We start from the raw sequence: 54,390 nt of genomic DNA on the forward strand, positions 1-54,390 counted from the left end.
TCACCTCTGTAGTGATCGACGTGTTCGGACCGTGGACAGTCATCTCCCGTCGCACAAGAAAAGGGCTTGTGAACAGCAAACGTTTGGCAGTGCTGTTCACCTGTATGAGTACACGAGCAGTGCACATCGAAGTAATCAAATCCATGGACTCTTCGAGTTTTATAAATGCACTCCGGAGGTTCTTCGCCATCAGAGGGCCAGCCAAGCAACTCCATTCTGATTGTGGAACCAATTTCACTGGAGCATGTAAAGAGCTTAAGATCTATACGGAAAATGTTGAAGATCATTCTTTAGGGAAATTCCTTAGTGACCAAGGCTGCACATGGATCTTCAACCCTCCTCACTCTTCGCATATGGGTGGAGTCTGGGAACGCATGATCGAGATTGCTCGACACATTCTCGACTCCATGCTGTGTGATGTCAGGTCCACACAGCTCTCTCACAAGGTCTTGACCACTCTCATGGCCGAGGTCTCAGCTATAATTAACTCAAGACCCCTGATCCCCATCTCAACCGACCCAGAGTCACCATTCATATTGACTCCTGCTCCACTTCTTACCCAGAAGACAGATGTGCTCACAGCACCCACTGAGGAGGTCAGCACTGCAGACCTCTACAGACGTCAATGGAGGCAAGTGCAGAGCTTCGTTAACACGTTCTGGCGTCGCTGGAAAAACGAGTACCTTACGACACTCCAAGTGCGCAGCAAGTGGCAGTCTAACAGACCAGACATCCGAGAAGATGACCTCGTCCTACTGAAGGACAACCAAGTCAAATGGAATGAGTGGCCAATGGGCCTTATCCTCAAGACTATTCCTAGTGCCGATGGAAAAGTTCGAAAGGTCGAGGTTATAATTGCGAAGCAAGGTGTCGTTAGGACTTTCGTCAGGCCCATAGTTGAGACAGTACTGCTTTTCTCTCGCAAAGATATGGACAAATAAGTTGACCCATTGAACTTTGTTATACATTTGTTTATGAGATAGAAAATAAATGGTGGTATCTCCTAGATACTAGACGGGGAGTGTTCTGCCTCACGGCAGGTGTGGGGGTGTGTGTACACAGGAATTTCCTGTTTGGAGGTTGAGTTTGGTCACATGACCAGGAAGTTACGTTTTAAGATTCCCTCTCAGCCACGCGGCAGGGTGTCAGCCATTACACAGAGTACAAAATGTGGCACAAAGAGCATCCCCGTGAAGACATATGCAACTGTTCATTGTGGGACTTTAAGAAGCATTGTCTGTAAGGTCGTTTATGTTCTTATGATACTGGGAATGCTGTTATAATTTTATAACAAGCCTTATAATGCTGTAAATGCCTTTATAATGCTGTTAAATTGTTATGATAAATATGCGGCCTAGTTAACAACGAAACCTGCCACTTGCCTTAATGTGAGTGTTACTTGTAATTGAAAAAGTCGAGTCAGACTCGTACCCATGTAACCTTATTGCGATCATGAGAGCAAGGACGACGAAATATCTCATCCACAGTTCAGTGATATATGTGGTGCTGTAAATTTAGGCTACAGTATGGCGATTACACGATGTGCCCTTAACACAGTAGCTAATTCTCTTGTATAGCTATTCAGTACTAATGTAGGTGCCTGGTCCATCCAGAATCTAGTGTTGAGTTTCATGTTATCAAAGACAATGTTAAGATGCTCTAGTGTCCATTCATTGTATTTATATCTCCAAGCATTAACAGATGCTGTATTTGTGCTGTGTTTTTCCCATCAGTTTTACCTCGTTCAATTAATTAAATATGTTTGGAGTCGGATGTTCACCCTGGCTCTGAAAGTTAATTGAATGCGAGGTTATCTACTCAGATAGTGGTGCAACGCAGCGCACAGCGAGGCCGAGACAAAGGGTGCCACGAAATGTGTGACATGGGAGATATTCATATTAAGTAATGCTGATTGTTGGAAATTACACAGTCCTATGATGGAGACCCACAGTATGACCACTGTTGACTGTATGCAAAGTTATGTTCAGAAACATATTAAATCTTTATTTTGACTGGAGAAATCTGATGAGCAGTGAAGCTCTTTTTAATGTTTATCAGTCATTGACATCAATAATACAAACAACTATATGAGAACAAGATAGAAAAATGTTGAGCAAGTTACTCTTAAATACAAATAACGTATCGAAGTACAAATTAACACAGATACATATGTAGAGTAGTGGTCGGTGACGTTACATCACGCTCACCTTCCTTCTGCAATGACGTCACAGGAAGTGACGTCAGGCGGATCTTCCGGTATGATGACGTCATGGGAAGCGATGTCATACACAGGGGGCTGGGCGGTGATATGTCCCCCTGGGGTTCTTAAGCTGGAACCCGTGACATGAGCGGGGTCGTCGTGAGAGCCGGAAATGGGAGTGGGTGGAAGTCGGGACCCAGGGTAGGGTAGGCTAGCAAAAGGCTAGAGTGGCTGCTTCACCCGGCCGGCCGATGTTGGTTTTTCCCTCGGCCGGTGCAGTGGGAAGAGCCCGGGTAGTGTGTGTGTGTGTGTTAGGGACTCCCAGTACCCTATCCCTGGGGAGATATATATTAGCCCATGCCAACATAGGCGTAAGCCCCTAAATAACCCCAGGCGTAAGCCCCTAATAAACCCTGGCGTAAGCCCCTAAGAAGATCTGCCTCCAAGTCGTCATTTGCACCATCACACATACATTACATTCCTGCAGGTTTCTCAAGACCAAATGCAAGCTTGGACTCTACCCGGCCAAACTCCACTCATTAAACTGGAGGGGGAATTGACAAAACGTGGACACTGTGGGTTCTAATTCCGTTTTTTTATAGATGACGTAAGTATATAAATGTGTCGTTAAACTCGCCACCACCCGACAGCCAGTTAGTAAGGGTTTTCCTGTAAACAGAACAAGCCAATGCATCACTGGTACAGCACACCGGTGTGTTGGAGAGCCAAGCCACTGCATTAACAAACTGACTACGACATTTCGCCAGTAATTACAACTAGCTTCATCAGGCGACAGCCAGGTTTGTGTAGAAGTCCACCTTTTTAACGACAGATTTAAATATCTACGCGATCCAACCCAAAAACCTGTATTATGGATGCTATTGGTCGCGAAATCCTACGTGTTAAACTGACTCTGGGCTCTACCGCCGTCTCCTGGCCAGTCGGGGTATGGCACCTCGACGCACATTGGAAGGATGTTTCGCAACATTTGCGTGGGCCACCAATCCTAAATAAATGTCAGCAAGTACGTGATGCATTGTTATAATCTTGTTTGAATGGTCAGTAATGAGTGGTGAGTGACGAGGATTAGGTGAGTCATACGTGTTCAGTCGTGTTTGGTGAGTGGAAGTTGGAAGTGGAAGGAAGCAGCCTTCACGTTGCCCACTGTTAAGTGAGAAATAACAACGAATGCCATCAACGCGGCGACCGAACGAGTTATCAGCCTCCAGCGCAACGACACAAGCCACGCCAACGGCCCCGTTCATGGCCAAACAACGTGCATAGATAGGCCCTGAGACAGGTACCCTCCAACTGTACATTGAGGGAAGTGCGAGTATCTCGCGAACACAATTAACAAACATATTGATGTCCTGACGCTGCAAGAAACCCATGTCTTCGCTGCCGTACATATATCACCACGAGTAAGTAGTGAGTGGGAGTGATAGCACAGTGGTTAGTGTAGTGCACTCTGTATGTATGTTTAACTTATTTCGTACCGTACGTAGCCAACAGAGCTAATCAAAGGTGCTCTGTATCCGGCGAAGCTAGTTCTATTCCCGCTCACGACCAATATCAGTGGCGAATACCTGAACCGGCCCAGGATCGCGCATAGGTCGACCGTGCCTCAATTGATTACCTACTTCTTTGTGGAAACATTGTCACTAGCGAGACAAAGGCAGCCAGGCATGTTACTGGCCCTATCAACCCCTCGAGTGCCTTCAGAGGTGCATGCTTAAAGCACTTGCCCCAACAGACTAAGGCTACATGGGCGATCTTTGGTCAGTGGTGAGTCTAGTGAATGTAGGTTTTGGGTGATTGGAAGTTGAGTGATGAGTGCTGAGTAACGAGTGTTTGGTGGTGTCAGATGTGAGATGATTAGCACAGTTCGCTATGTATGGTGTTCGAAATAGGTTCAACATACGTACATCCATATATAATAAGTTCAACATACGTAAATGCAATACGTCAAGCAAGTTTTGAGTGCCTGTATGTTATGACAGCCAGGTGAATGGTGTGTGGTAAATGTACCAGGCAATGAAACAAATCAGATACTTTATTTTGTACTTCAAATGTTTATTTTACACCAACCCAAACATTCACCAATAACATTATCAATCCACAGTACAGTACTGTTAATTCATAAACCACATCGGACACATTAAGCATTATGAAACGAGTCTTAATCACCCTGCATTAACCTGCTTCCCACAATACACCACGATACTGCGTGACCCAAACACTACTAAATTATAATGGACGGAATTGCACAAATGCTACATTGGCCTGACCAATATTAAAGTAATATAATGGCCTGTATAATGCTAAACTGTACACGTGTAACAGTGACATTATTTCGGTAGTCCAAAGATGCATGCCTTTAAAGGTCGTCCCATGAGCTTGTTTTTCCAATCATTGCTCGTAGAACAGATGAGTAGAATTACCTGGATGAATTGTCACCAAAATGTCAGTCCCTGAATAGATAGTTCAGAGGTAGCTTTGATCTGCAGGATCAGTCTCAAATGATTGTGTTTAATCCTCCCCCACTGTCCAATCGCTTTGCCCTACTGTACAGTCTTAGCCATCACCTACAATGATGGCCAGATTTTACAGATGTCAGCCATGTCTCCGTTATGCTGAAATATCCGACTTAAAACCATCACATGTTTGTAGGTATAACATCTTAACATACATTGCTGTTATATTAGTGTCATTTGTATTTCAGAAAACAAATATATATTTTTTATTTTTTTGATAAAAAGTACAATTCATAGCGTACTATATGTCTATTTTTATAGGAGAGTGATGCTTTGAATATGGCGTGGAGGCTAACACGTTTTTAAAAATAAACTCCACCAGCAAATTGAGCTCTGTTTCTGGATCCTCTTTGTAATGCCACGCAACCAGATTATGCATGAGTCGGGAGACTTAACACAACGCAGAACATCACACGGCCCCAGGTAATATCTGCCTGGTGGAGCATTAGCAGATCCGGTACACTTAAGATCACATTACAGTATTTGGAAATCGAGTCAATAATTTGCTAATTATGGATTTGTAATCAGTCGTACCATACTATATATGCAATATTGTTTAACATTGTCTTCACAAAGGGAGAAAAAATTTAAACTTACTATGAAAATAGCGGTTCATTATGGAACTTTACTTTAAAAAGATGTTTTAAAATAGTATAGCACTGGCAGTACAGTATGCATGTTGGTATGACAAAAATGTATTGTTTCACATGTGATCTAAATGCCAAGTTGTTATAGTGTCATTAACACTGGTAATATGTCTGCCATGGCCACACAAACTCACTGCATCAAACCACCCATCCTATGCTCACATGTCCAGTCCCACATTAAAAAAGGCAATACCCGTAACAATAAACTGTAATTCTAGTATTAGCGGTAGCATTGATGTAAAGAGCATGATGCTTTAAGCCTGCGGCTTGTTGAATGCGGCAATTGTGGCATTAACTCCGCTGTTGACACTCTGCTCTCCCTCGGCGATCTTCGGAGCTTCACGGTACACGCTCATGACCTGCGGGAGAAATCGGGAATGGGTGGTGTTTGAACGTCAGTACCTATAGATAAACGAACATGATAGCAATCATACATGGCCGATACCAGCCACACCGATGACTCATGCAAATCCCACCTTTGCATTGTGATCAATAAAGAAAAAGGACATCACACCTTTCCATCACTTATGCTAGTGCACAGTCAAAACTTGAGCGCCAAGGTTGACGAGTCTTATCACCATCTTGTGGTTTTCACATTGGGTTTCTGACCACTGAATTCCACTTTCAACGCCTGCCTTGATAACATGTCCATTTCAATCCTCCACATATGCCCCATCCATGAAACGTTTCCCTGATTAATTACAAGGTTCAAGGTTAAGTGACATCTACATAGATCTTTACAACAATATCAACATTGACAATGATAATGACATAAGAGCAATAACAATCACATTGACAGTGACGTGTTATTGAAAATGCTTTTTACTGTACCATTTGTATGATAATGACAATGACATTGCTACAGTAAGAGCATCAATATTGACATTGACAGCGAGATCATGGTACGAACGTTGACATTGACAGCGTTGGCACTCACGTTGCTGATCCAGCTGTTGTAGGCTGATACGCGGGTGAACACAGTGGGCTTGCGGACTGTGTTGCAGCCCAGAGATGAGACGTAGCTGGTGATTCCCTGCACCACCCAGGCATTGTCTGACTGCTGGCAGTTCAGTGGACCACCTCCATCACCCTGTGATGCATAGAAGAGGATGCACATGCAACCACGTTAACTGGGTAAAGCATAAACGGGATATGGTGGTGGGTGCAGGAGCTTGCAAGTACAGGGAAATGGAGCGGTGTCTGGATGAGCAAACTTTTCAAATACGCTTTAGTACCGTGATGCTGAGTAACGGAGTAAAATCACACAACCCTAAGGCCTGATTCCTCCCATCACTTGAAACGCCTTTCTGTGTCTAGCCCCACACTGCTCTGGTCGCTAGACACACGTGGCAGGGTCTAGCAAAGTCAAACTATGATAAGTGACAAAATCAATATGCACCCTGTTGGCTCTGGCATTAATTTATTCAATATTTGTATTCCTTCTGCTATTTATTGATTGAATGTAGTCATGCAAAAACTTATTCGGAATAATTTTAGTCAAATCATTGTCACCGGATTTCATTTGGTCATTCTGTTAGTCTAGGCAACTAAAGCAGTCACTATTTGTCCAGTCTGAGTTAATAATTATTGTGCTGGGATGTGCGCCGCCCCCTCTGCTCCCCCAACATTACCAGGTCAGCCAATCAGTGATGCCAGTGGTCACAGTCATCACCATGCTTGGGGATTGTTGTCCACTCATTGACATTGTTGACTAAATTCAGATTTAAAAGAAACATTTTGTTAACTATTCTCATTAGTAAATTTAGTCAAATATTTGAGGCAGGTTGGCTCGCGTTGAACTCCATACGCACAGAGCACGCAGAGCGGGTGCTGCCCCCTGCGCAGATCACGCTGCTCCTCAGGCTGCTCCCCCACCAGCTGGGTTGGCTGCACGTCGCGTAGTCGACCACGGGCAGGCTGGCCTGCTGCAGCACGCTGGGGAAGGGGCCGCTGGCTGCTCACGCGCACAGACAATGTGGAAACGGAGAGCATTGGTGAAAGCATCGGAGTTGTGTGGCGTTAGCAGGTGCTCCCCAAGCGAACCATTTGTGTCTCCATGTTCAATGTGCAAAAGGCACATAGCATCAGAGCCCACCTACTCGCATTCTAATGACTCCATACAGAGTTGTGTTCATTTTGAAGACTATAGAAAGATGAAGGGCTGAGTCAACCCTCTACTGTGATTTGTGACAGTTTCTCAGCTAGAATCATCTCGTTAACGTGGAGGGGCAATTGACACATTGGGCTTAAATCACTTCCCATAACTCTGCCTCCTTTGTGTTTAATGGGCACTGAGTGAACGGTACTCACTGTCGAGAGAACCCCAGCCCGTGACGTAGCACGGGTAGTTGTTGGGCAGGATCTGGTTGGCGCTGGGCAGGCAGGCGAGGCGCACCTTGCTTGTGAGGGTCACGGGCGATGCAATCTTGAACATGGCGATGTCGTACCTGTGGGGGATCGAGATGGGTAGCCGTGAAGCAACGCTCAATACCAGTGACGGATTGGGACTAAAAATCGGCACAGGCATTTGTAAACAAACCGGACCAATATTTTTTTTCTATATTTTCTGTTTCTTTTTTGTTTGCATTTTGACTGATTGTGTTGTGGTTATTGCAAACATGATGCCTTGAATAAAGGTGTCAGTTTTTGTGCCAGTTAAAAGGGTAAAACCTATTCCTATATCTTGTTACTGGCAAAGGAGGTCTCATAATATAAATGCTCACCCCGAGCCCTCAATACTCTGATAGTGCGCTGTTTTTGAGTTGTACGCCTTTTGGCGTCTTCTGGTTCAACACCAATGGAGACTAGGCTCTAAGAAAAGCCATCTCGGGTGTGGACCAATCAAATTCAAGGACCGTGCATATTATCAGAGTTGTCTTTTTTGTTTGCATTTTGACTGCTTGTGTTGTGGTTATTGCAAACATGATGCCTTGAATAAAGGTGTCAGTTTTTGTGCCAGTTAAAAGGGTAAAACCTATTCCTAAACCGGACCAAATTATGGCTATGGACAATATTCTTTTGTTTAATGGGCTCGGGGACAAACTGTATATTCGAAGCTAGATTTGCGATGTGACGTATTAGTTTAATTTTGCCGTGCGATCTCATTAGCCCATTTGGGCTGGTACAAAAAACAAATGGACTGGTGAAGACTAATATTTTGGGCTGCCAAATATCTGATTTAATGCCAACTAAGCAATGGATCTTACACATTCGAGGTAAGAACATTTTTAGATTTTTTTTTCTTTTTACTCTAAGAACATTTGCTATTTCTCCACACAGACCGGCTCACCGGCCCTCAGAATGGACCGGCCCACTGAGCATATACCCGGAATTATGCCCTATGGCCGGTCTGGGCCTGCTCCCCATCCAACATACCCCATGCAATTGGAGTTCAGCGTTGTGCAGATAACGCTCCTCTAACCGTGGTGATGTGGGGGACCAATATCGTAGATGATATTATCTGCAAATTTAATCCTATTGTTTTCGGAATAAAATTGCAGCTAATCATGTATAATCGAAAGAATACGGCCACGGATAATAGGAGTTTTTGCAGACCATACAGTTCCTGTATGGATGCCTCTGTATGCATGTCTGTTTTTCTAGTTATAGTGTATGTGTTTTGTCTGTTTGTCTAAATGACACTTTATGTTTGTATTTTTTATCTCTCCATGGCAATTCTATCACGGTGTCACACAAATCAGTGTGTGTGTTTGCGTTCTCACCCATTTGTTGGGATGCTGGGATTCCAGTAGGTATGCCAGACAGCCAGGCTCAATGGAGGGGTGATCTCCCCCGGCTCAGTTGTGGACACACTGTGCTTTCCCAACACCACCCTGTAGCTGTAGCCATTCCTGCACGATGTGGTGGATGTGGGGAGATAACAGAGCAATGGGCGGCCTTAATCAATTTAATCTGTAAACATTTCAGTGAGGAATTACTAAACAGAAATTGTGCGAACTTGATTGGTTGCTTTCGTGGCTGCAGGAATTACTCTTTGTTTTTTTCGGTAAAGTCACATAGAAATTATAAAAATAAAAATAAAATTATATAATAGCATACGACGTTTTGATTGCAACACAAGCAATCATCATCAGGTACAGAAGAGCTAAATTTAAGAGAGAGAGCAAACACATAACCGCATAGATATACAAACCTTAAGTAGAGGGAATTAACACAGACACAGCAGGGGACACAGAGAGAGACGGAGCAACACTAAATCAAACAGGGTTTAGCAAAATTTGGAAACTATATAAAGCAACACAGACGGTCGGTTAAAACACAATTAACACATGGTCTGGTAGATTACGCTATTTCAAAGATTGCTCAATTGTAAGTTAAGTGTGAAATTTAAGAGAGAATACAGACCGCAAAGAGACATATGGGGAGAAGCGGGCACACAATGAAGAAGTAAAGCCGCATCTCTGTGCCGACGCCTTAAATAGCCAGAGAAGGTGGGACTGGGTTTCAGAGACAATGGGACGAAAAATTAGTAGCTCTTCTGTACCTGATGATGATTGCTTGTGTTGCAATCGAAACATCGTATGCTATTATATAATTTTATTTCATTTTTATTATTTCTACGTGACTTTACCGAAAAAACCAAAGAGTAATTTCTGCAGTCACGAAAGCAACCAATCAAGTTCGAACCACCTTTACGGGAAGGTATGAAGTCTGTGTCTTTGTGTTGTTCTCTGCTGGTGTATCTGCCTTTATGTCTTGACTTGGTGTTTGTATCGCTGTGTTGTCTCTGCCTGTGTTTGTGCCTTGTGTCTCCGAGTGGGCGCTGCGACTGCCTCCACAGCCCCCTGTGTGACAACTCGTGCCCTCTACCCGCACCGTCCTTTGATATGTGCTCTCTTCATGCTAATAATTTTTGTCCCATTGTCTCTGAAACCCAGTCCCACCTTCTCTGGCTATTTAAGGCGTCGGCACAGAGACGCGGCTTTACTTATTCACTGTGTGCTCGCCTCTCCCCATATGTCTCTTTGCTGTCTGTATTCTCTCTTAAATTTCGCACTTAACTTACAATTTAGCAATCTTTGAAATAGTGTAATCTACCAGACCATGCGTTAATTGTGTTTTAACCGACCGTCTGTGTTGCTTTATATAGTTCCCAAATTTTGCTAAACCCTGTTTGATTTAGTGTTGCTCCGTCTCTCTCTGTGTCCCCTGGTGTGTCTGTGTTAATTCCCTCTACTTAAGGTTTGTATATATTTGCGGTTATGTGTTTCCTCTCTCTCTTAAATTTAGCTCTTCTGTACCTGATGATGATTGCTTGTGTTGCAATCGAAACGTCATATGCTATTATTTAATTTTATTTTTATTATTTCTACGTGACTTTACCGAAAAAAAACAAAGTAGAAATTGTGCGATTTACAGCATGGTATTTTCACTGCCACATTGCGGCATCGTGTAAAGGTAATTTATAGAGGCCGCCTCCTTGCTCCCAAGATCGACTGCTCCATCCTTGGTGGCCACATTGTGGTACAGGAAAATACTGTACAGTACCTGGGCCACGATGCAGTTGCACCGCCTGCACACACACTAGCGACTCTACTGGTGCCATGACTCACGTGAAGCAGCTCGCAGAGGTGAGCACCCATTGACGATCAATCAGGGTTCCTCCACAGTAGTTGACCCATCTTCCTCCAGAGTACCTCTGCACGAGCGCCTGCAATGCAAACACAGCGAGATTGGTTGTGGTTACTGTTATTTGTCCAAAACTCCAATTACCGTATTATATCGAATAATACAGTCCTAACTTAGCCCTTGTGTCAATGCACAATGCTGGTTGCGAAGGGGTGTAATCCGGGACTGGTTCAGATATCACTCGCCACATTTGCTGGAAATGGAACCCATGTAGCCCGGTTCGTAGTGCAGTACGTAAACCACTGTGCCTCCGCTCTCCCAAAGGACAATCATTGAGGGACAGTGTGTTGTCCTGGTGTGTTCTGGGACTGTTTCTGCTGTTGTCTTACTGCCTTTCCCAAGCTTGGCAATTGAAGTACAAATGCAATATGAACTTCGATACTTTATTAAAAAAAATATATTTATATTGAAGGGACCCGACAGTGATGTGATAGTATATTCCTCTCCTGGTATGCGGGAGGTCAGGGGTTCAAACCCAACTCTGACACCTGTACATTTGGAGTGTGCATGTTCTCCCTGTGGTCGTGTGGATTTTATTCCCGGATGCTCAGGGTTATCCCTCCATATTTTAAAACATGCATCTATATTATTTTGCTGATATAAATTTTCGCATGATGGGCCACTTTGGTGAGCTATCGTTTCTAAAAAAGAAATAGCTCAGTGGGCTTTATCTGGTAAGATAAAAATATATTTTCGTTTAATTTGTATATATTTTAAAGTGATTTGTTTACCTTTCCTATACTTTGCACTCCTGTTGTGTTTTTGCGTTGTGTTGTTGTAACGTTCTGACCTGCCCCTACTGGACATCTGTGAAAAGAGCTTTAAAGCTCATCAGATTCCTCCAATATGAAAACATTCTGATTCACATGCACAATACAGTGACTGATTCAATGGCATTGGGAAGAGTGGAAGATCTGAACATTTCATGTTGCACACATGCAGCCTTTTTGTCAATGCACCGCTGGATGAGGGCCTCCACGTGGCATGTACAACAATGGATGCTGCTGCACTGAGATCGACTGACAATGCAGCGTGTGGCTGTGATGGCTGTTATTCAGCCCCTGCCGTTACCTGCCAAGGCCAGGAGTTGGCACGAGCCTCCACGCCATTCACCACGCGGATCTGGGGATACGCTGCGATCCCACAGCTCTGAGCCGACACCTCAGCTTTGAGGAACAACATCACACACACAATAGCACACACGCGCAATACTATACTCACAAAAGTACACACACACATAAATGTACTCAGGGGTGCAGCTCTGGGGTATGCAGCATATGCGTTCCATAGGGGGACCCAGTCGGTCACAAGGAGTCCCGAATAAACAGACGAACAAGTAAAACATGTTACGAACAATTTTGTCATTTTTGTTTACCTGCGGTCTACCATGGACCAAGCCCGATTAACGTTATCGTATCAATGGAGCATTCAGATGCGCGATCCACCGCCTTTGAGGAATTCCTAGAGACCTATACTGATGGGCAGGGATGAAAGGAAGACTCAACGCATGATAATTTCATTGTGAGTATTGTACCTTTACGTTTATTAATACTGTAACTGTGAGACTGTCTTCCTCTAAAACCCAATACACGGTGCAACTGAAATCATATCGAAACAGTGATAGCCTGCGTATTATTGCATACGGGTTAAAACATCAGTAGCTGTTTCAGTGAGAGTCGGGAGAAAGGAGGGGGGTGTCCACCAGTCGATTTTTGCATACCCCCGTTGAAAGAGGTCGTTGCGTCGGAATACAATAAAAGCGGACTGAAATAAAAACGACGCTTAGCCATTCAAAGAAAGGGGAAATTATGGGGGGCGTGGCACTTGCATCGTACTCGAGAGCTTTGGTAATACTGGTAGGCACCTCCTGGTTCCACCACCAGCATCCAAAAATGGGAGGGGTGGGGCTGGGTGGAGAGGGGAGGGTGGGGAGGGGCTGGGTGGGGAAGGAGGGGCTGGGTGGTGAAGGCGGCCACGGCACACACGAGGGGGTGGGTCGCCACCAACCACGTCCGGCCATCTTCACGACAGTTTTTCCTCCACGTGGAGAATCAACAACATGCGTTTGAAGTATGCGGCTGCTCTCAATCTCAACATTATGAGCCGCCAATTCGTGGGTATTGTACTCTTTTTTTAGGAACAGCTTTTTTTTTCTCTCCACCATCCCAGGTCCCCACTCGGTCCCCACCCTTCACGCCGGCTTGTGCCCGCCCTCACAGTCGGGCATATTTGCGGAATACACCACGCCGCCGTTGACCCTGGCCATTGACCGAGCAACCCAACGTTCCTACCAGCTCCCTCCGCAGGAATGTGTTTTTCAGGGACATGCCTGTGAGAGTGACGATTATAGTTAAAAATGCTGTCGACAACGCGATTGTGTATGAAGCCAATAATGTGCTGTTAACATCATGGCTGTCAACCTATCTTGTACAGGCAAATTGAGTTCTCAGGTCCATACGGCATACAGCCGTTTCAATACGGGCAAAAAAAGTGTTTTTGTCTATTTTTTCGTGTTTCTTTTTTGTGATGGGACTGTAGGATGAACGTTGAGATTTTTAAGGGCATGGGGTGACCAATAAGGTCTGAATTGGTCTGTAACAAGATAGGCACTGATAAAGAGTTGACTGGTGTATAATATTGTAAACCGTTACCGTGAATTATAGCTGTTTACAGTTGCAGTGTAAGATACTATTCTTTTGAAGATATCGGAGCAGACCCACAGACGCGCTTTGGATTGATTATTTTGTAGAATATGTTCCGAATGAATGTCAGTGTATCTGGTTGTTTATTAACATCAATAAAGCCCTGGAACGACTATAAACGATTATTCCACATAATGGTTTAACATTTATATAGCTATCGTTTAAAAGCATCATGATGAAGAAATTTGAGCAAACAGCGTATATTTCATATTTTTAATCTGTTAAAAGTGATTTGTATCAAATTGCATAATTAATGGTTAAAGGATAAGATAGCATATATCGCTCTGGTATGTGTGCTATATAATAAATCTTATTACTGCCTATGATTCAGATCGTTTCCCTGATGGATACATTGATAGTTAATGTTACGGTTTAAATAATCCGCTTGGGAAGTCATAATGGCGTGTTATTGTTCTAAGAATTAATAAGCATAATTTGTTAAAACTGGCTAATGTTGCGAATAATATCGATTATCTAGATGTTATATAGTTACAAGAGATGGGCTCCCCACACGACTGATTGACGATGGGTGCACATGTGTGTGGCGTGGACTGAGAGGTCTCGTATCATATGTACGTTGAACTTATTTTATGCCGTACGTAGCAAACCGTGATAATCGGAGGTTAGGGGGAAGGAAATCAAACTAAACACGAAAAGCAGTTCTAAAGAAAATGTACAGGTTCAGATTTGGGGCTCAGATTAAAACAGAACCAACCTGAAAGAAGTCCCCACGACCATCATCATATGTATGATTGACACCCGTCTTCACTGGCAGACCATCATTAAAACAACTAAATGTGCAGCGACCGAACTGGACAAAAGCAGTTTGGAAGTGCCATACAAGCAACTTCTAGAACTAAGTCTAGTTCCTGAAGAAGCTAGAACGGTCGCTCCACTAAATAAAATGCGTGCATTGCAATCACATAGCAGCTCAATGTGTCAGCAAGAGCAACACTCACCCGCAACCAGCAGAGCAGCACAGACGAGAAAGGCGAGCATGGTTGATCAATGACTTGGAGCTTCTTGAAGGCTTGTAGTTTCTTGATCACTGCCGTGTCTCACTACTGGGACCTCTTGACTTTTATACAGAATCTGTTGCCCATGTCAGACCTCCAGGAGTAAACAACTCTCAGCCAAAACCGCATGCAAATATCAAATTATTTACGTTTCAAATTAAGGCGTGCCATCGTATCTGATATTCAGGTGGGTGTCAGCAGAAGAGAAGTGGTGGAATTTAAAGTATTTTTTTAGGCGTATAAAACTTTTAGAAATGTTGCAGCATGTGCAAAAAGTTTTATTTTTATGCAAAACACACGCTATCAGAGGATCGCAAGCTTGAATCCTGGTTGGTAGTTTTATAGGCAGATACCCCCTACCACAGTATGGGGAATATCCATCACTGGCATAGGCCCGCCAGGAGAGGTGAACACTGCCAAACACTGGTTGAACAGGGAGATACTTTCTTTGGCTTTTAGTGATTTGAAATGTAATGCATTAATTTATTTTCCTTATTTTAAGCCCATTGATTACATTATTGAGCTTACTGTTTGGTTATTTCGGTAAAGTCACATAGGTAGAAAAGTTTAAAAAAACAATATATCACAACATCTCGATCGCAACACAAGCGATTGTCCTCAGGCGGAAAAAATAATGATCCAGCAGTGGAACTGCTGAACCAGGAAGAACACAGCGAGAGAGCTTCTACAACAAGAGGTTATATATGTTGGCCAAGGGCAAGCAGGCGGGGTCCGAGCTGGGAAGGAGTCCCATCCCCGCACGCAAGCATATAGGTTGTGTAAATGGGGGAGATTAGGGAGAGAGAGATTAGGGAGAGAGATAAGCATGTCAAAGTAAATGAGCTTCTGTCGCCGCATAAGTGAACCACCGCAACGGTGGTCGCGCCAGTGAGACACATAGCCCATCACACAGCCAGAACCATTGATACATCGAGGCTAAGGGAGCAGAGGTGGCCATGTTAGTGAGACCCCAGCCCGTTAATGCAGAGGCACCCAAAAGGGCAATGTAACTTAGATAGTCGGAGATAACAGCCAAACGGCAGGAAGGATGGAAGCACCACACCAAGTTACAATTTTACTTGGTTAATAACTTCCTTCCAATAATTGTTCAGCTTATACCCATCTTTTCGGTTAAAATTGTCTCTGTTTATATATCTGGATGGCTTCATGGACACATCTTTGATGGTAGCCCGAAGGTTTTCAGAGTACCTTGGTCTCAGAAAAAAACAATGCGTTATAACAATGATCAGCCAAGGCAGAGGTATTGGTTCTGTCGTGTTTCAAATCTGCCTTCTTTTGAGAACACGGTTATAACAATGATCAGCCAAGGCAGAGGTATTGGTTCTGTCGTGTTTCAAATCTGCCTTCTTTCGAGAACACGGTCCAAGACCTGTCGTTTCGTTTTCCCAATGTAACTGCTGCCGCAGACACAACTTAATTTGTAGACACCAGGGTTTTGCATGTCAGGATTGACATCCTTCACAGATGGTATCAAATCACGGATTTTGTGTACTGTATTGAATTGGACCTGGATCTTGTGTTTGTTTAAGATTTTCGAAATATTTTTGGTAACACCTGCTATGTATGGCAAGGTGATGGTTTTTATTGGGTCCTCAGATGGTTGTCGCTCCATGGTTGGGAATACAGCTTTGCGGATTGTGTGGTCTTAGTATCCATTCATCTTGAGGGCTTGGTGTACATGCTCCAGTTCACTGGCTAGGTGACGCTGGTGGGAGATGTAGCGGACCCTATGGTGTAGTGTTTTGATGAGAGAATTATTCTGGGCCAGATGGTGGTGGGAATCAGGCTTTAGATTGGAATCCATGTGGGTGGCTTTCCTGTAGACGGAATGTCCCAACGAGCCATCAGGCCTCTTCTCGACCAAAACATCCAGGAATGGTAGCATGCCATCATTTTCTACTTCCATTGTTGATTTGATGGAAGAGTGTATGGAATTGATGTGGTTGAAAAATTGGTGCAGTTCTGGTTGGCGATGTGGCCAGATGACTTAAGGGTCATCTACGTATCTCTTCCACAGGGAAGGACGTAGGGTGGATGTCAAGATGTCATCTGTTTCAAATATCTCCATGAAAACATTCGCTACCACTGGTGATAAGGGAGAACCCATAGGGGTACCTTCATTTTGTTTGTAGAATGTACCATTCCAGGTGAAGTAAGTGTTGGTAAGGCAGTGCCTCACCAAAGTTGGTACATCAGGAGTCAGTCCCTGTTGGACCAAGTCTTCAATGATTGCTATTGTGTCAGGTACAGGTACCTTGATGAACAGAGATTACGTAGAAACTGACAAGCAAATCATCTAGAGACGGTGAAATGTCCTTGATTATAGAAACCAAGTGAGCTGAGGTGAGTACTGCTGAGGTGGTCTTGCCCGTGAATGGAAGCAGGGTCTCAGACAAAAATCTGGCCAGTTTGTAGGTAGGTGAGTTGATGGTGGATACTATAGGACGGAGTGGAGTCGAATTCGTGATGATATTGTTGTTTTTTGTAGCCAGTCATTTGGTATGATCTTTGTTGATTTTGGTATTACTGACATCATTAAAAAGGTCCTGGATTTTGTTGGTGTCCGTGGTTTTATCCATAATGACCATGGCATTGCCCTTGTCGGCTGAGAGGAAGACAATGTCATCTCTCGATTTAAAGCTTTCGTGACTGCAAGGATTCATCTTCTTTGGTTCTTTCGGTCAAGTCACGTAGAGTGAGAATAAAATAATAAATTGATAAAATAAAATAACACAATAAAATTCTCACGACGTTTCAGCCACAACACAAGCGGCCTTCATCAGGTGAAGGGACGAGACTGTCTGGATGACAGCGCTGGAGCTGGAGCGCTGTCCTCCAGACAGCTGGAGCGCTGTCCTCCAGACAGTCTCGTCCCTTCACCTGATGAAGGCCGCTTGTGTTGTGGCTGAAACGTCGTGAGAATTTTATTGCGTTATTTTATTTTATCAATTTATTATTTTATTCTCATTCTATGTGACTTTACTGAAAGAACCAAAGAAAATGTAATCTCTCTTTTTCAATTGAGCAAGTTCAGAGCGCTCATCCCTGCCGATGTTTCTAATGAGTTTCTTAGCGTTTTTGAGGATGGCGGCGATTTCAGATCTTGCCACGTCTGCTGGGATGTGTCCCTAACCTTTGAGGGCTACGTCATCCTGGGCAATGATATCATCCACTGGGATGTGTTTGGGGGTGACTGAAAAATTCAGCCCTCTAGCGAGTACCGATTTTAGGCAATCAGAAATTGGACTGTTACTCTTATTGATAACAATCTTGTTAACATCTAACTTTTTCACGTGTGGATCTGGCTTCTTTTTTGACAGGATGTTGCATTTAGCAATCAGGTTAACTTTACATTTGGTTGACATTGTCGCAGCAGAAGAAACAGTCATGTGATCTACAAGGTCCCAAGCAGATGTGGACATTTTATCGATTAATGCTAAGTGAGAAGATGGGTATAAGCTGAACAATCATTGGAAGGACGTTATTAACCAAGTAAAGTCTTAACTTGCTTTGGTGCTTCCATCCTTCTTGCCGTTTGGCTGTTATCTCCGACTCTATGAGTTGCATTGCCCTTTTGGTTGCCTCTGCATTAACGGGCTGGGGTCTTACTAACATGGCCACCTCTGCTCCCTTAGCTTCGATGTATCGATGGTTCTCGCTGTAACATGGGCGGTGTGTCTCACTGACGTGACCACCGTTGCGGTGGTTCTCTTGCGTTGATACGCTTGCCTCTCACAGCGCAGTTAGCAGCGCCGCAGCTTGTGTTACACATAGACATGACATTAACTTGCTAATCTCCCTAATCCCTCTGCCTAATCTCTCCCATCAACATAGTGCTAATCTCCCATTAACACTGCTACTCTGCGCATATGCGGCGACGGTACTCTTATGCGGCGACGGAAGCTCATTTACTTTGACATGCTAATTTCTCTCCATAATCTCACTCTCCCTAATCTCTCGTATTAACACAACTGATGTGCTTGCGTGCGGGGATTGGACTCCTTCCCTGCTCGGACCCCGCCTGCTTGCCCTTGGCCAACATATATAACCCCTTGTTGTAGAAGCACTCTGGCTGTGTTCTTCCAAGTTCAGCATTTCTACTGTTGGATTATTTTTTCCGCCTACGGACGATCGCTTGTGTTGCGATCGAAACGTCGTGATTTTTTTCTTTTTCTACCTACGTGACCAAAGAGTATGGATTCCTGATGTCACGAAAGCTTCAAATCAAGATTCGTGATCTTTTTTGTTCATTTTAATAATTTCAACATTTTATGATAAAGTGTTATGTCTATGACAACATAGAAGATTCATTCATCAGCCTAAATGTTGTGTTGGGGATATACCTGGACCTGTCTTACCCTTTTGTTTGCCTTTTAAGCTGGACGCAGTAGCACATGCCTGTGATCCGGCATTCTATAGTCGAATGTTGGTGGAACATGTAGATATATGAGAATCTTCCACCTGTGATCTGATACAAAGTGGCCAGAAGATATCAGTACGGCAAATTGATTCTAGAGTCCATTAGTACAGATCATCAAGTGTTTTCCTGGACCCGGGGCGTTGGGCTCATGTGTGGGGTCTGGGTCCTGGCTGCGTTGCTGCTCGTCGTCATCTCTCCATCTTCTGACCACGTAGAAGATCTCCTGCGTGGTTTCCATCGCCGTCATCATCACGCTGCCAGCCAGTGGCATAGCCGAGTGAGCGCGATGGGACCACGCCAAGTGATCGGCTGTGTGTAGCCAGTAGAGACGTTAATATCTAGTGTTGTACTCAGTGTAAGGAATAATAAGTGTTGGCCTGTGTTGTGCCCAGTGTGTGTAATAAATAAGAAGTACCCTCTACACACTGTGCTACTGTGTGGACGCCACAGTACTTTGTTTCAAAGCCTCTACATGCCTCGAAAGAAATCTCAATACACGTTTTGCATCATATACTATTCTCCTCTGTAATATATAGAGCCATCAATTTCACACTGGAACACTCCTCCTTGGCGCGAGTGCCACCGTCGCCATCCACAACGACGACGTCGAGGCACACCATAAAACCTCTGTAAGCACAGCCAAACCGGAGGATGAGAGAAAAAATGCTATACAATCCATATCGTCTCGGTCTTTATATTGTTGATGGTGCGTTTTTGTGTGTGTGTGCACGCGAGTGGGTGCTGTTGTTAGGGAAGGTAACTAACTCTATGAGAGAGCATGACCAGAACGGGTCGTCCCTCAGTTTAGAAAATATTCCCTGCCGCCAGCAAGACGTGCACAGGGTGTTCACGCCGATGAACCATCTCCCTGGGCCCTGCGAAAGCCGCGTGACCTCGGGTGAATGGGGGATTAGGGGTTGTGTGTTGGCCAGGGGCAGTCTTCATGTTGTCAACAAATGCCTGGAGAAGATTCTAGGCATGTGTTGACAATGATGGAGAACAAGTGGAGACTCTTTGACTTAAATTTTGATTTAAAGCTTTCGTTATTGTTTGATATATATTTTATTATGTTATTGTTTTCCTTCAACATGACTTTACCGAAATAGCTAAGAATACTCTTTGACTTATTTAATGTATTAACATTTATTTGTTATCATGTTACAGTGTATTATCCGTTCTAATTTTTATTAATAACGCTAGTCCCATATTAGTGTTAACATTTATTTGAAGCACCCTGTATAGAGCGACCCCAGCAGTCGCTAACTACTAAGGGGCGGTGACGGTACCTTGACGCTTGTGCCTTGAGGCGCCTCAAGGGTGCACCTTGAGGCGACATACGCACGGATACACCCATATACATTTAGAGATATCCTCCACCTACGTTGAGACACATATAAACTGGTGATCGCATGGGCGTCTCAGGCTCAACGAAGCGGGGTGTCGAATATTAACCCCTGTGTGAGGTCGTCAGGTGCAGAGTGGTTGCCCAGCTGAGGTGTGCGATGACGAACCTGTGGCGCACACGCATGTGCACTTAGAGTAGGGGGCAAGTACCCCACCCCAGGAGGGCCTCACTTGGGGGAAGGACTGTTCTATACAGGGGATGAGGAACCTGAGGACGAGATGGAGACCTGCCAGGGGCAGGCCGGTTGAGGCAACAACCAGGCCGGGCGGAGTGGTAGAGGGCCGCGCAATGCGCCCACGAAGGAGTTGCGAGCAATGCTGAAACACGAGGGCCTGACAGAGGCAGGGGGCTGCTCTGGACCAACACTCGCCGCGCCGGCAAGACCTCGGGTGGCGCCGGAAAGACCTCACGTGGCGCCGGCTAGACCTCGGGTGGCACCGGCAAGACCTCGGGTGGCGTCGGCCCACCAATTCCCCCACCCTGCTCGGGTGACATCACATGGGGCTTGGGTCATACATATTTTGTCAAAAGAAACAGCGGCGTTTGCATTCGAAGCAGCAGGGCATTATCTGTTTGCACAAATAATGTAGGAAGAATTAGACACAGGCACATGCCCTCCTTTGTATTTGCTTAAGATGTGCGTGGCTTCACTGTTTGTCAATTATAATGACATTTGCAAGAGAGCATTGCAACTGCACAAAAATAAATTTAACTGATATTTAAGATTGTGACCACAAATATGGGCACTTTTAAAGCCACGTCAATTTGTGGTAATGTAATCCATTTTAAATAACAAAAATATATATCGAGTTTTAAAAAGCCAATGCCAATTTTTGTCTTGTTATGAACTTACTATGGAGTTACAAGTATTAAATTTCAATTATCACATTATGAAATGGCTTATGATATGTTTACGTCATTTAAAGGTTGCTTATTTTTACAAACTGCTAGAGAGACGGTAATATTCGTGGAGTACAGTATGAGGCAAGGATCATCTGTGAACAATGACCAAGATCCCCCGTATAGCCTTAATACACTTTTGGGGAAAGTGCTGTGAGCGAGCACCTATTAAGGTCAGCGCCAGCACACCCCCGGACGCCTTTGTCTCCCAAGTGAAAATTTTACACATCGGACAAAGTAGTAATTTGAGGCTGAGTCTACCTAGGGAAGGCCCAGGACCAGTTCAGATATTCGTGACTGATGTTGGCCATGATTATTTTTTCTATTTCACAATGTGGAGGATAATCTAAAGCCATTTACGTACGCGAGATTATTTACCAGTACATCAGCGAACATATATACATAATATAGGTGAAGCAACACGTTCTTCCTGTTATATGTAATATCACAGACTGAAAAGTAGACATTTTATTGCAATATCAATGCTATAATATGAAAATACACTTCTGTCGAACATCAGTGAAAAATCTCAATTTTCTCTGGTGTTCGCCCCCCCCCCACCATCTGCACAAAATGTCGATTCCCATCAAGGATTCTGCAAGTCTCATTGTCTTACTGTGGATGTCACATCAACCCAGAAGCTCCCTTAACCCATCTCTTCATACAAAAGCATAGGTTTGGTGAAAGTCTCCAAAACAAATGCAAAGCACCTATACACATTTCCAGCTGTTCTCTACGATCTGGCCAAGTGGAAGTAACAATGCGATGGCTACAACTGAGCCCTGCCCAAATACCCACACTGGGTTTTCCCCGTAAGTGAGCACATCCGATTAGTTTATTCAGACGGGTAAGATGACTCCATGGCTACAACCACATTTCGAGTGCGAGTCGACATCAAATCACAGAGCCTCTGCGACAGACGGTTCTCGACTGCAGGGCACGACTAATATAAACTACAATCATGAATCGTTTGACATGTCAGGATCGTATAACTTAAATAGGCAGACAAAAATGCACGCCCGAACATATTGTACCAGCATCTCACAAAAATGCTTCCTGCATGCAAATTATCCTTTGTGATGAAATAAATATATATATACCTCCAGCACAAGCAATGATTTGATGGTTTATACATGGAACTTGCAACGAAAGAAAATATTTGCATTGCCTGAGTAGTTTCCGATACAAATAGTCAATCTCAGATATGCGTGCGAGCAGGTTCTATGCACGTTCATAATTTTCATAGTTTACATGATGCAGAATCAGAATCTGTATGCATCTTGGAGAAATCCAATGACCTACGGAGCTTTTTCCACAAATGTCCAGGAGAGGTAGGTCAAAAGTTACATAACGCAGGGGGGGGGGGGGGGAGGTATCCTATCATTCTGCTTTATCCACTCGCGTTATTTTATTTGCACACTAAAGCTGGTTCGTGATGCCCTCGGGGGGGGAGGGGGTGACTACGAAGAGGAGGCGTCCCGCACAATGTGACGATAATACTGTGGGTTTGTGCCACGTTTGAACAGATCTTCCCAAATGGCTGTCCAACGGCGTGGATGGTTCTCTAAAGGTTCTCCCATTTCCTCCCACAAATAGCCACCCACTATGGGAATTGACCAAACACCCCAATTTTAGCAAGACCCTCCTGAAAACGAGTATTGAGACTCAGTGAGGCTTCCGAAGGTAAAGTGGATTATCATTAAAGTTCCTGTAATACATTAAGGCAATATCACCTGCTTTGTAATCAGTTATAATTTTTTCAGCGATGAAACAAGAATTGGTTTTAAACTTTTGGCAGTAATAGGTATTGAGATGTTCAAACACCAAATAGACACCTATTGCAAGGTATCAAGGCTGTATTAACCACACGTACTTGTGGCAAAACATGCTCTGATAATATATGCAGTGTGTTTGAAACTGATGGGCCTACACCAGAGATATTCTTCTGTATGGCCTTGTCTAACCAGTTTTAGACCACATATAGCCAAAAGGCTAAAGTACAAATCTATCCTACACATTTATTTCAGCTTTATGTCTATCACTGGATGCAGGCCTCATGCGGTGTCAGTCATGTGAAAGGTTTGAGCACGCAGTGTTTAGGAACTAGATGATGCAGCATTAAACTTGCGCATAGGCAGGAACATCAGCGAAGATAAATCCGGTGATAATATCACAAATACCTTGTGATCACACAAGGAAATGAAGGTTCCTAGTCAATTTGCATATGTGAAGAGATTCGTTTGATATAAAGTAATTTGAGTTCTGCATGTTTTTTTAATTTCTCCGTAGCAACCTTGGAAATGTACGTTTAGTGGAATGAATTTGGAGGTTGCATATATATATTAACAGCCCTTTGTTAATATGCTGCTGGATGAGGGCCTCTCCACGCCATGGCAGTCATTGAGGGTTTTTTAAACCACACTTTTGCCGTGCTGGCTTGTCTGTGGTAGCAAGTGTCATGATACTGGTGGGGAGCGGAGTCGCAGTGGTTACCGCACTGCGCTATGAACCCCGTGACCTGAGTGCAATTCCCGGCCATAGCAAACATCACTGGTGAGTGATATTCAAACCGACACTGAGCACCAATAACACTGACTAGCATGGTGAAGCATGGTCAGTCAGACAGTGGGTTGACAAAAGGACTCTTAGTATTATTCAAGAAAAAATCGGACTTGTGTACTCAAACTGTACACAAGTCCGAAAAATAAGTCCTGGCTTAACGCAGAAGATGCGTTCCTGAAAAGTGCCGGACGTCTGGAAAGCAAGATGACAAGAGCCTCCACTTCAAGGCCGGCTTAAAACCCCTGACGTAGCACAGGCACGTCTGGAACATGAGAGAACAAGCCTGGCAGTGTCTAGAACAGGGGTGGGGACCCTTTTTTCTGCCAAGGGCCATTTGGATATTTATAACATCATTCGCGGGCCATACAAAATTATCTACTCAAGAATTTTACTGTTATATTTGGTCGAACATTAAATTAACTCACCCCTAATGTGATGGCTGAAACTGCTTCTCTTTGGTGAGGCGTGTGATGTTAGCTGGTATTGATGATGTTGCTACTCGCAACTGCTTTTCCAGGTTTGCTCCTAGATTTATTGAATTTCGAGTCCTGCCTGCGGTTGCCTTGGCAGGGCCAGACAAAATGATTTCGCGGGCCTTATACGGCCCGCGGGCCGAACGTTCCCCACCCCTGCTCTAGAACCATAAAACAAAAGCAACAGAACAAGAACGTATACATAATTTAAATCATGCATGGACAATGACAACTTTGTGCATAATATGTATGGTGACTCTTGGATTAACAGAAGAATGCTGTCATGTCATTGGCAATACATCTACTGACTGACAAATTTAACTATTTGTGAGATGAAGAGCACATGCCGGAGGCACGCTTGTTTATGTGAACCAATATATTGTCAATAAACAAATAACTAGGGTGTTTGTCTCTTAACAGATTCCGAAGTGAGCGAGGCATCGCCCTGGTGTTTTTGCACAATATTACGTTGTCCAGATTTTTCTACGAAATATCACAGACCCCTCAAATAAAATATTGTGGCACCTTTGCTTGCATAGCACAAGCAGTAACTGTGTTACTATATGAGATAATGACTAATGTTAACTATGAACTTTATTTTATTTTACCATGTAAAGCACACTGAGCTATATATCTATTTTTCACAAGTGAACTGGCCACAAATGATACCTCAGCGAAGTTGCTTATGTGGAAAGCTATAACAGCCAAATACTTTAACCCCATGGAAATAAATCCACGCGACCACGGGGAGAGCATGCAAACTCCAAATATACAAGCGTCAGGGTCTATATCGAACCCAAGACCTCCTGTATACCGGGCGAGGTAGTTAACATCTCGCCACTGTGGCGAGATGTTAACTACCTCGATCACTGTGGCGAGATGGGCACCACAGTACTGTACCACTTTGCTTCAAAGCCTCCACATGCCTTCCAGCAATCTCAATACACGTTTTGCATGTCATAATATTCTCCTCTTTCCTCTCTTTTTCCCTCCTGATGACGATCGCTTGAGTTGTGATCTAAACGTCGTAGTTATTGTCTTATTTTCTTTAATATTCTCGGGGTTCACTATCAATATCTGAGTCTCACAACGGCAGCCTGACGAGTGGGAACCGTGGGCAACGGCTGTTAAAACGCGGCGCAAGCTTCAGTCTTATTGCCTACTGTTAGAATGTCGCCCGACAGAGGGCGACACAGATAAACGGCTGTGGCTAAATTGCCACGCGGAAGTGATTTCAAGACACAAAAAAACCAATGTATTCGTTAATAATGATTTCGTTTTTGTCATGTCGCGTTGATTACAAACACAGATGTTGATTGCTTAAGGACACCCGAATGAATTTTAATTTGAAGCTTTTGTGACTGCAGGAATCCTGACTCTTTGGTTCTTTCGGTAAAGTCACGCGGGTAGAGATAAAATTAAACAAATCACGACGTTTTGATCGCAACACAACACACCGGTATGCTGAAGAGCAACGCACAACATCTGACAATTTTTAATTCGACGTTTTCGCTGGTAATCACATCCATCATCACCGAGCGATGACTCAGAGGTGAACTCCTGCAGGAGATGATGATTGTCAGAGTTGAACTCGTTATTTCCAGCCGGCATTACTGTTTTTGTGGTGTAGAGTTTCTCGTCATTTGCAGCTTTGAACTTTTCAGGTTTGTTTGTCGACGTACTCATGTTAAGGAGTTGGCAACGCTGAGGTGTGGAGTCACAACAGCGAGGACGTGGTTCACTGCCTTGGTTCTTGAGCTGTAAATTATTTAGGAAAAGAAAAGCTCTTCAATGCACACACTTTTATTTGCACCCAAAGTAGAATTTAAATTATTTTGACCGCCGAATTAATACAATTTGATGTGCTGCCCCTCTGTTTTGTCGTACATACTGTAGAGTACACATTATTTTTGACCGTAGTCATGGAGCTGAAGCGTCCAGCGAGTGGTGATGGTGAGAGTGTTGCGTCCGTGGCCCAGAGGGGGGCTGAGCCCCCCCGCTTATTTTCTTCTTCTAACCAACCTCACCACATCAACTCATTGTCATCATCATCTAAACCGTTAATATTAAAGGTATGTAAAGTTAATCTAATCTTTTTATTGTGCTATTGTGTAATGTACTGTATTTTATTCGGTGTTTAGTGAATAAACAGGCAACTTAGTTAAGCTATGGTGAGTCTGACAGCGGCTATGGGTTCCCCTAAGCTCCAATTTCCCACAGGCCCCTGCACTTTACAAACCGCGAGGGCTTTAACGAACCTAGCCATCACGCTTGGCAGGGGATTACTTTAGACCCTGGCTCATAAGCATAGTCAGAACTCTGGCTGATCTTTTGAACTTGATACTTTTAATGAGCGTGGCCGTCTTCCCAACGGGGTGGAGACGGACCTATCTCAGGGTAAAACTGTTACATCGAAACATAAAGTCGTTAGCTAATTGAACATTGAACTCCCACGTTACATGCACAGCCACTATGCTGCGACATCAAGTAGTGGTAAATGCCTAAGTAGAGGCTAGCCATACTTCATCCCTGCGTTACATAAACAGTACAGACTGAAAGATCACCGACGTAGCATGGCAACACGGGCTTACCACACGGTACACTTCATCATCCTTGCCCCAGGCAGCGTTGGATGTATCTTCAAGAATTATTCAGGGCGGCTATTTTCAAGAGTGACTCACGGTATCTTTCAGTCTCTAACCAAATGAATTGGTTGGGCTTACGCCTGAATAGGTCTCATATCGGAGCACGTTGAATACATGCAGTGTTCACTACTTCTTTAACCTCATTAAGTTGCATTAACAATCCACTCATGTAGTCTACACCAAAAACAATATTCATTACTCACAAGTATTGTTTCTCAAGGGCTGCAAATATGATGGATTAACATAACATTACGGAGCTCTGCATGGAGACTGCATCTCCTGAAATAACTGTCCCTGCCTCTCCCTGGTTATGTGGCCAAGTCTCCCAACTAGGCTATCAATTCCACCCCTGTGCATTCTGTCATTAAGTGCCAGAGAGTGCACATAATGAACAGAACAATTACTTTAAGGTGGCCTCACTTGACATTCGTATATGAAACAACTTGACAGATATATCTGGCGCTCCAGCATCAGAACGACGACACAGATCTGGATCTAGAATGTGTACATCCTTCTTATACAGTACTGCAAAGCTCCACAGGTTTACCACAAAAGTTCCACATGTTACTGCTAGCTTTACATATGCTTACATTTCCAGAGAATAGAAAGCAAAAGATGACTGTTCTTCTAATTTTCACCTATGATTTGAGTACCAGTGTAATGCGTCACTCACTAAACAATGCTCTCGTGTACATTTCACTTCGATAATAGCACGTTGGACAGAGGACCGCGCTCACAGTTAGAATATTAGCAGTGGTTAGCGCATTGCACTATGGACCCAGTGGAACTGAGTTTGATTCTCAGCCACTGCTAACATCAGCGGAGAGTGCAGTGTGAACCAGTCTTGGACCCCTCTGCTTCTCCAAAGTGCACTGACTAAAAATAGCGAATATAATCTCACTACGACTCATACTTCACAGGAAACCTTCACTCGATTGACAAAGGGCTGTAATTACATATTAATTCCACCAAATGTATTTTTTTCCAATGTAGCTATAAACAAAACGACACATGTCCTCACCTCTAAAATGTCTTGGGTTTCCATGCCATTGCTTAGTACTAAACATTTAAAAAAGGGACATTTCCACACACATGCAAATCTGCACAAACGGAACCACTGTTTCTGGATCACCTGATTTGCGACTTCACTACAGATACCACTATCTGCTCTGCTTGTGTTGCACACGCTCAGGTTCCATGCTGCCCTATCTTGTTTATAATGTCCCATCTATGTTTCCCAAGTAATTTGCATGCATTCACTTGGATGACGTATTTTCGCTTGGCCAGATGCCGGAAGATGTAAAGGGGTAGGAAGTGGAGAAACGGTCAGCTCTTCACATATTTAAACAAGGCACCAAACACCATCTGTCATTTAACAAGAATCTCCAATAGACTACATTCATAATAAATGTGTTATAGCGGCCTGCAGAAATGTATGCAGGGAAAAAAATATAAAAAATCGAAATCAAGTTATAAACAGTTGGGCAGTGCTCTTCTTTGGCAGTCCCGATCCCGGATTGCTGCCGTGGGGAGCCAGACTCTCCTGAGTACATCAACTGATGACTGTACATAAAGTGTTGCAAATTTAATAAACCCAGAACGGATAATGGGCTGAGCCGACTCCTGGTCTTTAAAACAAATAAAATAACAATGGGAGTGGCTACAATGTGTTCAAGATGCTGCAGAAGTTGTAAACCATGGATCAACTCAGTCCTTTGCACTTGGTGTCAGTTGGTAGAAAATGTGAACGTGAAACATTGTTGGTATCTTTTAAGCGGTAACACATTTTGTAGCCTCTGTATTTGCCAGAATTATTGATCAATTGTATTACAATCTGTAATTATGTAAGTTCTATTGGTATACGTTTTGTTATTAAAAGAACGGCAGCTGAAATTGAGAATAACTGAACGGGAATTTGATGTTTTGCATCTTACATAGGTAAGATGTTCAACTTTGATGCAAAACATCAAATTCTCGTTCACATATATTATCAATGCACTCACAATTCGGCAACATAGGACATTTAATATTTTATTTTCAGAGAAATTGATAATATCGCAGATGAAGAGACAAAACAAGAGCAAAGACTCAATAAAAATTGTTTCTAGTTTGTATTGTTTTTTAAACATCTCATTTGGTGTGCAATCAGTTTGTAATCATTGGGGTGGGGGGTAATGACCAATATTTGAACTTGCGATCTGCTATTCAACTAATAGGCAATACAATAACTTTCCATTTCAACACAAAAGATAAAAAATACACTTGCGATGTATGGTATTTAACAGTAAATCAACGTTGTAATAAATAATTTAGCCAGACTAGCATTCGTGATCCTCAACGCTCTTTCAGTTGCATGCTGCTTGGGTTGTTTGGTTAATTTATTTTAGAGAATGTTTGCAAATAGGAGGAGGCTGGAGTACTCGGAAAAAAACCTCACACTTAAAAGGGGATAACACTGCATAATTTGGACGGATACAGTAGGCCAGCGACTTTCTTTCTACAATGCCACCCATGCATCCTTCATGTATCTCATTATACAACCATCGTTTGCGATTACAAACGTGATTTGTAACTTTCATGCTTACATATGTATCAATAGTTCAATTTAATGGGAAATTTTATTGAGGGACCATCTGTTGTTTTGGTCTGTTCTGGGACTGATTAAGCTGTTGTTTTGCTGCCTTGTCCAAGTTTGGGAACTGGTGTACTTGTGCAACTTTGAGGTAAAACTTTACGTATTTTACGTATACAATTTTCGTGATTTACTTACCTTTCTTATTATTTGCACTCCTATCTTTGTTTGTATTGTTTGTTGTTATAACTTTCTGACCCACCTATACTGCAAATCTATGAAAAAGAGCTTCATAGATAATCGTATTTCTCCAGAATATATAGAGATTCTGATGCTGATCATTAAACTGGTCAGACTACTACCGTTGTGTGAAATAGGTTAGAGTCAAGGAAGCAAATGTTAACAAAGGAAATTGAATATTCTAGACTAGGACAAAGAGGTTATTATGAGTGCCAGTGAGGGGTTAAAGGATGTGGCCTCAAATGAACCAAGTTTCCTGAGGACAATGGGGAAACATTTTTGAAAGTCATAATGGGTGATGACTTTTAGAAAACTCTATCACATCAATACCTGCTAGAGTGCAGAAATTAGCTGATTCATATCAAACATTCCTATGTATAGACAAAATAACTTCCTTGTAATATTTCCGGAGAGACTTTGAAAAGTACTGTCATTGACTACTTGCTGAGGCCTGGACGGCACACGAGAGTGGGGTATGGATAGAAAGGCGTACACACCTGGCCACTTTTGTCTCCCTATAATTTGGCCATTTATGACTACGCCACGCAAGAGATGATTACGGTCAATCCCGTTAATGCCACCGCAGCTCAAAATTGCTTGCTACCTTCTGCTAGATCACAGAAATGTCACATAGCTGACTCTACACATAACCGTCAAAGTCCAATTTAACATTTTTATTATCATCATCACCACCATCTGGCTTTAGGTTTTAGGTCTATCCGTGGGTCGCCGACCTCTGGATGCCAAGCCAAAGTGTCTCCCTGCTTAAACAAGTGTCTGGCAATGTTGACCTCAATTGGTGAACGCTTTTCCACACGGTCCTGTAAATCCCCCTCACCAGTCACTTGATGAATCTACCAGTCTAGTGGTACTCATTTTATCAACCAGATAGGAGAAAATGAGCTCAGTCAGCCACCAACCAGGATTTTGAGTTTTGCCACGATCTGATAGCGACTGTGAATTTCTTATGATTGATGGTAGTTTTTCAAGAATGATACCACTTCTGGTATACATATGGAACTTTTCCAACACGTAGCTTTGCAAGCCCGGGAAAAAATACTAAATAGAGGAAAACCTTGCCCAACGCGTGTTAGTCGAATGCGTGTTTCGTTTACACACGATTTACAAACTTAGGTCTGTTCTACAAAACACGGGGGTGATGTTTCGACAATACATTATGCGGTTTGACGCTGCTAATATTATCATGTTCGTGTTGAAAAGTAATGCCCGCAGTGTTACATCGGTTGGAAGGTGTGAATGCATCGACTATGAGAACGATTTATTTACCGTGTATGTTTTGTGTGTGTATGTTTTTGTATAATAATGTAACACACTCAACACGTAGAGCAGCAAAATACAAATGCTCACAATGCCGCATCACTGTCCAACTGGCGCTCCACTCGTTGTTTTTGGCAACGCTCCTCTGACCTCCATTGTTGTTGGAGGGCAACTGCCTCCAACTCTCTAGTTATGTCCTTCCCGAGCCTCCTCCACAGTCATCGGCTCGTCTGATCAGCTCCACATCCTCCTATACAGTATTAGTCCATAATGTTTCTACCCGTGCCGTGCTCTTTTAGCCTCCTCTATCCGGCCAAGCAGACGCTGCTTGGGCATGCAGTTGATGGGCATGTGGGCTCCATAATCCAGCCAACGCAGCCTTGCCTGCCTGAGGAGCTCATTTTTGGGAGTGACCAGATCTGTCAACCATCGGTCAGCTCCACGTATTCCATTATAACCTAACCGATACAAAAATCTGTCCTTAAAGTTGGTTTGGTATCATCAGCAGGATTAACACTGTATCACTTCCTGCTGGCCAATAGAAACAAAAATCTGAATTTGTAATTTGCATGCCAGCTTGATGTGGGCAGTTTTTCAGATAGGGAAGTTCATGTGGACAGCAGATTCTGTATAAAAACCAAGACGGCCCAGCAGTGAGACACGGTAGTGGAAAGGAAACACTCGTGCACAAGAAGCTCCAAGTCTTCAATAAACTCCAGTTCTTCGATCAGCCATGCTCGCCTTTCTCGTCTGCGCTGCTCTGCTGGTTGGAGGTGAGTGATTGCCATGCACACATTTGTATTAGTGGAGTGATCACTCTAGCTTCTTCAGGAACTGGACTTAGTTATAGAAGAGGTTGCTATTACATTGATTAAAACATGACACAACATGCATAAGGTACAACCCAAAAACACATCACTATCATTGTGTGTGTACTTTAGTATGTATTCACATGGAAGAGGTAGTGTAGCGGTTAGCATTCTGTGCTACGAACCCGGCCACCCGAGTTCAACGAACGCTCACGACCAACACCAGTGACGATTATCTGAGTCGGTCTTGGGCCTCGCCTAGGTCGACTCAACCTCAAATGAGTACCTGCTACGATGTGTGAACATCGCCACTCGAAAAACAAATGCGGCTGGGCATGGTACTATCTACCCACCCTTTCGTGTGCCGCAACCGGCCTTCATAGGTGCTCATTAACTGCACTTGCCCCAACAGTTCGTTAAAGCTATACGGGGGATATTTGTTTTTGTTTCGCGTCTCCTTTTGTTTCTCACAGCTGAGGTGTCTGCTCAGAGTTGTGGGATCGCAGCGTATTCCCAGATCCGCGTGGTGAACGGCGTGGAGGCTCGCGCCAACTCTTGGCCTTGGCAGGTAACGGCAGAGGCTGAATAACAGCCATCACAGCCACACGCTGCATTGCCAGTCGATCACAGTGCAGCAGTATCCATTGTTCTAAATGCCACGTGGAGGACATCATCCAGCAATGCACTGACACAACGGCTGCATGTGTGCAACATGAAATGTTCAGATCTTCCACTATTATCAATGTCATTGAATCGGTGACTATAATGGGAGAGTGGTAGCGCAGTGGTTTATGCACCGCACGACGAACCATGCTACATGGTTTACATTCCCAGCGACTGCTAATATTAGTCGGGAGTGAAATCCATACCAGTCCCGTATTCTATCCGTTCACAACCAGCTATGACTAGCATTGTGAGGCCTGGTCAAACGGACAGTATATTGACGAAAGGGCTGAGTTAGTACTGTATTGTAAGATATAGAAATTGGACAAATAACCGTAACTACCACCACTTTTCTGGGTGTGCATTGCAGGCGCTCGTGCAGAGGTACTCTGGAGGAAGATGGGTCAACTACTGTGGAGGAACCCTCATTGATAGTCAATGGGTGCTTACCTCTGCGAGCTGCTACACGTGAGTCACGGCACCAGTGGCGTCGCTATCATGTGTGCAGGCGGTGCAACTGCACCGGGGCCCAGGTGTTGTACAGTATTTTCCTGTACCACATTGTGGCCACCAAAGTTGGAGCAGTGTATCCTGGGAGCAAGGAGGCGGCCTCTATCAATTACCTTTACACGATGCCGCAATGTGGCATTGAAAATACCATGCAGTAACTCGCATCATTACTGTTTATTAATTCCTCACTGCAATGTTTACAGGTGTAAGTGATTACGACCGCCCGTCTCTCTGTTATCTCCCCACATCCACCACAATGTGCAGGAGTGGCTACAGCTACAGGGTGGTGCTGGGAAAGCACAGTGTGTCCACAACCGAGTCGGGGCAAGTCACACCTGCATTGAGCCTGATCGCCTGGCATAGCTACTGGAATCCCAGCATCCCGGCCAATGGGTGAGACTGCACACGGGCGCACTGTTTCCGTGACACTGTGACATTCCGAGTTGAAATAGACAGATACATATCCATATATACAAACATGTACAGAGACATTCTACAAAGACGCAAAGAGACAGACATTTATTTTCCCATTCTCGAAACTCATCACTTAAACTGCCTTAAAGCAAAACAAAGTATAATTGGAATGTCAGTCAATGATGAATTATTTTTCAGAAGTAACATTTAGTGTTATATGGCAGTGTTAATGACAAGACGATGAGATGTCTTGATTTGTGCTTACGCACTGCTTCCAGCCCATGCCCATTCTGTGTTTTAAAAGATACAGACAGATGAGACACAATGCTATTTCTTCATCTCATACAATGCTTACGATAATACAATAACTAAAATATACTGTAGACCTCATGCATTTGACCCTATTACCCATGGCTCCATTATCTGCAGAAGCTGTATTGTCCACAATACGTCTTATTACCCGTGGTCCTATTCTTCCCATTATTGATTAATCTGTCCCCACAAATAAGTGCAGTGTCAAATCATGGATAACCCCACGACATATATCCCCCACATCACCCGGGTTAGTGGGAGTTCTCCTGTGCACAGCGCTGAATCCCCATTGCTTTTTGTATGTTCGGAGTTGAGCGTCACATCACGGCTGCCCCTGTCTCAATCCCCCACAGGTACGACATCGCCATGTTCAAGATTGCGTCGCCCGTGACTCTTTCCAGCAAGGTGCGCCTCGCCTGCTTGCCCAGCGCCAACCAGATACTGCCCAACAACTACCCGTGCTACGTTACAGGCTGGGGATCCCTTTCCAGTAAGTAACGTTCACTCAGTGTCAATTAAATACAACAGCAGAGGGAGTTATGTGGAGTGCTTTAAGTCCAACGTGTGAATTGCCCCTCTAGTTTGACTCGGCCCTTAATCTTTCTGGGGTTGACAAAATTAACACAACTCTGCATAGAGTCAACAGTGGGCAGCAGTCTGCCAGTCGGGTGGCGATGTTGCTATGTGGCTTTTCCCTTTTTAGTACAGAGAGATGGACGGTTCGATAGGGGAGCGCCTGTTAACGCCACCAAAATCCGATGCTTTCACCAACGCTCTCCATCTCCACGTTGTCTGTGTGCGTGAACAGCCAGCGGCCCCTTCCCCAGCGCCCTGCAGCAGGCCAGCCTGCCCGTGGTGGACTACGCGACGTGCAGCCAGGCCAGCTGGTGGGGGAGCAGCCTGAAGAGCAGCGTGATCTGCGCGGGGGGCAGCACCCGCTCTGCGTGCTATGTGCGTACGGAGTGCAACGCGAGCCAACCCGCGTCAATCCCTTAAGTAAAATTTCCAATGGGAAAATTTGAGGAAGGCCATAATGGTTGTTTGCTTTACTTGCATTTTTCAAATATTTACTATGCACCCTCCGCATCAATATTTATTAAACCAGTTATTGGGCGATGCTGTGTTGGTAGTGGTGCATTTAGCATGAATGACAAAAAGCTCCACACATTTTTCAATAACTGTACCTGTATACGTTTTTTTGAAGACTTCATTATTGACAAATTTGTTGCAGTTTTTTTGTATAACCAATAGTAGATTCCACTTTTGACGGCTTTATTCACATACATTAATGGAGTTACTAAAATCCAGATATTGGGACGATGACATGAATAAAAGATGGTAGATAAATTAATACTGTAGCCAACATGGCAATCGTTGACTGTCGCTCGTCATGTTGGCCCTCCTAGATCGTGCCACGTGCATGGAAAACCCAAAGGCAGTATAGTAGAATTGGGTGACGGAAGGGATCAGGCCTTGGCATTCTTCGATATCTCTCCATGACTTAGCACCATGGCTCTGAAGCATACTTGACGAGTGTTTGCTCACACAGACACCTGCTACTACAGGACCTCAAAACTTTAGAACAGGAGCTCGATGCCCACACTCTTACAAAGCCAAAAACATGCTAGCAAAGACACACAAGTTGGTGAGAGGCATGGTGGTATTTGCTATCACAGCCACCCACTCCGGTAATCCAATTCTTCTTGATCCAATGTCAACGTGAGGCATTGCTGTACTCTGTTATGCACCACAGGGTGATGGAGGTGGCCCGCTGAACTGCCAGCGGTCGGACAATGCCTGGGTGGTGCAGGGAATCTCCAGCTACGTCTCATCTCTGGGCTGCAACACGATTCGCAAGCCCACCGTGTTCACCCGTGTGTCAGCCTACAACAGCTGGATCAGCAACGTGAGTGTTTAGGTTGCCACTGATCAAGTTATTAACATCATAAGACTATCACTATTAATATTTAATACTGTAGAAATATCATTGCCATTAACAATATGCAGTAGAGTTCCAATCATTTTGCGGTGATGTGGAGAGTACATATGTTTCCACGCAACTGCTAATGGGAAAACAATTTGGACGTCTCAGGGGACATGCATATATGATCAACAACTGCATCCACGTGGAGCACATCTGCTACATGGGTCTATGTTAAAATATTATTCAATAGCTGAGACTTATTAGCCAAGTCTTTAAATGTGACATACCTTACAACTCAAAAGATTTGGTCATCACAGAAAGCAGATAATCGAAGTTCTACTCTAAAGATTAGGGTCAAAATCATGTAATTGTCAATGTAATTATTGCTATAACTTTTGTAAATGTCAATATAATTGTCAATGTTGTCAATATCAATGTAAATCTCAATTGGCTTACAATCTCCTAATTCGATTGATAATAATGGACTGTTACCAAGACAGGCATTGAAAGTGGGCTACAGTGGTTTGCAATCAAAAAGAAAATTGTAAACGAAGTTGGTGCAAGATCATCGTAAAACTTGGGGGTCTAGGTGTTAACTGCAATAGGAGAAGCGATGGCAAGGTGTTATGAAGACAACTTTATCGTGATCGATCACAATGCAAAGGTGGGATTGGCATAAGGAATCAGGCGGGTATTGGCCAGGTATGATTGCTATCATATATGTTTGTCTGTAGGTACTGACGTTTAAACACCACCCATTCTCTGTTTCTCCCACAGGTCATGAGCGTGTACCGTGAAGCCCCAAAGCTCGCCGATGGAGAGCAGCGCGTCAACAGCGGAGCCAATGCCACAATTGCTGCATTCAGGCAGCCACAGGAGTAAAGCTATATGCTCTTTACATCAATGCTACAACTAACCCTAGAATAACAGTTTCTTGCTACGGGTATTTAGTTTTAATATGGAACTGGGCATGTGGTTCAATGCAGTGAGTTTGTGTGGTCACATTGCTTTACATGTCATCACCTATGATAGTAAATGCTGCTCATGTGACCACTGTCAAAAAGACTGACTCCATTTTGCATGAATACCGGATGTTAATTAGTTACCTTTGTATTTGGTGACGAAAGAAAGTGGCAATAAAACCAGCATGCATACTGGATCATAAAGTGCCATTTATATCACTTGAGAAGTTATTGATTGAATCTGAAATATTAGGATGAGGCCGAGGCAGCATGAGTTAAAATTCTTCCATTGTCATAGTTTAGTAGGGAATAGAACATCATGTGTTATTGTGGGACGACAGCAGATTCAGGGCGATGCGATTTTGGCTTGGTGTAAATGCAATTTGGAGAACAAATAAAGTACCTGGTTTGTTTAATTGACTGGTGGAAGTTATACCACATTAACCATACACATAATTACAGGATCCTCAGATTATTATTGCTATGACACATAAATATGTTACTAAAATATAGAATCACACTTGAGTAATCTATATAATAATACGCTTGTTCATGTGTGTGCCTGTCTTTAATGCATCGGGATAACATCACGCGAATTTTGGGTGAGGTGAAGGGGTTGATGGCTTCAAAGATGCAGGGGTGTTGAGAGGAGTATCAATGTCACGCCAGGATGGGGTGATGTTGTGAGGAGGCAGGGTGATGATGTCACGAGATGAGGAGGGACCGAATGGAGATCATGACATCACGAGACCTTGGGCTGGTTAGAATTTGTAGAGGGACTATGACGTCATGTGATACTAGTGAAGTTTATGATAAGTGTAATGACTCGGACAACTTGAACTGTACAGGTTTCTTTAGTTATTATTTAGAGCGCTTCACGCAGGTAACTTGAACTTGGACAGGGATAGCGCACAGATCACTTGGGCCGGGGATAACGTACAGCTAACTTGGACCAGGTATGGCATGCAAGTAGCGACAACGTGAAGACAGCGACGACGTCAAGATAGCAAAGCGAAGACAGCGATGGCCCGAAGACAGCGACAGCGTGAAGACAGGAATGGCGTGAAGACAGTCGACCTGATCCCACGGCAGCCCCAAAACTTGCGTCTCGCATCCTTTTATTCCCGGTGTGGCCCTCACTCCGCCCCCGGCCATGCCCCATTTCTCGGACCCTCTAGCTCATTTCCAACTTCCCAGATGGTTTCCCTTCCGTGATTACCCCTCGTGACCACAGGGCCACATACTGTTCCTGAAACCACACTGTCTCTACACACACACTGTCTCTACCCCCACACTGTCCCTACCTCACCCCCCCTCCCCCTTTTTGAAACATATCAGCCGTCTCGGCTCATAATGACAGTGTACCGTGTGAGGGCCAAAGATCCGCATCAGTAATAAAATCTTTTACCCGACATCCGACGAACTTTAGGGCAGACGAACGGCATAAATAAACAACCCGATGACCAACGAACATTAGGGCAGCCCAACTGCATAAAATAAAATGATGCCCAACGCTTTTTAGGGCAGAAAAACCCCGCATGTAAAAAAAAAACAACCCGCTATGACCATGGGAGATTCGCTTAGCGGAATCGTAAACACTTTGACCGGGTCCTTGACGCCGGTCCATTGCTCTCGGAGGATTTTTGTGCCTCTCCAGGCAATGGGGGCTTGCACAAAAGCCTTGAAGGGGTAGGTTTATCCCTGGACTCTTCTGAGGAATTTGACAGGGCTCCAGCTAGCGGTTCATCACACGTGGTGGCTTCTTGAGGTTCCCTGGGCTTCAGGGACTTGGAAACTGTGGTCGGAACAATGCATTTTCCTGAGGCACAATTTCCTTGGCCTATTGCCCCAGCTGGTTAAACACACCAGACATTGGCCGCACAGGGCTTGGGGGTGAGCTGTCAACAGAGGGCTGAACATATGGTTTAAGGCGGGATGGGTGAACAGCCCAACGGCGGCATTCCGCCTGAATTCTCACACACTGAAGCCTCCTGACTTCCTCCACCTCGACGGGACCTTGCCATGGCCGATGTAACTTGGTGGGCATACCAAGCAGCACCTGAGGGCAGTATAACCAGGCCCTGTCCCCGATTGCCTATGAAAGCAAATGCTCATGCCATTAGAAGCTTGCATCTTGGCAGTATTTTCTCTGGCCGCTTCGCGAGCTTCAGAGACACGACACAGAATGACCAGTAGGGGAAGTGGCATCACTGCTCTCTTCCTAACCAAGCCTGATACCCAATTGTGCATCAATGGGGGGTTCCTTTTCCCACCCGTACATGAGAAAAAAACGGGGAGAATCCCATAGAAGCATGTGGGGCCATCCTGTACGCTGCCAAGACTCCTGGAACGTGCAAATCCCAATCTGTCTGTGCCTCATTAACTGCCTGACAGAGCATCGATGTCAGAGTTCTGTGCAAGCGTTCCACCACATCATCCATTTGGGGATGGTATTGCGACGTTCTCATCTTTTTTGTGCCTGGCACGTCGCACGCTTTGAGCAGCAGCTTGGACGAGAAATTTCGACCTTGATCCGTGAGAAGCTGCTCGGGAGCCCCCTTATCCATCACATAGCCATGCAAAAAAATGCATCGGCTATGAATGCAGCCATTTGGTTGGGCAATGGCCAAGCCATTGGACACTGGAAAAAATACTTAACCCTGACTAGGAGAAAAGTATTCCCCTTTTGTGTAGCCGAACAGGGTCTCAGGATGTCAAGTGCAACCAATTTGTTAATGCTGGACACCGTGATAGACTGTAATGGGGTTTGAGATTCTTGCGATGGCGGATTGAGGCCCACGCATATGTGCAACCGTTGATCAAATGGAAGACATCGTTTGACATTTCCGACCAATAATAGTCTTGTTGCATGGTTAAAAAAGTTTTCAAATGCCCGAGGTGAATCAACTTATCTTCATACACTGCCCACATAAATCTACCTCGTAGGGAAGTGGGGACCACAATACACAGACGATGCAATGTCTCCTGCCACCTCATCAGCAGACCTTCCCGAAGGACAAACTGCGAGACTCCCTTAGGCCCGGGGTTCTTGTAGTCAGTTTCTGTACAGCACCACACGTTCAACAGGGAGACATCCTCCATGTGTAGCTGGCCCCATTCGGCATGCATAAGGTCCAACGTGTCATCTCTATGTGCAACCGCCACAGCCGGTGGTGAGTCACTCGAAGCCGCTACGACCCCCGGTCACCCAGCCCTAGGCTGTTTACACCGGCTCGCGCCCGACGAGCATGCTCAGCGTCTTTTCAGTGGCATTACAGTGCCCCACACGCCTGCGGTGAACCACTCGAAAAGAATACTCCTGGAGTATTTCAAACCAGCGTGAGAGCTGGCTGGGAGGCTGGTCCACTCTCAGAGTACTCGAGTGCCACGTGGTGCATGCAGACTACAAAGTCTCTGCCATAGAGAGAAGGCCTGTACTGTTGGACGAAGTACACCATAGCCAACAGTTCCCTGCGGGTGACATAGTGCTGTTGACAGAATGTGATAGGATGTGACACCCGTATGCGATCAGGCTTTCCACCGCGATCTTCACCTTGGACAGGACAGGCCCCATGCCCATGTCACTAGCATCAGTGTCCAGTATGAACGGCAGGGAAAAATCTGGGTAGTCAATAGGAGGCACGTTGGAAAGGCGATCTCACAACCATCGCAAACTGCTAAACAAACCTTCGGTAATACAATGCAAACCCAACAAAACTGCACACTTCACCCACCGACTTGGGGGTTGGCCAATCGCATATGCACGCCGTTTTATCCAGATCCGTCGCTATTCCATTAGCACTAACAATCTGGCACAAATATCACACCGCGGTCTGTAGCAAATGGCACTAGGCAGGTTTCAATTTCAGATTTGCCGACCGTATGCTGGAGAGTACTATCCGCAACCACTGCAAATGCTCCTGGAATGTGCGGCCAAACACGATGATGTCAACCATGAGTTTCTGGAAAGTCGCCGGTGCCCAATGCAATCCCATCGGGAGACAATTAAACTGGGACAGTCCCTGGGGCATTCGGAATTCTGTTTTCGGCCTGGATGACTTAACCAAGGGATCCCAACAATAGGTCCTGACAATAGGTCCAATGTGGGGAAGCGTCTGCTACCGAGACTTTGTTCAATTTACGGAAGTCGACTCAAAACTGTAAGCTGCCATCCTGCTTTTTGACCAATACCACAGCGGCTCCCCAGGAACTGGTTAATGGTGAAATTATATCCGCCATCAACATTTCCCCCACCGGCTGTTGTACGTGTTCCTTTTCAACAGGACTCAACCAATATGAGTTCTGACTAATAGGAGCTGCGTCGCCCGTATTGATGTGGTGTTGCATCAGCGAAGTTCGTCCAATATCAAATTTGACTTGACTAAATACGTCACGAAACTCTCTTAGCAACAATCGCAGTTCGTTGTTGCACCGCGCCTATGACTTTACCCGCCTCGGAGTCGACATCTTTACAGCATGCCACTGTCGTGTGAGCTAACACCGTACCCGCTTGAACCACAGCCCTTCCCAGACCTACATTCAGGACCTGTAAAAACGGTTCCTGATTCACCCAGAGGATTGTCTGCGTCCCTATTAGCTCAAGCCCATGGGTCGCTGTGTTAGATAGGGTAAGGAGGACTCATTTGCTTGTGTTGCCAACTGGAGGCATTTGTGGTAGCGCAAGGGAACTAACATGTGTGTGCCTGTCGGAATCTGTATAGATTACCTTGTCAAAGCCTGAACCATAAGGTTTGCCACGGTGTTCCTCTATGGGGAGACCAAAAAAAACAACCATTGTCCCAATGGCATCTCGACACATCCTTGATAAGTGAATATTTTCAAGGGCATCCTGCTCAAAAAGTCTGTTCCCAAGAGGCAAGGCACCGTCAGTGTCTTCAAAACCAAAACGGGCCTTGACATCTCAATTTCTCCTACTTCTACTGGCATAACGCGATGATTCCTTCAGGGCAACAAATTATACTTGACGCCCGAGATGATAGTAGCCGAGGCCCCTGTGTCAATTAAGATACATACCTCAATTCCAACGTGAACATGGAAGTCGCCCATTTAGACTATGGAGTAAGTAGGCGGCACCGTATCGAGCACTGCATCCACCATCTCCAAGAAGGCCGAATACTCTGAACTGCTGTTTGGTGCATAAGCACAGACAACAGTCAAAGTTTCCTTTTTGAGACCTGATGTCTCAATGAGGCGACCCTCTCATCCACTGGTACAAACTCCAACTGAACAGCACCCAGAAGGGGGCTTGTGAATATCCCCACATCTGCCCATGGCCTCTCACCACATTGCTGCCATGGGGGAGCCAGTCTCTACTTAGGAGATCAACTGTTAACTGTACACAAAGTGTTGCTAAATTTATCCACGTAAAAAGGATGATGGGCTGAGCTGGAGGTGGGCTCGCTCTATCTGTAGGTCCCGGGGGGAATATGCAATTGTTCCGTTGAGCCCGGCTCCTCACAAAGAACAGTAGGCCGGGTCGACAGGTTCTCCTCTCCAGAATCCGGTGGAGACAGCGCAGGCGGCGGTGCTGGGGACGTCACGCGCGTGGCACCTTATGGTGTGGTGGAGCAAAGGATGGTCTGGCAGATGACGGCGATGGTCCGGGAAGGCGTCGTAGTACGTCGCAGCCCGATGAGACGTGTCCCAGCAGGCAGCAGCTGTAGCACACGACGGAGCTGCTCCCGGGAAGAGGAGATGTCTTCCGCCATCGCTGGTCGTCCCCCCGCCACACCATGCCATCCTCTCGGCCGCCTTCACTCTGGCTCAATGCTCAGGCAGGGACGGGCTCTACTTCGTCAGTTGTATCCGGACATCATGGGACGCGGAACACGCCACCAACCCCTGCTATTGCAGAAGGCTGTGAGCCTCAATGCACCTCGCCACTTTGATTAACGAAAGGTCGTCGTCTACAGCTGGCAGGACGATGTTGAGGACCTTCGCCAAAGCCAGCAGTCTCTTAACCAGCGCCAAAAAGTATGCTATGGAAGGCAAGGGTCGTCTAGGTTTCCCCCATCTTTCGCGTAGCGAATTTGTGGCGCACATTGGACAGCGGCTCGTAAATGGCTGCAACCTGGTTGAAGGCTTGCATCAACGTGGCCCTCTCCGATGGCAGGATGATGAGGAATGCCACCAGGGCGTCATCGTTATGGGCGGCGGGCTGCGCTCTCAGCGCCTCCGCCTACATCCACCCCACCAAGTTGGCGTTCATTCGGAACCGCCACTTGATGACCACCCAGTTGCCCCAAGGTGGCTTTATATTATTTTATGAAGGCAAGTTGATGCCGGAGAGATGGAAGGTAAACTGGCAATTTCGACCCAATTTCGGATTTAGCGGGTCCCGCGCTCCTCTGCTCCAAGAAGATGGCAGCTGCCAGCACGGGCTGAGCCGTGGAAATTCCTGCTTGGCGGGAAATGGCAGCGGGAACTTCGTCGCTGCTTCCCTTGCTGGCTCAGCGAAGTGGAGCTCCATGAGGATGGACGCCGTGGCATGGAGGAGCTCCATGAGGCGGCCGTGTGCAGCCTGGAGCAACTTTCCCATCGGCTTGGAGCAGTCACGCGGCAGGTCGGAGCTCTGCTCCGCCAGCAATGCTTCACCTCCCTCCTCCGGGGCTGCTTGCAGGATGAGATATTTGTCTTCATCGTCCGACGTCCTGGTATGCAGTCTGTGGTGCGTAGACATAGTCTACAGCTAGCTAAGTATAGAAAATTTTGCGTATGGCCACTTCCAACACCAGTTGTAGTGGATTAAACTGAGTCGCAGACGTGCTTCTTGGAGGCAACACATATTTACTAACACCAACACATAACACAGAGAGGTTAATGCTCCTTAAACAGATAACCTATGGTAGTGGACCACCAGGGTAACTACGCTTGTTACTGGGAGCAGCTACAAAGGACAGGACCCTAGCTATAGTCCTCGTCCATGTGTTGGTGACTTCTTCTTGGACCTAGAACGTAGATCGTAGATCTTCAGATGACGGCAGCAACGCTGAACCCTGGTTCCTGTGCGGACCCCAGTTTATCTGCTGCTGGGTCGTGGCTGGCTCCGCCCTTGGCCACGACCACCTTCATGCTGTTTATAAACCCTTCCCATAGGATCTACCCTGACACATGACCACCCCCAAGCCCCCCACCTGGGACCATTGTGTAGATCTTACTGGGTCACGTGCCTTCCAGGGACAACCAGAGTGCCATGGCTTCGAGTAACATTATCCCATGACTGACATTCCCACACTCCCTCCTGTAGGAGTCAGCACCACACGCCACGCATGGTGCCACTGCGCTATCCCAGCGCTCACCGAGCCCCCTAGGGATCGTACTGCACCCACCTACGGGGTGTCCGCAATGACAATGCATCGCACGCCGTGCCTCGCTAGAGCCGGCATTACACAGCGACATCCATGATGTCGCTACAAATGCATAGCCACTATGCTGCTACATTAAGTAGTAGTAAATGTCTAAGTAGAGGCTACCCATACTTCATCCCTGTGTCACATAAACAGTACAGACTGAACGATCACCACCAAGCATTGGAACACGGGCTTACCACAAGATACACTTCATCATCCTTGCCCAGGCAGCGTTGGTTGTATCTTCAAGAATTATTCAGGCAGATATTTTCAAGAATGACTCACAATGGTTGGGCTTATGCCTGAATAGGTCTGATATCGAAGCACGTTTAACACATGCAGTGTGCACTACTTCTTAAAACTCATTACATGGCATTAACTAAACACTCGTGTAGTCTACACTAGAAACAACATTTATTACTCACAAGTATTGTGTCTCAACGGCTGCAAATTGGATGGATTAACATAACATTATTGAGCTCAGCGTGAAGACAGCATCTTATGAAATAACTGGCCCTGCCTCTCCCTGGTTATGTGGCCAAGTCTCCCAACCAGGCTATCAATTCCACCCCTGAGCATTGTCATTTAGTGCCAGAGGATGCACATAATGTACAGAACAATTACTTTAAGGTGGCCTCATTTGGCACGTATATATGCAACAGCTTGACATATATCTGGCGCTCCAGCATCAGAACCATGACACAGATCTGGATCTAGAATGTGCAAATCCTTCTTATACAGTACTGCAGAGCTCCTCAGGTTTACGACAGAAGTTCCACATGTTACTGCTAGTTTTACATATTCTTACATCTCTAGAGAACAGAAAGCAACAAGAAGTACTTAAGTGCAATGCAGAAGACATCACAACTAAAAGACCTGTGCGGTTAAAGTCCCGGTTGGGAGTTGCCTCAGCTTATTATCCCTTAATGGAATGAGTATCACACTTTTAGGGACGCTAACCCCTGCTACAGTAATGGTGAATTTCAACCACTGGCTTAGAGCCAACATTGACATTGGTTACGACTACCCCGTGCTTGGTTGAACACAGTCACTTTGACACAACCGTCATTAGTTAAGTTTTAAGTTAAGCAGTTTAAAAGACAATGTATATAGTATTAGAGTACGTGTGTCTGCATGTTCACCACACGTTACGTGTGGTTGATGCAGGCTTGATTCCTTGCAAAAGGTTTCTGTTTGGTCTTTGAACATCTTAACACAACTTTTATTGCCAGAAATGGTAAAACCGGTTCTTATTTTTAAATTAAGCGCCATCGATAACTACGTGTAATTAACCCACTGCTATAGAGATAGTATAGCTTCCACTACAGCCAGTACACACTGCAATAGAGGTAGTATAGATACTACTACAGCCAGTACACACTGCAATAGAGTTAGTATAGCTACTACTACAGCCAGTACACACTGCCATAGCGTTAGTATAGCTACTACTACAGCCAGTAGACACTGCTATAGAGTTAGTATAGGTGTAGTGCCGTGAATTCACTCGGACGACAACCGTCTCTTTTTTCGCCGTCACTTTTATTCCATCGTTCCGTACACACAGTAATTCTCTCCGTGCTCCGCCAACTCGTACACTCCGGTTTACTTCAGCATCGTCCGTGCATCCCCTTCCACACACAGTGTTTCTTCGCCTATCTCTTCACACACAGTGTCTTCCCTTCCACACACAGTGGTTCGTCTTCTATCTCTTCCACACACAGTGGTTCGTCTTCTATCTCCTCACACACAGTATCGCCGCTATCTCTTCACACGCAGTGACTTCCATCTATTCACACACAGTGACTCTATCTATCTCCGCTAACGCTGACTCTCCCTATCGCTATTTACTGTCTTTGGGGTCCGGCTCTCTATCTATTCTTCCCTAACATTTCCAGCTGTCTTCTTCGTATCTCTTCACCTCTCGCCAACAACTGCCCAGCAACGACTCTCCAGCAACAACTCCCCAGCAGCAACTCTCCAACAGCAGCTCTCCAACAGCAACTCTCCAACAGCAACTCCTCTCCGTTCAACCCACCTCGCGTTTTATCCCCTCTCGCATTAGCCTTAATTAATTGCCACGTGGCTCGCTGGCCATTTCCTGCCAGCCCGCACCTGTCCCCTTCCTCAGACATCCAGACGCCACCACTTAACGCTAACAGCCTCTCGACCAATCACAGCCCTCGTGCCACGACTCCCTTAATTACTTGGGTTTATTTACGCCACTCGCGACTCGACCACTTGTTCGACCTCGTGTGACCCGTTCTCCTTGTCTGTCTGTATGTACTGTATATGGCCAATTCCTATGCGCATTATCTACTCCACTACATCACCCCCCCCCACCCCCCCCCCCCCCCCCCGTGATGATAGAACCTAGCCGTCCCCGGCTACGATATACTCGAATTGGAGTAGTGGAGTGAAGCGGACGGAACGATGACAACATATATACATAACGCATTTGCAATATACAACCATTTTGTACAATCACGCAACGACACGCACACAACACCTTTATACAGAATTCCCAACCCCCAAAGTCAATGTATTGTATTCCTCCTGGAATGGGTTCCCGCTGCCGGTCCATCTCCCCTGCACGGGATACCCTGCGGTAAGGGAGGGCCTCGCTCGTCTTGCCAATGAACCCTGCGCCCATCCCTGTCCCAGCGACACTCAGCTGGCGGGCTGTCCGTCGTTCCCAGTCGGGACGGCCATTGGTCCGGATCTGTGGCTGTTCAATCGGCGTCCGGTCGGTAACCCTGCCCAAAAAGGGCGATCCTGCAGGCGCACGGGGGGCAGATCTCTGGGACACGCGCACTTGTGACCTCCCCACAGGTTCGTCGGACACATCCAATACAGGCCGCTCTCGGATGGGGGATGACGCATCATATGGTAACACAAATTTCTTCAGGCGCGACGGGTGAACAAACCATGTCCGACGACCGAATTTAATTCGCACACTCTGATCCCGTAAAACCTCCACAATATCAACAGGCCCTGCCAGGGGCGGTGAAATTTCGGGGACGTTCCCACCGGCACCATGGGGCAGTGCAACCAGGCTTTATCTCCAACACTCCACGGCTTTCGTGGCCGCTGCCTGCCGAACAATCTTTCGTTAGCGGCTTGTCGTCGTGCCGTATTTTGCAATGCAGCCTCTCGGGCTTCCCTTAGACGGTCCAAAGCCACCTGCATCGGAGCAGGCACCGTCGTAGATTTCTCCCGTTTTTTAATTCCCAATTTCACAATAGCCGGCGCTTCCGGTTCCCGTCCATACATCAGAAAAAATGGTGAGTACCCCGTTGAGGCATGCGGGGCCAATCTATACGCGGCCAGCGTCGCTGCAACATGCAGATCTCAATCATCTTGAGCGATGTTTACTTGGTGACAAAGCATGGACGTCAGCGTCCTATGCAGCCGCTCGACCATCCCGTCAGTCTGCGGGTGGTATGGGGACGTCCGAATCGTTTTGGTCCCCAGCGAGTCACACACGTCCTTAATCAATTTCGATGAAAAATTTCTGCCTTGGTCAGTAAGCAAATGTTTCGGGGCCCCCTTATCTAATACGTATCCATTCAAGAAAGCCTCAGTGATCGACGTCGCTGACTGGTCTACTAGCGGCCATGCCATCGGCCAACGAGTTAAGTATTCCACCCCGACGAGCAAAAATCTGTGCCCTCGGGGGGTGACGGGAAACGGACCCAAAATATCCAGTGCCACAATTTCGTTCACTCTTGAAACTTGAATCGATTGCAAAGGGACACGATATGGCCGTGCCGGCGCTTTCCTCCGTGCACATTCCTGGCACGCTTTTACATGCTGTTTCACATCGGTAAACATTCCCGGCCAGTAAAATTCACTCCCCACCATCAACGCGGTCTTCTTCTTCCCCAGATGCAGCAATTTCTCATGTACCTCGTTAATCAGTTTCCCCCACAACACCTTCGGGACAATACAACATTTTTGTGTTTCCACATCCCAGCGAACAAGCAACCCCTCCGTTAACATCAAAAATGGGCGATCCTCCGATCCCCTTGAACGAGAGGCACGCAGCCTCATCCTGGTCAGCGAGGAATCTTCCACCTGCAGTTGCTTCCACTGCTTCAATGACAACCCCAACAGTCCAATTTCTGCTCCAGGGACTATCCCTGGCACCCCCGAACCCGCTGTAGCGACCGTTTGCGGAACCTCCTGCAGCGGCGTGCCGCAACGCAGCGAGCCCTCTTTGCACCGACACGTCTCAGCCGGTCGCGGCAACCTCGACAAGGCATCCACGTTTACATGGTGCGTCCCTTTCCTATGCTGAATCGTGAAAGAATACTCCTGGAGGGTCTCAATCCAGCGAGCCATTTGCCCCGATGGCTGATCCACGCGCAGCGAGTACTGTAGCGCCGCTTGATCAGTGCGGATCAAAAATTCCCTGCCGTATAGATACGGTCGGTACTGGCACACAAAATGGACAATCGCCAATAATTCCCTACGCATCACACAGTATTTTTGCTCTGCCGGCGATAACATCCGGCTGCCATATGCCACCACTCTCTCGATGCCATCAACCATTTGTGACAAAACCACGCCTATGCCCATATCACAGGCATCCGTGTCAAGTATAAACTGCTTCGTAAAATCCGGGTATCCCAACAGCGTTGCGTCCGCCAGTGCGGCCCGCAACGCTTCAAACGATTTTTATTCAGCAATCCCCCATTGAAACTTTACACCTTTCCCGGTCAGCCTATGCAATGGTCGAGCAATCGTGGCAAAATCCTTAACGAACCGCCGATAATACGACGCAAAGCCCACAAAGCTACGCACTTCCCCTGCTGTTTTCGGCACTGGCCATGTACGCACACAACTCGTCTTTTCCGGATCAGTGGCCACTCCTGACACACTAACGACGTGCCCCAAATACTTCACCGATGTTCTCAACAATTGGCACTTCTGTGGTTTAAATTTCAATCCAGCACGCCGCACTCTGCCAAAAACGGCACGCAGCCGTTGCAAATGTTCATCGAAATTCCTACTGAAAACAATCACATCATCTAAATATATCAAACATGACTCCCACTGCAGGCCCGACAACACGAGTTCCATTAATCGCTGGAAGGTCACCGGCGCTGAGTGGAGTCCCATCGGGAGCACGTTAAATTGATACAGTCCTTGTGGTGTCCGAAATGCCGTTTTAGGTCTTGACTCTTTATCCAGGGGCAATTGCCAAAAACCCGACAACAAATCGAGGGTCGAAAAGATTCTGGCACTGGACAGGGCGTCCAGCGAATCATCAATTCGTGGAAGCGGGTACGCTTCCGCCACCGAAACTTTATTCAATTTCCGATAGTCAACACAAAATCGCATGGTTCCGTCACGTTTTTTTAACGAGGACAATAGGGGCTCCCCACGGGATGAACGATGGGGCGATAATATCCTGCTCTAGCATTTCGTCAACAGATCGCCGAATACATTCTTTCTCAAGAGGACCTACACGATGCGAATTTAACCTGATCGGGGGTGCGTTCCCCGTGTCAATACAATGCTGCAACAACGTCGTTCGACCCACGTCGTATTTCCCTGAACTGAACACATCCTTAAATTCCACTAGCAATGCTTGCAACCTCGAACGTTGCACAGGCGATAACTCTGGGTTTTGTTCGTAAAGATCCCTTAGCCATTCCGGATCGTCCTCCTCCCTTGACAACATTTCATCCTGCCCCGTAGCAAAACATGTTTTTGTTTCTGGACCTGGCGCACCCATTGCGTGCGCCAACGTAGTGCCCCCTTGAATAACAACCTCTTCGTGCCCCGCGTTTACAATTTGAATGAAGGGATCACAATAAGTTGGTATTATGGTCAAAGCTCCTACCATGGTGGGCATTCTCGACACAGCATTTGAGGGTGTCAACAGCACTCCCTCCTGTAGCTCATCCCAAGGCAATTCCTTCTTTAACCGTAGCGATACCAATATTTGCAATGCAGGCGGGACGCGCACGGTGCGGCTCACCACGGCCTGCACCACAGCGTTCACCGCCGCAAATTTCGAAGGCGTCCCCAAAAATTTCATACATTTCCCCGACGGTAATTCCAAACAACCTTTTTCCACTGAAATCTTAATTGGCATCTTTTGCAAAAAATCCGTGCCCAACAAACACGGTACCGCCAAAGCCGTTGAAACCAAAACACTTCCTGTCACAATAACCTCTCCAATTTGAATTGTCGCAACCACGCAGCCCATAATGCCCAAACTACCCCCGTTTGCCGCTACACATGGCCCTTCCACTGGCGCTAACGATCCAGGCGACGTCGGCAGCGACCGAAAAGTTTGCAACGAAATGAGAGTTGCCAACGGCCCGGTATCCACAATAACCCGTACCATAACACCTTGAATACATGCCATCACATCCGACGATCCCGGCGCGGCCCCCAACACACGATGTACCAACGCGCCCCACATATCCCGGCCATGCGTACTATCCGAACCCGATGAATATGGTTGAGATGACGCGGATGAGTGATGTGGATAGGGCGGCCGTGTATTGAATGCATCTCGACTCACCCGGGATCCTTGGTCTTGGGGGAACCGCCCGCCGTAGTTGTTCAGCGCCCACGGAGAACCACCTCTTCGTCTCCAGCAGTCGCGGGCGAGATGACCCCTCCGCCCGCACTCGTAGCATGTCCGATGCACGCCGTCTCCATATGCCCCAGGACGACGCCGTCGGTCTCCGGTCGACACTCCGGCCGCCGCTGCCATCGGCGGCGCCTCGTCCACCACCACCGCCACCGTGCTCGCAGCCCCGGCAGGGGTCGTCAGCGACGGCTGCGCTACCGCCGCCGCTGGTTCGTCTAGTATATATTAAGGTTGACTTGTATGTTCCTGGCAATCAGCAACGATGACACGTCATCGTCATCATCCTTGTTCGGGAGCGACAAGACGACTTTCAGTTCCTTCGCCAGCTGTAACGTCTTCTCTTGCAGCAGGGAGTCCCAGCCCTCCTCGTCCATCGCCGGGTACGCAACCTGGGCGAGGGCCAGCAAGGCGCTGCGAAATGCCAGGGGGGACTCCGTGGCCTCCCGTTTCCTCTGTTGAAATCGACGTTTGGCTACCGACCGAGGCTCATAGACCTTCCTCATTGCCGCAATAGCACCGTCCAATGTTTTTCTGACAGCGGCAGGGAGTCCGTTAAAAGTCACCAAGGAGTCATCATCCAATGCCGTCGGCAGTGCTCGTAACGCGGCACTCTCCGTCCACTTCAGGGACTCGTAAGCCGCACGGAATCTTCGTATGAATGCCGTCCAATATCCCACTTTGGCCTCAAATCGTTGTATGTGTAGCCGTCATGGCGGTCCCTCCGACTGGTCGTCTTCGTCGTCAGAATCTTCCAACCGCTCCGGCTGAGCGGCAACCTCTGGCGGTGGACCCGGTACGGGTAGTTGAATGCGGTTCTCCGTCAAGAAGTTCTGGAATTCCTCCGACAACTTCTCCATTCCGGCCTCCCACTGGGTCATGAGGACTTGCCAATCCTCTGGCGATCCCAGGCCTTCAGCACCACCCAAACCGCTGTCACCGTCCGGAGTACTGCCGGCCATCTGGCCGGGCTGCAAATCGTCGTTGCCGCTGTCCCCGCCCGAGTCCACTAACACATTTCTTTTCTTTGCCACTTTCCTTGACATCGTGGCGTGTTCCGTACTTTTTCTGACACCAAATGTAGTGCCGTGAATTCACTCGGATGACAACCGTCTCTTTGTCTCCTGTCACTTTTATTCCATCGTTCCATACACACAGTTATTCTCTCCGTGCTCCGCGAACTCGTACACTCCGATTTACTTCAGCATCGTCCGTGCATCCCCTTCCACACACAGTGTTTCTTCGCCTATCTCTTCACACACAGTGTCTTCCCTTCCACGCACAGTGGTTCGTCTTCTATCTCTTCCACACACAGTGGTTCGTCTTCTATCTCCTCACACACAGTATCGCCGCTATCTCTTCACACGCAGTGACTTCCCTTCCACACACAGTGGTTCGTCTTCTATCTCCTCACACACAGTATCGCCGCTATCTTTTCACACGCAGTGACTTCCATCTATTCACACACAGTGACTCTATCTATCTCCGCTAACGCTTACTCTCCCTATCGCTATTTACTGTCTTTGGGGTCCGGCTCTCTATCTATTCTTCCCTAACATTTCCAGCTGTCTTCTTCGTATCTCTTCACCTCTCACCAACAACTGCCCAGCAACGACTCTCCAGTAACAACTCCCCAGCAGCAACTCTCCAACAGCAGCTCTCCAACAGCAACTCTCCAACAGCAACTCCTCTCCGTTCAACCCACCTCGCGTTTTATCCCCTCTCGCATTAGCCTTAATAAATTGCCACGTGGCTCGCTGGCCGTTTCCCGCCAGCCCACACCTGTCCCCTTCCTCAGACATCCAGACGCCACCACTTAACGCTAACAGCCTCTTGACCAATCACAGCCCTCGTGCCACGACTCCCTTAATTACTTGGGTTTGTTTACGCCACTCGCGACTCGACCACCTGTTCGACCTCGTGTGGCCCGTTCTCCTTGTCTGTCTGTATGTACTGTATATGGCCAATTCCTATGCGCATTATCTACTCCACTACATCGGTGTAGTGTTGTAAAGACGAGTAGACTTCTTAGGAGGCACACTCTGCTTATTGTGTAGGGGTGTTGTGAGATGCAGAGGTACAGCCGATCCTTGGTGTGATCATAGGTGGCTACAACCACGTCCGCTGCTACAGCCCCGCCCAGGGGTCTGTGGGTATAAAGGGCGGGGAGTGAGAGAGCTCGGGGCAGAGTGTTGGGGCCAAGAATGAAGTACCAGGGAAGAAGGAAGACCAGCTAAGTAGAACCCTGGGACTCCCCTGACTGCTGTCCTTCTCAGGATCGGCAGGGCAAGACAGTGGTACGGCCCCAGGAGCCACAGAGCCGACGTCCTTCTATGGGCCGGTCTGGTTGGTGGGGTGCCGTGATCTGCGCTTAACCAGGGCCAGATCAGACAGCCTCCCCTAGAGCCCATAGCTGGAGGAACCGGGGAACATAGGCTTAGGCTAGATCGCCTAGGGGGATATTCCTAAGTGTATTCGGGTGAAAGGGCCGCTACCCCTTCAGTGTGACCCCTTGTTATAAATAAATAAGTGCTGCCTCTATTCTACCGTCACCGTGTCACTGGAACCCACTACAATTATATTATTTCCTTATACAATCCTTAACACACACAGAGGGATATACAGTCCCCTCACCCGATACCCTAGGGAGGTACAGCCTCCTAGCTTGGCGGGACTTGCACGTCTACCGCTAACCTCCTTGATACCTAAGGAGGTACAGCCTCCGGACTTGGCGGGACTTACACGTCTACCGCTATCCTAACCTAGAGTCCTCCGGCTAGGACCTAGGGGAGGCTATCTGACCCACCGCTGGCCTGGTGGGTCCTGACCACTGGATATGCTGAGCCTTAGCCCTCAAAAGGGCTGGAAGGCTGGTCCAGGGTCCTAGCTAATCTTCAACCCAGTCTTCCGTCTTCGTGAAGGGAGAGAACTCCCATAGCTCTGTTGGGTCACCCTTCTTATACTCGTTCGTGGCCAGGTAGAACCAATCACACATTTCCAAGTGGAACAGTCTGATTGGTTCTTACCAAACCATGGCTACGATCCACTTCACCTCGTCTGACCCCAACCGTTTTACCCAGAGGTAACGCTGCACTGCCCTGGTGGCAATGCAGGTTACCCAACAGTGCGTAGTTAACACCTCTACGTCACCCCTCCTTCGGAAGCTTCAGCCATCCCGGCTGCAACAATGTGAAACACCGAAATTATCACTGATGAAAGAACTGTGAGTGTGCCTCACAAACAACAGAAACAAGAACAAAAACAATAAAAAAGCCCATATAAATACCCCCTAACAACAAAACGTATATACAAGGCAATAAAGTAGGCAAGAGAACATCATAACAAACGGCGAGATTTCGTGCGCGTGTGTTTCGCGGGACTATCGTGGGGGATGGCTGGCTTTGTCGGCGGCACAAGAGAAGGAGGAGGATGAGCAAGAACATCCGGTGGGTCTCGATGCATCTCCACGGGGACACCTGATGCTCCACAGTCCATTGAGACCGAACGTGGCCTGCATGGAGCCGTCACTCCCGTGTCATCTGCGGGAGGAATGAC

General features: G+C 46.3%; 2 protein-coding genes across 3 annotated transcripts; one reads left to right on the forward strand and one right to left on the reverse strand.

The window, feature by feature from the left end:
- The first annotated feature begins 1,002 nt into the window (after nt 1-1,002).
- Nucleotides 1,003-37,274, forward strand: LOC116941524 (chymotrypsin-like elastase family member 2A). Of its 2 annotated transcripts, none has more exons than XM_076066660.1 (8): nt 1,003-1,239; nt 32,547-32,641; nt 33,107-33,204; nt 33,511-33,639; nt 34,326-34,462; nt 34,781-34,923; nt 35,726-35,878; nt 36,674-37,274. In XM_076066660.1, exons 1-8 carry the CDS (start codon nt 1,095-1,097, stop codon nt 36,776-36,778), a joined length of 1,005 nt encoding a protein of 334 aa, XP_075922775.1. In that variant the 5' UTR covers nt 1,003-1,094; the 3' UTR covers nt 36,779-37,274. The 2 variants fall into 2 exon arrangements, with proteins under 2 accessions (XP_075922775.1, XP_032808560.2); XM_032952669.2 differs by lacking the exon at nt 1,003-1,239 and adding an exon at nt 31,907-32,037.
- On the reverse strand, nt 5,124-14,800 carry LOC116941527 (chymotrypsin-like elastase family member 2A). Its single transcript, XM_032952673.2, has 8 exons — nt 14,692-14,800; nt 12,102-12,196; nt 10,955-11,052; nt 9,104-9,232; nt 7,692-7,828; nt 7,193-7,335; nt 6,319-6,471; nt 5,124-5,740 (listed from the first exon to the last, which is right to left on the reverse strand). The coding sequence occupies exons 1-8, from the start codon at nt 14,729-14,731 to the stop codon at nt 5,636-5,638; spliced, it is 900 nt and encodes a 299-aa protein (XP_032808564.1). The 5' UTR covers nt 14,732-14,800; the 3' UTR covers nt 5,124-5,635.
- Nucleotides 37,275-54,390: the final 17,116 nt, after the last annotated feature.

This window comes from Petromyzon marinus, chromosome 12, assembly GCF_048934315.1.
Source record: "Petromyzon marinus isolate PM22_M1 ecotype Great Lakes invasive population chromosome 12, UKy_Petmar_22M1.pri1.0, whole genome shotgun sequence".
Lineage (NCBI taxonomy): Eukaryota > Metazoa > Chordata > Hyperoartia > Petromyzontiformes > Petromyzontidae > Petromyzon > Petromyzon marinus.

Excerpts from the sequence above, each read along its gene's own strand:
- LOC116941524 (XM_076066660.1), top strand. The coding sequence starts at position 1,095 with ATGACCAGGAAGTTACGTTTTAAGATTCCCTCTCAGCCACGCGGCAGG. Across the intron at positions 34,463-34,780 it reads AGGCTGGGGATCCCTTTCCA|CCAGCGGCCCCTTCCCCAGC; the intron begins GTAAGTAACGTT and ends GTGCGTGAACAG. Across the intron at positions 34,924-35,725 it reads GCACCCGCTCTGCGTGCTAT|GGTGATGGAGGTGGCCCGCT; the intron begins GTGCGTACGGAG and ends TATGCACCACAG.
- LOC116941527 (XM_032952673.2), bottom strand. The coding sequence starts at position 14,731 with ATGCTCGCCTTTCTCGTCTGTGCTGCTCTGCTGGTTGCGG. Across the intron at positions 7,829-9,103 it reads CCCAGCATCCCAACAAATGG|GTACGACATCGCCATGTTCA; the intron begins GTGAGAACGCAA and ends GATCCCCCACAG. Across the intron at positions 6,472-7,192 it reads GCACCCGCTCTGCGTGCTCT|GGTGATGGAGGTGGTCCACT; the intron begins GTGCGTATGGAG and ends TATGCATCACAG.